At 40.0% G+C, this 72,089-nt stretch overlaps 1 long non-coding RNA gene across 1 annotated transcript; it reads left to right on the top strand.

The window, feature by feature from the left end:
- The first annotated feature begins 12,096 nt into the window (after positions 1-12,096).
- LOC122792495 lies at positions 12,097-68,141 on the top strand. Its single transcript, XR_006363324.1, has 3 exons — positions 12,097-12,475; positions 14,278-14,381; positions 68,071-68,141. It is a non-coding gene; the product is annotated as an uncharacterized LOC122792495 (long non-coding RNA).
- Positions 68,142-72,089: the final 3,948 nt, after the last annotated feature.

Raw genomic sequence — 72,089 nt, 5'->3', positions numbered from 1 at the left:
CATATATGAAATAATATAATAATTTTTCCTATGCCTGTGTATTTCAACTTTTTTTTCACTCCAAATGCATGTGTACAAACTCTGTACATACAGAAATACATAGTAATCCGCTAGAGGTACAGACTAATCTCTTGAATGAACAGTGATGTGCTACTAGCTGAACAAAACCTTCTGGGGTAAACTCATCATGACGAGCTAACAGTTTCCTAAACATGTCTTCCTTATCAATCAACCTACGTCTCTTTGGGGATGGAGCTGTACAGCACATAAGTCTGTTCCTAACATCCTCGATATGATTTTGTTCCAATATAATTGCATGTGGTACATCTGCAATAAAATGTTTTTTCGCTAGTAAACTATGTAGATGGCGATGCCATCCTTCTACCGCATTCTGTGTACGTGGGTAACCTTTGTCACAAGTGTCCCAATGGTTCCAGAACTTAAAATCAAATAATGGAGATTCTTTCAGACGTACTACCTGTTATGCCATGCCATACCTTTTGGGCTTTCCTAATATATAACTGTTAGAAAAAACTCGCATAACTCCTTACCATTGTCAGGCATAGCGACTTCTATTGTATGAAAGATTGCTATAATATTCTCAGGATTAACGAAGGCTAATGCTGGTATTTGTTTGCAAAGCAAAGAGAACCTAGTGTTATTTCCAAACAAGGAAGATAAACCACAGCGTCGGATCTCCATACGATCTGGCATAGATGGAGCCAGCAGCCTTTTGGTGTACTATCTGGCAAATTTTTTCTAATACTATTTATGGCAGCTTTCTCAACGTCGCTAAGTACAATCTCTGGTTTCAATACCAATTCAAAATGTTTACACATTGGCAACAGTGTTCTCCAAAAATAATCAGAATATTCCTCGGTTTTGGATGGCAAAATGCCATAAACAGCCAGTATAACCTTACTATGATCAGCAACAGTAAAGCAACAATGTACTGTATAAGCTTGTTTGCACATACTAGTGCTAATAGGAAATGTACCATCAACCAAAACAAATTCAGAAGAACACAAAACTGTTAAATTAGTATCCGTAGTCAACAATAATATCTCTAGATTACTGTTATGTATACTACAATGCTCCACTATAAATTTGCCATGCTTCAGTGGTAACATATCAGCAGTTAGATCTTGTAAGCAACCTAGATCCTTAATAGAATTGTCACTACTTTTTCCTCCTTAGACTACGTACGCTTTGTTTTAAGGCCTCTGTATTGGGCATTGTTGTTACAATATCTGTAGATGTGTGTGCAAGTACTTCTGACACAGTTTTGCATGGGTCCTCGAGGGTTTGCTGAGCTCTGTGCTTAATTTTCTCTCTCTTTAAATTGCTCACATTTAATAACATCAGGGGCATTGTGGTGTACTGCTGTTTTTCTTAATATATCTTTATCTCCCTCCACTTCAGTTACACAGCGACCCTTACATTTGCTATTTATCTTAAGTGTATAGCACCAGTACATTTTTTCAGATAGTACTGATAACCATTAATACACATTTTTCTGCCTTTCTGAGACATGACAGTATTGTATTGCAATCCAAAAACACCTAGACCAGGCTCGTTTACGTCCCTACTCATACTGTATTACAACTTTGCGTCCTGCAGGTTTAATTAAGTTTAAATATATAATTATTAACTTCAGAGCACGTAAATATACAATTTTAATTCTGTTTTACTTAAGTAGCAGTGGCAGACAGATACAGGTATTAGTTTAATCATATTTTAATCCTAATAGTTGCACAGATATTACTATTTTATTTCCTGAAATTCCTCCGCCCACTACACGCGTCATGTCACAATATCAACATCATAAGGTCAACATCCGGTTTACCATTTGTTATATTTTTGCATTTAAATGTGTAAATTATACTGCATACTACTCTATATTTTTATTTTATTTTGATAGTGTTGACGTTTTTTTTGACATATACAGTTTCGCATATTGGTATGTCGATTTCATGGAGGTCGCATTTCTGATAGTAAGCAGATTTACATATCTGTCTAGCTAGAAAAACTGATTGCTCCTCCTTGGGATCGGAATTTTGCACTTGAGAAGATAGGATGTATATAGTTCTTCAATTTTTAAGTTTCTATACACTCTTCCCAAACTTGACCCAGCAGCTATAGCTTTAGAGATTGTCTGTTTTCCTCTGATTCAGCCTTTGGGTTAATGGATCTGATCACATCTGACCTTGACACCTTTTAGAAGTTGTGGACCATAGGCCCTGACCCCTCGCCTATCCAGAATTCCCTATGTTCCTCCAAAATGTTGCAGTTCTTGTTTATCTCCTAATAAAGGACATGTTCAATGAAGGCTGTGATCAACTTGTGAGCTAGAGCAACAGCTCAGAGAATACATCCCCTATTTTTAGCTTTGGGGTTTTCTCTCAGTGTTTTCTCTTTTAAATCTCCTTCCCTTAAAAAATCTCAGGAGATTTTCTCCTGTGTTTCTAAGCCCTTCAGAGAGGTTGGTTTATATTTTCTACCAGTTATTATTACCCAGGGATGCTAGAAAATTTGTATTTTTTGTTTATTCTGTGTAGTACTGTTTTAGCTGTGGTTGCTTTTTGTATTTAACTTTTTTGTGAGGTTTTGTAAATTTCATTATGTTGGATAAGGTCACAGGATTCAAGAAGTGTTCAGCCTGTGGGCACAAAATTCACTCGCAGGACCCTCAGTGCTTGTGTGTGTCCTGTCTAGGTGTGGCACACCTGGAGTCTGACTGCAAGACATGCATTTTCTTCAGCAGAAGAGTGTTACAGAGACAAATCAGTCCTTAAGAGCATTCTTACCACCCAAACAGGAACGTCAGGATCCTCTATTTCTTCTGAGACTTCTCTAGCCATGAAAGCTTAATAGTCCAGACCGTCTAATGAAAAAGAGAAGGATAAGCCTAAATAAAAGGCAAATTAATTAGAAATTAGGTCTGGAGAGCACACTCTGGATCCAGTAGAAACTTTTGGTGCAGCTCCAAAGACACCAAAGTGTTCAGATCTGGAAACAATTTGGATCTGTTGGCCGATGCCTCCTCCATACTTATCACTAGAGTCAGTGAGTCCTAGGCTCCATTCCCCCTTCCTTCAGGAGAGGTGTTCTCCCAGTCACCTTTAGTGGCTTCATCTTTAAGGTCCTACTTTTCCCCAAGGAACCTTACCAAAGCAGATGTCGAGGATGATGCAGAGGTTTCTAAGGATGCAGATTCAATTGCAGGGTCCTTCTGGCACCATCTCCTTTGAGCATACCTGTTTTGGCCCAGTCTGCCCCATTGGTGTCTCCAGTTCTGATCTATCCTTCAGATCCAAAGTCCATAAGTCCAAGCCTCCACAGAGCACCTTTGTTAGAGCAAATAGTTCTTTTGACTCTGACAGTATCCCTTACTCGCTCAACACTGATTTTGTTGGATCAGGGCAAGTCTCTGAACTGAAGTCTTGGAGCCTAGGCTCGAGGTCAATTCCAAAGTTGTCTAAGCCTTCTCTCCCTATTGGTGCCTTGGCACTCAAAAGTTGGCTCCATTGTCTGCCTCAGAGTTGGGATGGGTCTGAGTGGAGACTGCTCCTGCCAGCCCTCTTTTGGATTGGAGGAGTGCTTCTTTGGCTCCTATCACATCCCCTGCTTTCCAGGCATTTGAAAGGGTTCTCTCCAGATCAAGAAAAGGTGTCTTCCATGCTCTGCTTCATCAGGACCTTCACTGTATACTGAGTGTGAGCTCCTACATCCTGATTGACCGGGATAGTCAGACTTTTTAACCTTGAAAGTACTTACCACTTGAGTCCCTAGACTGATTCTGACTCTTCCCCAGAAGTCCAAGCATGGCAGGGTACTGGGAAACAGATGTGTAAAAGAAGACATTTGGATTCCTCCCTGGAGTCATCCATGGAAGACACAGACTTGGATGACTGTGAAGGGTCCCCATGGACCTATCTTGAAGGCATCACATTTGGTGGTATTCGGGAAACAGAGGGGGTTGTTCCACTAATGTGCCCTCTTCTGAGTCTGCACTTCTCTAGTTTTTGGGGCTGGCTCTTCTACCTCATGGGTGGTATTACCTGCTGATGACCTCATAGGTCTGGTTGTGCAGCAGGCATGGAAGGATACTGATTTGGTAGAGCTGATTCCAAAAAAACTAGCCAACATCTTGGTAATGCCAAAGAACAAAGCACACTGGAGGAAGGGTCTCTGGTAAATGCCATGGTTGTGGTGGCAGTCACAAAGAAAGAACTCATCCATTTGTTAATATCCCTTACAATGAGTTGCAGGCATTGGACAGGTTTGAGAAATAGATGTACACATCAGTGACTTTTGCACTTAAAGCACTGAATTACTTTACCCATATAACACATTTTCAGAGGGACCTGACCAGGGAGCTCGCCACATCCTTTCTGGGTAACTTACTGGCGGACAACCAAAAATCAGAGTAGCCCCAGTTGTCTAGCTTACAATTTGTCTAATGTATCCATATTTCTGCTTCATAGTGCAGCTGATCTTATGGCTTAGAGCAACAGGCACCTGCATAGCCATCCGCCAGCCCACCCGGATGTGATTGTGACTTTACGGATGGCTGTAAGACATTCATTAGTGCCCCTTCTGATGATTCAGCACTCTCTGGATCAAACAGTGAGTGTCTCACCGGGAGCAAGCAAGACAGTAAGCCCCTGTCTGCTGTTGGGAGCCACTTCTCCACCCATCAAAGGACCTCTAGGAGCCAGAAAGAAGGGAAGAAAATGTTCAGAAAATCTCAGGGGCAGACCCTCCTAAGGTGGGGGGAGAGGGCAATTTCAATGGACATCTCTCCAGAGGCAGAGATAGAATGCAGAATCATGGTCCTTTCACTGAGAAATCCTTTCGGTGTTCCTGAAACGTTGCCCAACTGCTGCACTCAGGAGGAAGTAGGGGGGTACTAATCCCTACACCCTCAAGTCTGCCACCACACAGGATACATGGATGCTGAGGGTAATCACCAGAGGATGTACCTGGTACCACCCGATCAGATGAAATCGACAGCAGCAACAGTAAAAAAGCTGCTAGAAAAGAGGGTCATCCAGCAGATCCCCCAGACCAGTTAGGATCCAGAGTCTATTCCAGGTGTTTTTTAGTTCTGAAAAGGCAGTCAACCTCAGGCCAGTTTTACAACTGAAGCACCTAAATATGTTTGTAAAACAAAGTTTTGGTTGGTCATGGTTCAGTCCATTCTACCTCTCTTGAGAAAGATGACTGGATGTGTTCCATAGATCTCCAAGATGCCAACTTATCACATCAAGATAGCTAAGCAGTCCAGGAGATTTCTCCATTTCTGTCTGGGAGCCAATTACTTTCCATTCAGTGCTCTAACATTTGGACTCAGCACAGTCCCTGGTTGTTCATAAAATGCATTGTAGTTGTATCAACACATCACAGACTGCTAGAATTCCACGTGTTCCCATATTTAGATGCCTCCTCACCAGTCTAGCCAAGGATCTTCTGGTCCTACAAAAGGGACTTCTTATTCCAGCTTGCCTAGCAGTCAAGAACTGCAGTCAACCAAACAAAGAGGCACTTTACACACACACAGCAGAGAGAGCTCATTGGATACCACCTGAATATGATCAGTGAAATAGCCAAACTCCCAGAGTCCAGGATATCATCCCTACAGCGAATAAAATTTCAAGTTCTGAACCTCTCGTCTGCTCCCGCAAGACTCATTCTCTGGCTGCTAGGGTTGATGGCCTTTATGATCATGCTAGTTCCCCTAGCAAGATATTACTTGAGAGCTCTTGAGTGGACCCCATTTGTTCAGTGGTCCCTAATATTGCACTCTCTACATCCTCGTATTTGTTTAACAACAATCTGTAGGATGCATACCATTTGGTGGTTAACCTTTCCAGTGATTTTGGATGATTTATCATTCTCCCCATCACCTCCAGTGGCTACAGTAACCATGGATGTTTCCCTGCTGTGGTGGGGAGGGGGTATTTTAATGTAAAGAAACTCCAAGGTTCATGATCACACATGGATGACCATCTTCACATCAGTATGTGGAGATGAGGATAGTCCTTGCATTGCAGTCTTATCAGGATTTCCTTCCTGAGGTTGTGATTTCTATGCAGACAAGTTAACATGATGGTTGTTACTCATCTTATCTCAATGTAATTGACAAGTCTTCATGGGTTTTGTTCAAGCAGCTTTGTTATGCAAATTGTGTATCATTCTTTGTAATCTTGCTGGAGCGGAATGCATAGGCTTCTTTAAAATAGTAACTAGAGGTTGGTTATCATTTCTAATTTGCATAGCTTGACCATAGATATAATCATTAAAATCTGAACATGCAAATGCTATCACCAAAAGTTTTTTCTCAATATGAGCATACTGCATCTCAGTTTGGGTAAGTGTTCTAGATGCATAGGCTACTGTCCGCCTTCTTGAAGAACAACTGCTCCAAGACCAAATTTTGAAGCATTACAGGAAAGAGTGGTTTATTGACATCATAGTATCTTAATGTAGGTGGAGTGGCCATTTACTGCTTAAGGTCTTCTGGTGCTGTTCCAACCAAGACCATGTACCATTTTTTCCTGCTTACTCTCTTAAAGGTGCTGTCAACTCGCTGAAGGCTGGTTTAAACTTGCCTAGATAGTTGACCATGCCAAGAAAATGTTGCAGAGCTTGAATATTATCTGGTGCTGACATCTTAAGAATAGCTGCTTGCTTATACAGGTCTGATCTTAAGCCAGTGCTGGTAAATAAATGACCTACTGTACATAAATAACTTCTGGTAGTCTGAATTTGCACTTTAGAGGATTGAGCTTTAAGTTCGGTTCACGTGCTCTTTCTAGAACCCTCTTAAGGTTTCTGTCATGCTCTGCTTCACCATTGCCTCCAACCAATAAATCAACTGCTATTATGACACAAGGATAACTGAAAAAATTTGCTCCATTTGGAAGCAGAAAGACTTCACTTGCAAATTTATTCCAAATGGCATCCTCAGGATTCTCTATCTGCCAAACGGGGTACCAAAAGTGGTCAGTAATGAGCATCAAGAATCACTTGCCAAAATGAACTTTTCACATCTAAGACAGAAAAAACAGTGGCATTCAGTATTAGGGCTGCGACATCTTCAACTGTTCGCATTGGATGATGTAGTCTCTTTAATGCTTTATTCAAATCTCTTGGATCAATACATATTCTGATTTAGTCTGAGCCTTTCTTGTGGGCTGCTACCATGGACAACACCCATTCAACTGGTTCTGTAACTGGACAAATTACATCTTGCTGCAGCATTTTATACAAATGAGCTGTGACTTTATACTGCATAGCTACTGGAACTTTTCTTGCTGGTCTGACCTCTGGGTCTAACTTCATAGAATACACAACTGGAAGTTTGCCAACTTGTCATCAAAAACATTAGCATATTCTGAGAAAATGGCTTCAGAAAAATCGGAACTAGGATATGCACTTGTAGGATGAACTTCTTTGGTAAAAGAAAGCAGATTCATTCTTAAACTCTCTGTGAAACCCAATAGTGACTGCATAGGTATTTGAACTACATAAGATAAGCTGTAACAGTTCTTAGCCAAATAACATGAAAGTACAACTGAGCCTTTGATTTGAATTTCTTCACCTCCACAGGAAACAAGTTTTGCAGTACTAGCCCATTCATTCTTACCTTAGCAAATGTGTCTGCTGACATAACATTACACTTTGAACCAGTGTCTACTTTGAGCTCAGTGGATTTACCATTGATCTGGAGAGTACAAAACAGTTTATTCTTTGTCAATAAATTCACTGTGTCAACCCTTTTACCAATTACTGATACACCATCTACATACAAAGTAGACTGCTGCAGTTCCACTTGATCAGTTTGCTTTTTTGAGTGACCTCTCTTTGTAACTGTGTGAGGTTTACTTGATTTGCAAAACTTTTGAAAATGGTTCCATTTTTTGCACTTGTGGCATTGCTGACCAAATGCTAAGCATTTTTCTCTTTTAGACTCATGATTTTCACCACAGTTGCGACAGTTAACAGTAAAGCTAGATTTGGGCTTTACTGACACGCTTGTACTGCAGTGAGCATGCTCCTTTCATAGAACTTCTTGGAAAACTATGTGGTTTCCTTGTTGAACCAGCAGGGGCTGTGGCTGCCATGTGCTTAGGCCTGCTTCTGTTTGCCATTTGTTGCATGCTATCTGTATTTGCTCTGCAGCCTGCTGAAATCATACTCTTGTCGCTTGCAAGCATACTAGTGTGCCTTTCTGTAACTTCATGGATTTGATAAATCTCAATGGCTGTATCCAATGTTAAATCACTGTCATGAAGCAAAATCTTTCTCACAGCAGTACTATTAGTACCACACACAAGCCTGTCTTTATCAACTCATCTTTTAAGTCACCCAACCAACACATTTTAGCTTTGTTACGCAGGTCTGTTATATAAGCTACAAAAGTTTCCCCTGGTTTCTTATCTCTTGTGTAAAACCAATGCCTCTTTAATGTGAATATTGTCTGGGGGTTGCATGTTTCCCAGAATTTGTGTTTCAGACACTTGGGGTCTTCCATTGATTCAGCTTGTACAACAATATGATGATTTTCACCATCTGCCATATTAACATATACCAGTGAAGGATTTTTTTTACAAATATGCACAAATACACACTAGAAATGTATGCCAATACTTGTTTTGCCCAATGGCACAACAAGCCACTGAATGATTGAATTTTGCGTAATAAGTCTCTTGGGCACTTTAGCACTCTCAATTGTTATACAGCAAAAGTCATCTGTCATCATTTTAAGAAACATCTCAAATAACTGAACTGTGTGAATGGACTGGGCAGAAGAAGCTCGGAGTAAGAAACATTTCAAATTAACTGCACTTTGCAAATTGTACACAGCACACTGAAACTTCCCCCAAATGGCGGTACTTTACTAAATAACTCTTTACAGTGCAAGAAACACTTTGTAATGGCGGCACTTTGCGAATAGGAGAACCCAGCACAAGAGACTTTCGAAATGGCTGTATTTGACTGCACTTTACGAATAGTTGCACTTTGCACTCAAACTCTTTGGAATAAATGCACAGTAATAAGCACACACTGTAAGCACTTTTACACACTGAGATACTTCTAATAACTAGTTATGTCCTTGATGCAATACAAAGTTGTAGTTATGCAAAAACACAGCACTTTACCAAAAAACATGCAGTCTCCTTGCTTTATTTATGCTTAAAGTGCCCCTTTTTACCCTTATTATATTCATTTTGCTCAGTTAATCTCTTTTCATGCATATTGTACTTTTCTTGTGCTCATTTTACTCCAAACATGCCCTTCTTGCTTTAAATACATTTGTTTCGCTTTACACATATTCATTTTGGTTTAAACATATTTGTTTTGCTTTAAACATACTCATTCTGCTTTAATATCTTAATCTTAAATATTTCACTTAATTAATAAACCTTTTGTGCCTATTGCTTGTTTAATATTGCAGTTTGTGCCCTTGTAATTGCTCTGCTTTATCTTTTTTTATAAACTAAACTGTTCATGCAAGTTTTCATTACCTTTGGTTCTTTTCTGGCTCTTTTTTATACTTATTTTCGTACACATTTGTCTTAGTTTACCTTCACTGATATCTCTACACCTCATGGCTCCAAATATCAATCTCAGGAATCCTGGTTCTGACACCATGTTGCTCGTCTTGTCTTGATATAATAGACAAGTCTTCATGGATTCTATGCAATCAGCTTTGTTATGTACAAACACATTACGATTATAGCTATTAACTTTAACTTGGGTAACTTATATACAAGCTAACTACATTCATTCTCACATTCTTACACTCTGGCTGCACTTTCAAAATGGCACTAGGTACAACACGTGCCTGTTATTTATACATGCACGTTCATCACTTGCTATGCTTCTGAAAGACACAAACACTGTGCTGTACAATGGCAGTCTAGTATATCAACAAGCAAGGAAGAATCCGCTTGTATCCACTTTGCCATAAAGCCATAATACTGTGCCAATGTCTTCCCATCACTTTCTCATAACAATTCACAACCCAGGGACGTCCACTGTAATGCTGTAATTAAATCAAAAGGTTCTTCAACAAAGTATTAGTTTAAGGGTGTGCACACTTATGCAACCAGCTTATTGTACATTTTTTTCCCCTAAAAGATTTGTTTGTTTTTCAATTTAATTATACAGCTTACAGGTCACATTAAAGGTGGGAAAAGGTTTGAAATGATTTATTGTGGTCTTTTTTATATCACAAAAAAACTGGCATTTTAATAGGGGTATGTACACTTTTTATATCCACTGTACATCCAGCCTGTAGTGAGAGAAATAGTCCAGATCCAGTACATTCTTTAGCTTCACCATTCTCAGGAATATCCTTCCTTGATACCACCTAGGTGTTATTTGGTAGCTTGGGAATCTTTCCCCAACAGTGGAATCAGACAAAAACAGGATATCATCAGATACGAAAATTATGTGCTTACCCTAACTCTAGATCTCTATTGTCTTGTTTTCATCTGGTTTAGCATCCCTCCCAAAATTTGTCACCTAGTATTCCTGGTGAAAGGATGAACCTCATAAGGGACTTTGTCCTTGAATAATGCTTAATTGCTGTTATCCCTTTTTTGGCCACTTATAGCCTAGCCTGGTTAGGTTGATTGATAAATCCTTTTTTCTCATCATCAGGCAAATTCAAGCTAAGTTATTTTGGGGAACATAGGGAATTATGTATAGGGGAGAAGTCAGAGCCCTGGTGCCAAGGTTTGATCTGATAACCCAAAGGTTGAACCACACAAAAACTAGGCAACACTGATCTGGCATTTATACTTACTTACATATGTATAACTATTTCAAGCATAGGCATTAATGCCCTTCTAGATTGCCAATATACCAAAACAGTTGTTCCCATAATAAATGTCCAGGCTGTTCTTAAAAATATCTAAACTAGTGCTTACTTTTTAATGTAATGTGGTAGTCTGTTCCAAGCATCAGCTACTCTGTCAGAGAACCAACTAGTATACTTCTAATGCCTATAAAATCTTCTACATAGGTTGTGTATATATTTATAGTAATGTTTTAATCATTTATTAGTATATTAATGCATATTTATTTATGTTTTTATGCATATTTACATTTACATATATTTAATGTTACACATTTATAAGCATTTGGAACATGTGACTATTGGATTGTCAGCTGACTTTATGTTAAACTACTGTGTCTGATGAAGCAACTAGTGTAGTTGTGAAAGTGCTAACAATTTTTATTTTTTCTATTTTTGGTTTGAATAAACGCATGTTTGTGTGCTAACTTGGTGCATTTTATTTTATTTTACGTATCTGTTTTATGCACCTCGTTTTTACCCCGAGTCGTTCATATTCCTTTTGTTTGGATTCTTCATCTGAGGATGCAGAAATTCTGCCACATGTTCGTTTTTTTTTTTTTTTACAACTTTTGGATGTATCTGTGAATCTTTTATTGAATGCAGATTTAAATAGTGCTGCTAATGAAGAGAATTTTAATAACCAACAAATGCCTGAATTTTACAAGAACTATAGGGAGTTGGAAAATCTGCTATATAAATACAAAAGACTTCAATGGCAGAGCTTACATATTCAAGCATCTTTGCACAATAAAATTATTCCACGTGATTTCAGGATTTTAAATATTCCTACATATGGGGACACATATCCTGAGTTGCTACGCAGCTGGCAAGAGTTAAACTTACAGTTTAGTTCTAGGTACATGGAGCTACTGATACATTTTTTCTTTCCCATTGAAAATGAGCTGAAGAGCCAGATTATTTTGCTAGAAAGAAAGATTTCTGAGAGCCACATGAATGATGTGTTTAATAGAATAGAACAACTTCAAGAAAATATTGTTTCATATGAGAAAATACTTCAAACAGTTAAATTGAATAAATTGAATCGAGATAAACTTGATTTTATGAAAAATCAGGTTTTCTCTTGGCCCAGAGAACACATGAGGGCGTCGCCACAAGAAAATGTTAATTTACAGAGTAATCAGTCTGTTGCTACTTCCGCTCCTCAAGGAAGAAAGTTTATGCTACCTGAAACTGCTATTGAATCAAATGCAGCAAGCTCTCAACATAATCAGCCTGCTGGCAGCCTTTCCATGTCAGTAAGCAGAACAATATCAAATGAAGTTGTTGCAGAGTGTATTAAAACTTCAAACAACAGCGAACAGTAGCGTTATTACTTTATCTGACTGTGAATAGCATAGCTCTGCGAACAACAGAGAAGCTTCACAGTTGCACTGTTTAAGTGAAAATCAGACTGCAGCTATTGTTAGTAACAATATATACACTAAAAGTGCTTCCACGAGTTCTGGAAATGTTAGCAGTCTACAGAATGCTGTTTTACATCGAGAGGAAGTAAATAATATTTTTTTGGACAAGAATACGAAACGGAATTTTTCTTTGAAAAATCCCCTACCTTACAAAATACAGTTGAGGAGTATGTCACAGGTAAGGAATCAACACCAGGAAGAGAACATGCAGTTAATGAAACGGAGAAGAACATGAATACAGGTTTGGTAACAAATATTTTTTCCATTGTTTTAAGTAAAGAACAAATTGCCCTTTTAAATGAGAGATTAACATTTATTCCTGCTAAGAAAGATTCAGCAGAAATGATGAAAGATTTGACTGTTGGGCAGAAGCCTTACTTTAAAAACTATGTTTCCAGTTCAAACTCGTGACATTGTTACCATTTATAAAATACCTAGTACTTTCATTCCTGTGTTCCCACCAGGGATACAAACTTTCATAAATGTTTGTGAGACTGGCTTTAGGGAATTGGAAATGCAGACAACTAAAAACAGGTTTTGCAATTTGTCTAATGATGACTATAGAGCTTTACAGCAACTAAAGAATATGCGTTCTGTAGAGGTTAAACAAGCCGACAAGGGTGGGGGCATTGTATTACTGGACAGAGATCTTTATATTTCTCAGATGAGAAATTTGTTATTGAATACACAAGTTTATCAATGTATTAATAGAACGACGGTCAATGGGATTATAGATAGGGTGTCTTTTAATTTTTGATCTTTTAATTACTAATTTGATTGATGAATCATTATTTAAATATTTTACTACAGAGAACCCTGTTATACCTAAAATACATGGTCTACCGAAAATGCATAAAAATGCTGTTATTCCACCCATGAAACCTGTCGTGTCCGGAACTGGCTGGTGCACTGAGCTATTGTCCATTTTTGTAGAAGGAACTTTACATGTTTTTTTTTAGATGAATGCTACACTATTCTTCGAGATACTAAGATGTTTTTAGAACATCTACATAATAGAATAATGACTCTGGGACAGAGAGATAATTTCATTTTTGTTACCATGGACATAGAATCGTTGTTTACTTGTATACCTAATTTATGGGGAATAGACAAAGTTAGAGAATTTTTAACAATGAATAGATGTGACAATAAGAAAATTCAATTAATATGTAGTCTTTTGGAAATTATTTTAGAAAGCAATGTCTGTGTATTTGAAAATTAATTTTATTTGCAATAAGTTGGTGTAGCTATGGGCACTGCATGTGCAAATAGCTACGCCAACTTGGCATTGGTGTGCTGGGAACAACTTTCATTATTTACTGATAATAACCCCTTTTTTGCACAAGTGTGGTATGTCCGTTTTGTTGTTGATGTTTTTATGTTATGGAACGGAAATGACAATGAACTTAAGAATTTTATAGATTATTTACATAGTACTACTGAGTTTTTTTTAGATTTACTTTTAATAGCTGAGATTTAGAAATTGACTCGCTTGATGTTAAAGTCAGAAAATCTGATTGTAATGAAATTATTAGTAGCATTTACCAAAAACCTACTAGGAAGAATGCATTATTACACAAAACAAGTATGCATCCTAGGCATATTCCTAGAAATACACTGAAAGGACAGGTATTCAGAGTTCTGTGCCTACATAATAAGGACGATGATAGTAAAGCAGCCCTTACAAATTTGAAGTTAGAGGTTTTAGATAGGGCCTATGCAGCAGGAGCGATAGACAAGACTATCACTGAAGCATGGAAGTTAAGAAATAGATGCAGACCTTATTTTACAACTATGACAGATAGAGAAGTTATAAATACTCAATACTCATACTGCAGACACAAATCATTTTCCAGCAGTTTTTCAATATTCTAGCGATGTTAATGAATATAAGAAGATTATAAAGAGAAATTGGCATTTACTTCAACAAGTACCAGAGTTGACTAATATAATCAGTGAAACTCCGTTATTTTCTTTCAGGAATAACAAGTCTTTAAAGCAGCATTTATGTTATAGAACATAGCCTAATAGATCTGATTTTTCTACACGTGTTGGTACTTTTCCAAGAAGACGTTGTACTGCATGTAAGTATATTCATAGCAACAAGACATTTATTCATCCTCTATGTAAATTTACTATAACCAGTTATAGCTATGCTGATTGTAGGACTGCTAATGTTGTGTATTTTTGTTTCTGTCAAAAATGTTTTGCATTTTATGTAGGAAAAACTAATAGGGTCCTGAAAGACAGGATCCTTGAGCATGTTAGAGATATAAATAATTTAAAGATACAAGTGCACTGGCAACTCATGTTAAAAAAAAACTCATACTCTTAAGTTTTTTGTTATTCAACATGTCTTCTCAAGTATACGGGGAGGTGACTTAGAAAATACTACAGAAAGCATAGAACAAAAATGGAGTCTTAAGCTGAATGCTGAGAAATATCCTGGCTTGAATGGAAATAGTTCCTTAAAACCTTTTCTAAAAGCCAGACCACTGAAGCACTAGAATTATTATATTATTATATTTCTTTAAGTATTTTAACTAAGTCTTTTATATATATTTATAGTAATGTTTTAACCATTTATTAGTATATTAATTCATATTTATTTATGTTTTTATGCATATTTACATATATTTAATGTTACACATTTATAAGCATTGGAACATGTGACTATTGGATTGTCAGCTGACTTTATTGCATCTTCTATATAAGCTTTATTATGTTAAACTACTGTGTCTGATGAAGCAACTAGTGTAGCTGTGAAAGAGCTAACCATTTTTATTTTTTCTATTTTTGGTTTGAATAAACGCATGTTTGTGTGCTAACTTGTTGCATTTTATTTTATTTTACGTATCTGTTTTATGCACCTTGTTTTTACCCCAAGTCGTTTGTATTCCTTTTGTTTGGATGTTTCAGATAGTGCTGGAACACCACATTTCAGTTAATGCAAGACTGAGTTTCCTTTTTTCCACCAAACTTGAAAAAGAATCAAGGACAAATCATAAATTAGAAGAACAAAGAAAAGTTTTATACAAAGGAAGATTGTAATGCATCAGACTGAGAAAAAAATATCAGGCTTTTAATATAAATATGAGTGTGTATAAACAACCTTTGGGAATTTGCCATAGAGAGCTGACAGCATCTGTGTTGCATGCTTGTAGATCCGAAAGGAAAATGTAATAGTAAATGTGTATTAACTGAAGCAGTTTGTCTCAATGTATTTATTGTACTTAGTACAATACACTAATAAGACTAGTTGGTCACAATAAATAGTTAAATATACTGTGGTATGCATGCATGTAAATGCAAGTAACAGCAAGAAACCAACAGAAGGCAGTATATAATTCTTCAATGTTACAGGTGGTAATAGATCTATTTTTAACATATGCATGCTGATATATGGTTTCAAGTCCCATCCTATCGAAGTCTGACAATACCTTATCCAGTATTACCCTCTCCATTATTTTTCCGCAACATGAAAGTAGACTTAAGGGTCTGTATGACTCTGGTTTTGTCCTACTCCCCTTACTCTTAAAGACAGATTTAATAAGTGCATGTCTCTCCATTCTTGAGGAATCTCCCCATATTTATATGACCAAGTGAATAATAGATTTAATGGTACCATACGTTCTTGCTGAAGTATTCTCAGGTTATTTGTTACTAATTCTGTCTCCTCCCTGTGCTTTGTCTGAATCCAGTTTAAGCAGATGTTCTTCGTGTTTCACTGTCACTTCTTCAATGACGTCAGGTCATCAAGGGTATAAAACATGCAGCCAATGCCATTACATCTGTCTTTCTTGCCGTGCAGTGCCCAAAGCAGAAGCAGTTTGCAAGTGCCAGTCTGCCAACTACTGAAATTTTCGTTTTCGAGTTTTGGACCTGAAGTCTTCAAAAAGATAAGTATACCCCATTGGGGATCCTTTTTTCTTGCTCTAACCAATGTCAGAAAAAAAAAAAATTGCCTTAGTTGTGGAAAGCAAATACCTCTTAGAGATTTTCTTTCCTTGTCTAAGGGCAGAGTTCCTTTGGTGGGTAGATGCCTGCCACCTCAACAAGGGACTCCCTTTCACTCTACCCCCTGCCTCCCAAACCCTAACAACAGACACATCAGACTATGCATGGGGGGCTCACATGGCAGGGCAGTGCATTCAGGGCAAATGGAACCCAAAGCAGATGCACCTGCATATCAATCAAAAAGAAATGTTAGCTGTACAGAATGCTCTGACAGCCTTCAAAGACCTTATTCTTCCAGGACAACTATTGGTAAAGACAGACTACACCACAGTTATGTGGTACATAAACAAGCAGGGGGGAACCCATTCCTACCCACTCTGCAGACTAGCCATGGCTCTGTGGAACACAGCCTTGAGCAACCAAGTGCTCCTACAAGCTCAATTCCTGCCAGGCAAACTAAATTCACTGGCAGACGACTTGAGCAGAAATCTCATTAACCCACACAAATGGAAACTGGAACCCAAAATATTCAAACTCTTGAACAAATGGGGGACTCCAGAGGTAGACCTGTTGGCCTCCCCTCAGAACTACCAATTGAACAAATACTGCACCAGAACTCCCCACAGTCAAGCTTGGGAAGTGGATGCCCTGTCCTTTACCTGGGAAAGCCTCTCCATCTATACCTTTCCCCCTCTGCCTCTCCTCTCGAAGGTTCTACTAAAGATCAAATAGGACAAGCCAAGGACAATACTGATTGCACCAGACTGGCCATGCCAGCACTGGTACCCTGTTTTGTGCAGTCTGACAGTGTTACAACCATGGCACCTGCCTCAGACCCCTTCCCTACTGTCCCAGCAGGCGGCCAGATTCTGCACCCTCAGCTTCAAACCCTGAACCTTGCAACCTGGATAATTACCTGGAAAAATGCTATTCTACACTATAATCGTATGCATCCAAGACATATTTTCCAAAATATTGTTAGAAATCAGTATACCAGGATCTCTAGAATATGTAGCAATGAATTAGAACGAAATAGACAACTGGTAATTATGAGTGATTTATTCTTAGAAAGAGGTTATCCTCTTAGTTTGATAGAGAATATGAATAAGAAATTTTCTAAAAATGATAGTATAAACGAACATAATTTTGATGAAGAATATATGAATGGACAAATAAATACTAAGACTTCTAGCATAAGGCATAAAATCAATTTTAGAGATACTAGAACTAAGGTTCCATTTACAACCAGATATACCAATGATAATCATAATATTATAGCTATAATAAACAAGAACTGGAATATCTTGACTATAAATCCGGAAATTAAGGCACTGATAGGCAATACTCCTACATTTTGCTATAGAAACAGCAAAAATTTGAAAAGACTTATTTGTAAGGAAAAATCAGCATTTGGTTCCAACAGTTGCAAGAGCTTACAAATAGGGACAAAGCCTTGTAATAAATGTAATATGTGTGTCTATATTACAAAAGATCTAGATTTTGAAGTACCTGAATTGAACTATAGATATCAATTCAAGGCCAATGCTACATGTGATGCCATCAATGTGATTTATTTGGCTACATGTCAAAAATGTGATGCCTATTATGTAGGCTTGACCTCAAGAAGATTAAGAGATCGTGTCTATAATCATGTTTATGAAATAAGAAAACAAATTCAAACTAATGCTTTAGCCAAACACATTTGTCTATATCATGATCATAATTTTAAGTTTCGAGTGATAGAAACAGTTAAACGCAATAAGAAAAGAGGTGACAATATGTTACACCTCGAGAATGTAGAACTACAATGGATTCCAAGATTAAAGGCACACGTAACACCAGGACTTAATAGTGCTGTTAGTATTAAACCTGTCTTAGGTTCATAGGTTCATAGGTTTATACTAGGCTATCTGCCCTAAGGCATTTATAAGCCTAGCCCAAATTATTGTGGCTTACGCCACCCCTTATATGAAAAAATACTGTGCCCATTAGTTTGTTGTGCCTCTGTCCAGCAGTGACCCAGAGATGATTCCCGGGGTAAACCTACGATCTCCCATCCACAGGTCTAGATTTCTCTTGAACAGAGTCAGCGAGGTGCTCTGCCTCACATGGACCGGGATTTTATTCCACAGCATAGGGAGTCTCTGAGTGATAAATCTATCCCTCCAGCACGTCCTATTTATATCCGTGCTAAGGTTTAAGTCGCTTGCTCTAGTGGTTTTGGTGGATTTGGATTTTTGAGGTGGAGCATGTCCATTAATTCCGGGTTGGACATGGCCTTGTATGTCAGGCACATGTCACCTCTGAGCAGACGGTATGCGACTGAATAGAGCTGGAGTTTCTTCAATCTGGCAGCATATGACAGATTTTGGAGTCCCTTTATCCTTTTGGTGAGGAACTTTTGGGGTCTCTCCAATTGCTGCAGATGTCGGGTGAGATACATCCCGAATGGGGCATTGTACTCGATCATTGGTCTGATAAGTGAAGAGTACAGGGGAACAATGACCTCACTAGATCTGGATGTGAATCCCTTCATGATCAGGTGGGCAATGTAGAAGGTCTTTCTAACCACTTTAGCAATGTGAGTGTCAAAAGAAAGGCCACTGTCAACCTGGGTCCCCAGGTCCCTGATAACCTCTTCTGTGCTTAGTGGATTGCCACCTATATGGTAGCTTGGGGTTACCTTGTTTTTCCCGAAGGGTATGACTATACATTTTTGGCGTTTAACTTCAGGCCATGGCTCTGGCACCAGCTATCTGTTTCCGTGAGTCCCTTCTGAAGGATATCCGTGTCCGATGCACTTTCCACTATGGCGCCCAGTTTGCAGTCATCTGCAAACTTTGTCAGCCAAAGTCCTCCCATGTTGGCCTGTACTTCTGAGAAGTAGATGCCAAACAATAGGGGGCCAAGGACCGAGCCCTGTGGGACACCACTTGTGACCGGCTTGGAGTCTGACACAGCGCCAGTAACTCTAACCCTGTGGGTTCTGTCCTTAAGCCAGTTTGCAACCCATCTTGTGACATATGGGTTTACATTTAAGCTGGTAAGTTTTTCTACAATACCCGAGTGGGGTATTGTGTCGAAAGCCTTTGCAAGGTCAAGGTAGGCTGTATGGACTGCCTTTCCTCATCAATGGCCTTGGTGACTATTTCAAGAAGTCGACCAAGTTCAAAAGGCATGATCTTCCCTTGACAAAGCCAAACTGGGTCGGGTCCAATGTCTGCAAGTCCCCTATATCTTTGTTTATGAGCTCCATTATGATCCTCTCCATAGCTTTGCAGACTAGACTTGTTAAGCTTATGGGGCGGTAATTACCAGGGTCCGTGAGGCGCCACCTTTGTGGAGTGGGACCACAGTTGCCGTCGCCACTCCTTGGGCACGTATCCTGTGGTAAGGCTGAGATTAAACAGCTGCCTTATGTGCGGGTTTAATTCCTCATTTAGCTCGTGTAGCACACAGCCGGGGACACCATCCGGTCCCATTGATGCTGTGTTTTTAGCTTTAGAGAGAGCAGCTTTCACCTGCGCATTTGAGATGTCCGGGAGGCTACACTCGGCTGGGATAGTTATCTCTCCTTTAGGGGAGAGGGGTGAAGTTTGCACTGAACCTGTCTGCCAGTATGTTGGCAATGTCTGTGGGTTCAGTGATTTTTGTATCATTTTGGACTAATTCTGAGCATATCTGTGAGTTTCCACCCAGGTTCCTAACATAGCTGAAAAAGGCCTTATGATTGTCCTTTGAATCCATGGCAATTTTTCTCTCAAAATTGGCCTTAGTTGATTTTATGAGTGCTCGTATTTTTTACTAATAATGATCAGGGTGACTTCCCTTTTATGGATTTTGTTCTATCATGTAATAGCTTTCTCCTCTTATTGTAAAGTTTGTTAATGGCTGGGGTCCACCAGACTGGACGTTTGCCCTTTGTGGAAAGAGTCTTGGTTTTATTTGGGATTGCCTGATCCATGCAGTCCTGGAGGTGTTCATAGAAGGCATTTGTAAGGGCTTCCGCAGCTTGGGTTGTGGTTTCCTCTGACTCAGGGGCCTTGAAGGATACCACACCAGTCTTGAGTAGTGTGAAGTTTGCTTTAGAGAAGTTCTTCACTATGGTCTTTTTTGTTTGGGGTGGGGGCGGGATGTGGATTTCCAGTGAGATTTGTTTATGATCAGATCTCACCAATGAGGGATATACTTCCGGTGTGGAGCATTTTGTCCCCATGTTTGTGACAATGAGATCTAGTATATTTTCACCTCTCGTGGGAACAGTAACTAGCTGTTCCATGGCATTTGAATTTATGAACTCCAGGAACCGTTGGGCTAGAAAGTTAGGGCTTGAGTAATGTTCCCAGTCTATATTCGGGTAGTTGAAGTCACCCAATATGATGGTGTTTGGAGATACATTTATACCCTCCAGTGTCTTCAGGAAGGCTGTGTGGGGTTCCTGAGTTTGAGAGGGTGGCCTGTAGCATGCTACAATTTGTAGAGCAGTTTTGCCTATGGTTAGTTGCACCTGGATGGTTTCCGAAGCTTCATGCGTTAGCTTCACGTTAGTAATTTCAAGATTAATTGTTTATTTTATAAAAACAGTAGATGTTGGTTTTTTGAAGAATATATATCTATTGAATATTTAATGACAAATTCTGCATGACAAGGTTTGTTTGTTTGTCTTAACATAGATATACACACATATTATGTTTAGATGATTGTTTATATACTATAAAAGTCTTTTGACAGTCATACATATGCATGTATTCAAAGTGACAACATAAATTCAAGCAGTATTTAGTCATTAGAGAAGATAGGTTTGTAACTAAGGATATATTTGTATGCATTTATGTTTCACATTTATATTTGCATTTATCTACATATAAACATATATTTTTTAAACAATAGTAGTATTTAGTGAGGAAATATTGACACATATATATACATCTATTTATACATGGACATATTTCTTATAGTTAATCAGATTTTCATATAAGTTAATTGTTAAGAGTTGATAAGTAAACAGAAGTGACAATTCATACATTAGTTAATGCATTTTATATTCATATTTGCGTAACTCTACTTGATCTGTTTTAGTAAGAAGCTCATGCTTATACAATGGATTTAATACAGTCACATTGTTTTATTATTAACTGAATATATTTTTAAAAGAGTGGCTATGTTTTTAAGGAAACAACCATTATATACATACATTAATTGTTTAATTATTCTAGAAAGAGCGGGAAGTTAAGCTCTCTTAATGATTTGATTATGAAATTGGTACTGCTATAAGAATGCTTGAATTTTTCATTCAAATTGTAACCAGAAGAAGCATACTTGTGTGTATGCGAAAGCGCTCGTTTTTCTGGAATAAACTGTACGTTTTATTACATCGTGGTGATACTTGCTTGGTGTTCCTGAGAACCTGGATAATCCCCTGAGCTCACCTCTAGCAACCCTCAGTAAGCAGGTGCTAGATGTCATTCTTGAGGCAAGAAGGCCTAGTACTAGAAAATCCTATTCAGAAAAGTGGAAAAGATACTGTTCCTGGAGCCAGGATCAGGGGATGGGCACAACGGTGCCCAGCTTACCTCATATACTAGATTACTTAACAGAAATACTCCACAAGGGCTTATCCTACTCTTCAATTAAGATTAATGCCTCAGCCATATCAGTTCATTACAATACTGAGCCACCCTTCTTCTCTCATCCCCTGGTAAAACAATTCCTTAGAGGGGCCAAAAATTTAAGACCCCCCCAGGAGAGTTCCCACTCCAACCTGGGACCTTAACTTTCTATTGGAAAAAACTTACTCTTCCCCCTTTGAACCAGCTGCTACAGCAGAGTAGACATTCTTCTCTTGGAAAACAGCTTTATGTTTAGCCATCACTTCAGCAAGAAGAGTGTCTGAACTGCAGGCCCTTATGGCAGTGAAAACCCTTCATTATCTTCCATGCAGACAGGGTTTCCCTCAGGACTAATCCATCTTTTATGCCGAAGGTGGTGTCTGGTGTGGCCTTAAACCAGTCCATTCATTTGCCTACTTTTTTCCCTAATCCTCAGAATAAAGGGGAAAGGATACTGCATTCTCTGGACGTGCACAGACAGCTTAGATTCTATTTGGACAGGACTAAGCCTCTCAGAAAATCTGACCAGCTGCTAGTCAGCTTTGCTGCAGGGGCAGAGGGGAAGGCTATTTCAAAGCAAACCATTTCCAAATGGATAGCACACTGCATCCATTTCTGCTACAAGCACCATGGCAAACCTACCCCACAGGGGATAAGAACACATTCAACTAGGGCTGCATCTACCTCTACTGCATTTCTCAGAGGAGTCCCTACCAGGGACATCCTGGAAGCTGCAACCTGGAGCTCTTTACATACTTTCACCAAGCACTACCACTTGCCTATCTTTTCTAAATCCAGAGCTGGATTTGCCACAGCAGTCTTACAGGGCCTGATTGCTAGCCCTAATGCTTCTTAATCTACCTCCTCTCTTCTTAGCTTTGGGAATCAACCCAAACTTGATGACTGCAGCAGTGAAACACAAAGAACATAGTACAGTTGTGTACACTTACCATAAATGTAGATGTTCGAGTGTATTCACTGTTGCAGTTCTGGTTACCCTCCCTCCAGCCCCAGTTGTCTTTGTTTTCACCTATCCTTTTGGTTTGGCATATCTTATACTATGTGTATTTGCTTTTTGCTGGGGGTGTTCTCCACACCATATAATTGCTTCCTATTGTGGGGGCACCTGACATCTGGGGCAAGAAAAACTAATGTAATGGCATTGGCTGCATGTTTTATACCCCTGATGACCTGACGTCATGGAAGAAGTGACTGCATCCGACGCAGAAATCCCAAGACTCTGATATTCAGGCCAGCTGAGGGCTACCTGTAGGCAGATAACCCAAATGTGATGACTGCAACAGTGAATACACTTGAACACCTACATTTATGGTAAGTGTACACAACTGTACTTTCTTTCTCAATAAAATCTGATTTGATTCCAGTATCTGCAGTTACCTGGATATCACTAGGACAACTTATCACCCCTTTTGTGGAGCCAAACTGTTTTGCATAAGATTTTGTAACTATATCTATAATATCTAGTATCTGCTTGGGACAACATGATTGACAGACCTCAATGCTTTCCCAGAGATGGCCTGCATCTGTCACCTCTGAGTTTCCGGCTACTGGCTAAGGCTCTTGCCACCCCTATAGTGCCTTTTTTAGGCGATGTTCCAAAGACCAAATTACTACTGTAACAGCTATAAATAAATGTAATCTGAGGGTCATGGTGCTCAACACTAGAAGTCTAAATCTCAAGATGCACTTGCTCGAAGCACTCCTCAAAATGGAGAACATCGACATTTGTGCTGTAATGGAGACCTGGTTTAAAGCAGCAGAAAACACCACTGCGCTACCAGGCTATAACTCATTCCACACCTTTCGGCCCCAGAACATGGACTAAAGTTCCAAAGGCGGTGGTGTCTCCATATTCATAAAGGATATGCACTCCTCCGGACTAGTAGCCCAGCATAATGCATCTGGGATACTTCAGGTACAACAAACATTTAGTAAGATGGCAATTCAGGATGTAGCCTGCTATAGGTCCCCAACCATGTCCCAAGACATTCCTAAGCACCCTGGAAACTATTAGGGTCTAACCCAACACTCTCATACTAGGTGACTTCAGCTACCCCTCTATCAACTGGGAAAACTACTCATGCATCAATACACTGGCCCAACACTTCCTGCAATTCAATTCCAATGCCCTGGACCAGCTCATTCTTACCCTCACTAGAGGAAGCAACATCCTTAACTTGGTTATTGCTAACATGGGCAACCGTTGCTCTACACCAATAGTCAATTCCTCCCTGGTTAGATCTGACTGCAAACTAATCACCCTGGAAATCCACATCTCACCCCGCAAAGGTAACCACCATGAAAAACTTATCCAAAGCTGACTTTGGACTCCTAAAAACAGAGGTGGCTAACTTCACGGCACCCATGTCAATGGAAAATAGATGCATAACTGCTGAATCATACACCAGTGCACTGTACGAACATGTACATAAGTGCATGAAACTAGCCATACCCAACAGAACCAAGACACTCTCCTCCAAAAAAAAAGAAGCCAATCTGGTGGTTCCCTGCCATTAATAAAGTTTGCAACAAAAGTAAAAAACTGTTGCAGAAAAAGGTGAAGTCCCAAGACTGGAAAACCTCCCTTATTAGCCTCAACAAAAAGTTGAGATCCCTCATCAAAACCTCTAAAGCCAGCTATGAAGGCAGACACTAAAAACAACCACAAAGACTTCTATAGTTATATCAAAAATCTCCACGGCAATACCCAGGTTTGCTCTGAGTTATTGCACAATGGCACTTCCTATATTGACCCAACAGATATTGCCAGCAACCAATCACAATACCGGAATGCCAGGCACCCAGCATTACTGCAGCACAGGTTAAAGCTGCATTGTTCAAGGCCAAGAATACAGCTTCCTTTAGACCCGACAATATCCCTGGATGTTGTTAAATAATAGCCTCACCTCAGGCCTTGTCCCTACTGAATGGCGCACTGCTACAGTCATCCCTCACCATAAAATGGGAGCAACTACAGACCCTGGGAATTATCGCCCCATTAGCCTGACGAGTCTGATATGTAAGGCTATGGAGCGCATCATCATGGACTTGATTAACAAGGATATAGGGAAGCTCTGAACTCTAGATCCCATTCAATTTGGTTTTATGAAAGGTAGATCATGCCTGCTCAACCTGGTTGACTTCTTTGAGTCAGTCACCAGAGCTGTGGATGACAGCAAGGCAGTTCATACAGCCTACCTCGATCTGGCCAAGGCCTTTGATACTATTTCCCACTCAGGAATTATTGATAAACTCACCAAACTAGGCATCAACCCTATATCACTAGGTGGGTTGAAAATTGGTTCACAGATAAAACCCAGATAGATAGAAGCCTCTAAATATTTTGGTTTTCAGTTAAATTATCCAGAAATGTCATCGGTTAGCCATCCGACTACCGGTATTCCGAAAAAATGCAAAGATAAAGGCAAAGACAGGCCGCTTAGGTCCAAAGCTGGTGACGACACTTCTCCTAAGCCAGTCACCAGTTTGCCGGTACTCAGTAAGGCCGTTTCGCAGCCCCTGATACCTGCTACTTCTGATTTGCAGACCTCTACTGAGACCCATTCGGAGTCCCGTATGCCGGGAGATGCTTCAACTGTGGAACCTGCAGATGTCTCTACCTTGGATGGGTCCAGAGCCGCTGTGCAGGCACCGGCTTCTGAGGGTGTATTCAGGCCTAAGGACTTGCATATTAAACTGATGCCTCCTTCTTCATTTAGGCCTAAACCTCGAACCATGCCTAAGAAACCAACGCCCAGGCCTCTGCCTAAAAAACAAATGATAAGAATGGCTGATGATCTTATAACTCTAATCAGGGGAAGCAACAACCCCCTTCTAAGAGACCTAGGACTGAAGTTGTTTGTGAATCATCTGACCAGGTTTCTGATTTTTCTGATTCTTTTGATGATCTGGATTTGCCCTTATCTACCTATGAGGATTCTGATGCAGAGGACTCTATTCCCTCTGCTTCCTCTCCAGAGGATTTTTCTTTTGGTGAGAAACATACTCTAAGGGAGCATTTCTACTGGGAAAGCCAGGATTTTTCTGATTCAAAAAAGAGGGTTAGGGATTTCTTACTCCTGCCTTAGCATAGGCCTTTAGCTATACCTCCTGTACTAGACATTGTTGATGCCTTTTTGGAATTTAGTTTGGCCCCTCATTCTTTGCCTCCTCCCAGAAAACCTGACAGATATTACAGGGTTCCTGATTCACACAAGTTCCTTTTTAAAAATCCTATTGTGGATCCAGAAACTATTTCACAGGGACCCAAGGGCATTAAGGCTTCTACTGCTAAAAAATCCTACCCCTTCTGATACAGACTCCAGGGTGCTGGATAGATAGGGTAAGAAGGTTTACACTTCTGCAACCTTGGCCATTAGGGCTTTAAACTACCAGTTTCATCAACATGTTATTGGATTGCTTAAACAGAAACTTATGTTGATTCCTGACTGTGCTGAAAATAAAGAACTACAGGATTTAATGCATTCTGCTGAACAGGCTGGAAAACATACTTTGCAATGTGGATTTGATTCATTAGAGGCCTCTTGCAGGGCTGCTGTTACTGGGTCTGTGCTCAGAAGGCATAGGTTCATAGGTTTATAGGTTTATACCAGGCTATCTGCCCTAGGGCATTTATAAGCCTAGCCAGAGTGTGTTTGGCTTTCGCCACCCCTTGGAATGAGTATACTGTGCCCATTTTAAGGTTTAGTTTACTGTACCTCTGTCTAGCAGTGACACAGAAGTGACCCCCAGGGTAAACCTACGATCTCCCATCCACTCGTCAAGATTTCTCTTGAAGAGAGTCAGTGAGGGGCTCTGCCTAACATGGACTGGGATTTTATTCCAGAGTGAAGGGAGCCTCTGGGTTATGAATCTGTCCCTCCAGCATGTCCTATTTATTTCTGTGCTGAGGTTCAAATCTCTCACTCACGTAGCTCTGGTGGATTTGGATTTTCTGAGGTGGAGCATGTCCATTAATTCTGGGTTGGCATGGCCTTTTACGTCAGGCATAGATCGCCTCTGAGTAGGCGGTATGCTACTGAGTAGAGCTGGAGTTTCTTTAGCCGGGCAGCATATGGCATATGTTTGAGTCCCTTGATCCTCTTGGTGAGGTACTTTTGGGGTCTTTCCAATTGCTGCAGGTGTTGGGTAAGGTACATCCCAAATGGGGCTTTGTACTCAATTATGGGCCTGATGAGGGAAGAGTAAAGGGGCAGAATGACCTCTCACGATCTAGGTGTGAATCCCTTCATGATAAGGTGGGCAATATAGAAGGTCTTTTTAACCACTTTGGCAATGTGAGTGTCAAACAAGAGGTTACTGTAAACTTGGGTCCCTAGGTCCCTAATTACTTCTTCTGTACTTAATGGATTACCTCCTATGTGGTAATTTGTGGGCACTTTGTTTTTCCCAAAGGGGGGTATGACTATACACTTTTTGGCGTTTAGTTTAAGGCCATGGCTCTGGCACCAGTTTTCCATTTCTATGAAACCCTTTTGAAGGATGCTTGTGTCCGCTGGAGAATCAATTATGGTGCCCAGTTTGCAGTCATCTGCGAACTTGGTCAGCTACAATCCTCCCATGTTAGCCTGTACCTCAGAAAAATAAATACTGAACAAGAGAGGTCCTAGGACCGAGCCCTGTGGGACGCCAGCTGTGACTGGTTTAGAGTCTGACATGGCTCCAGCAGTTCTGACTTTGTGCGTTCTGTCCTTGAGCCAGTTTGCAACCCATCTTATGACATAGGGGTTTATATTTAAGCTGGAGAGCTTGTCTATGATGCCCGAGTGGGGTATTGTGTCGAAGGCTTTTGCAAGGTCAAGGTAGGCTGTGTGAACTACCTTACCCTCGTCAATGACCTTGGTGACTGTTTCAAAGAAGTCGACCAGGTTCAAGAGGCAGGATCTGCCCTTAACAAAGCCAAATTGGGTAGGATCCAGTGTCTGTAGGTCCCCAATGTCTTTGTTTATGAGTTCCATAATGATCCTCTCCATAGCTTTGCAGACCAGGCTCATCAAGCTTATGGCGTGGTAGTTTCACACCTCCTTTGTGGAGTGGGACCACTGTTGCTGTACGCCATTCTTTGGGTACATATCCTGTAGTAAGGCTGAGATTAAACAGCTGCCTTATGTGTGGGTTTAACTCTTCTTGGAGTTCATGTAGCATGCAACCCGGGACACCGTCTGGTCCCATTGATGCTGTGTTTTTAGCTTTGGAGAGGGTGGCTCTCACCTGGGCATCTCAGATGTCAAGTGAGGCAACACTCTGCTGGGATAGATATTTGTCCCTTTGGGGGGGAGGGGGGAGAAAAATTTGCACTGAACCTGTCTGCTAGTATGTTGGCAATGTCTGTGGGTTCAGTGTATTTTTTTGTCATTTTGGACTAACTCTGAGCATATCTGGGAGTTTCCACACAGGTTTCTAACATAACTAAAGAAAGCCTTGTGATTATCTTTAGTGTCTTATGCAATTTTTCTCTCAAAGTTGGCCTTGGATGATTTTATGAGTGATCGTAGTTTTTTGCTAGTACTGATCAGAGATGCCTTCCCTTTTAGGAATTTTGCTCTATCATGTAGTAGCTTCCTCCTTCTGTTGTATAGCTTATTAATGGCTGGGGTCCACCAGACAGGACGCCTGCCTTTGGGGGAATGGGTCTTGGTTTTATTAGGGATTGCATGTTCCATGCATTCCTGTAGGTGTCCATAGAATGCGTTTATAAAGGATCAATGGAAAGTCACTCTTCCACTCACTGCTGCTTGTAGAACTCTGCAGGATACCACGAGGAGCTGTGCTGAGTCAAATACAAGCGCAAAAGTGGGCTTTATAGCAGGGGGTTAGAAACAGCTAGGAAATGGCCCCAAACGACCAATAAGCTGCAAGTTACTGGGCTGGAACCATTCCTTTAAGGACAGATAGGTTGCTCAGAGCTCCCCACTCCCACTGGTGAACAAAGAAGCTTCCTCCTATCCAAACAAGGATATGGGCAACACAGGAACTATGACACAGCCCAGAGATCAGCAATACCTGAAGACTGGACTATTCTAGTTCAGTAAAGGTGGGAAACAATGATTTTTTTTTTGTTTTTTTTTGGTTTTATTACAAAGTAGCAGAAAATAGATACAGTAACAACAGTAAATGCTTTAAATCGGCTAGCGCACTTGAGTGTGTAGCCTACCAGTTAAATTAAGCAAAAACAAACTTTAAAGTGCAAAAAAGTTCAGGAAAGCAAACAATAATGCAGTAAATCAACTTTGCAGAGCTTATTTAGTTATAGAAACTCACTTTTCGGTGAGAAAAAGCAGTCGGAAATAAGTAGCCAAAAAAATACTTATAAGTCAATGGAAAGTCACTTTTCCACTCACTGCTGCTTGTAGAACTCTGCAGGACACCACGAGGAGCTGTGCTGAGTCAAATACAAGTGCAAAAGCACGCTAAAGCGGGATTTATAGTAGGGGGTTAGAAAGAGCTAGGAAATGGCCCAAAACGGCCAATAAGCTACAAGTTACTGGGCTGGAACCATTCTTTTAAGGACAGATAGGCTGCTTAGAGCTCCCCACTCCCACTGGTGAACAAAGAAGCTTCCTCTTATCCAAACAAGGATATGGGCAATGCAGGAACTATGACACAGCCCAGAGATCAGCAATACCTGAAGACTGGACTATTCTAGTTCAGTAAAGGCAGGAAACAAGGATATATATATTTTTTTTGTTTTTATTACAAAGTAGCAGAAAATAGATACAGTAACAACAGTAAATGCTTTAAATCGGCTAGCGCACTTGAGTGTGTAGCCTACCAGTTAAATTAAGCAAAAACAAACTTTAAAGTGCAAAAAAGTTCAGGAAAACAAACAATAATGCAGTAAATCAACTTTGCAGTGCTTATTTAGTTATAGAAACTCGCTTTTCGGTGAGAAAAAGCAGTCGGAAATAAGTAGCCAAAATCACTCTTCCACTCAATGCTGCTTGTAGAACTCTGCAGGACACCACGAGGAGCTGTGCTGAGTCAAATACAAGCGCAAAAGCGCGATAAAGCGGGCTTTATAGCAGGGGGTTAGAAAGAGCTAGGAAATGGCCCAAAATGACCAATAAGCTACAAGTTACTGGGCTGGAACCATTCCTTTAAGGACAGATAGGCTGCTCAGAGCTCCCCACTCCCACTGGTGAACAAAGAAGCTTCCTGTTATCCAAACAAGGATATGGGCAACACAGGAACTATGACACAGCCCAGAGATCAGCAATACCTGAAGACTGGACTATTCTAGTTCAGTAAAGGCAGGAAACAAGGATATATTTTTTTTTTTGTTTTTATTACAAAGTAGCAGAAAATAGATACAGTAACAACAGTAAATGCTTTAAATCGGCTAGCGCACTTGAGTGTGTAGCCTACCAGTTAAATTAAGCAAAAACAAACTGTAAAGTGCAAAAAAGTTCAGGAAAACAAACAATAATGTAGTAAATCAACTTTGCAGAGCTTATTTAGTTATAGAAACTCGCTTTTCGGCGAGAAAAAGCAGTCGGAAATAAGTAGCCAAAAATACTTATAAATCAATGGAAAGTCACTCTTCCACTCGCTGCTGCTTGTAGAACTCTGCAGGACACCACGAGGAGCTGTGCTGAGTCAAATACAAGTGCAAAAGCATGCTAAAGCGGGCTTTATAGCAGGGGGTTAGAAAGAGCTAGGAAATGGCCCAAAACGGCCAATAAGCTACAAGTTACTGGGCTGGAACCACTCCTTTAAGGACAGATAGGCTGCTCAGAGCTCCCCACTCCCACTGGTGAACAAAGAAGCTTCCTCCTATCCAAACAAGGATATGGGCAACACAGGAACTATGACACAGCCCAGAGATCAGCAATACCTGAAAATTGGACTATTCTAGTTCAGTAAAGGCGGGAAACAAGGATTTTTTTTGTTTTTTTTTTACAAAGTAGCAGAAAATAGATACAGTAATAACAGTAAATGCTTTAAATCGGCTAGCGCACTTGAATGTGTAGCCTAACAGTTAAATTAAGCAAAAACAAACTTTAAAGTGCTTGGCTTAAGCAGCAATCTTTGCCTGATCATGTTATAGCTAAACTGTTGGATGCTCCCTTAAATCAGGACCGACTGTTTGGCAACAAAGCTGAGGAAGTTCTTAAAAAGATGGAAGATAAAGCTAAATCTATGCAAACTGTTAAAGATTTCTTATAAGTTCAGCCTCCAAGATTTAGTAGGCATTGGCCCTTTAAGAATTGGTCCTTCCCAGCCCCTTCCAGGTCTTCTAAATCCAAACCCAGACACAGCAGAAACCTCAGGTTTCAGTCCCAGGGGACACACAAGACTAAGCAGTGGGGTGTTTCCACATCCAAATCTGGGAGCAGTAAAACTCCCCCCTATGGAAAACTGTCTCAATGACTTGCTTTTAAAACTTCCAAGCACTTCCCAACTGAATGCTCCTTTAGGCGGAAAGATTGGTCTGCAGGCCAAAAACTGGGAACTCATTACCCAGGACAAATGGGTTTTAAATAGTGTCCCAAGGATACAAATTTCACTTCCACACATTACCAACACCAAGCAGGTGGCCAGATATACCCCCAAATCAGTGGGCAGAGGCCCAAAATCAAATACTCTCCCTCTTAAGCATGGGGGCTATTTAGTTGGTACCAGAAGAGGAAAAGAGACAATGTTTCTATTTGAGACTTTTCCTGCTACCCAGAAAAGACAATTCATGGCGTCCTATCCTGGACCTCTCTACTCTAAACACATTTCTGGTGATTCCAAAGTTCAGGATGCTGACTCTTCACCATCTGCTTCCTATGCTAGGCAAAGATGCCTGGTTGGCAACACTAGACTTAAAAGAAGCATACTTGCACATCCCTATCAGGGAGTCTTGCAAAAGGTACCTATGCTTCAGAGCAGGCTTCATGCACTATCAGTTCTCTGCACTACTCTTTGGCTTATCTACTGTACCCAGGGTATTCACAAAGTGCCTAGCTCCAGTCATTGCATTTTGCAGGCAAAGAAATATTCAAATATACCCATGCCTGGACAATTGTCTAATTCAGGCAGAAAGCCAGGACATACTTTTGAATCATCTGGCCTTTGTTCAAAGGGTGCTGACTTGTCTGGGGTACACCATAAACAAAAAGAAATCACACCTGGTACTCTGTCAACAAATTATATTCCTGGGAGCAAGCTTGAATACAACTTCCCAGATGGCTTTCCTCACGCCAGAGAAATGGATTCATTTGACAACCTACTTCAAACAAGTGGCCACAAAAACCCAGCTATCTGCAAGGCAAATACTGCAAGCCTTGGGGTTTGTGGCCTCCTGCATTCTTCTAATTCCATATGCAAGGCTGCATATGAGGAAACTACAATGGTATCTCAAAAGCCTATGGTGTCAACATTCTCAGGATCTATAAGCAATGATTCCTATCATACCTTGCCTATGCCTAGAGTTCCTTTGGTGGGCAGAGGCCTGCCACCAAAATAAGGGACTACCATTCACACTACCCCCTGCCACCCAAACGTTAACAACAGATGCATCAGACTATGCATGGGGGCTCACCTGGCAGGGAGCCTGGCAGCCATCAGGCATTTCAGTAAGAGAGAATTGTTTGAGGTCATTGGCTGACTGAGGTCTCCTGGACTACAGCTTAGACTAAGCACCTCATTGGTTCTTTTGAGATTTCTTTCTTAAAAGCTGTCTCAGGTTTCAACCTTCTGTTACCTAAGAAGCTCAGTTGTGAGTGTTCTGCTATTTTACACCAAGCTAATCGAAGGAAGGACACTCAGCAAACTCGGAGCTATAATATATAACATTAAGTATCCTGTTTTTTGTTTATTTTGTTCTTTATTTCTTTGTTATTTATAGCACACCGAGCTAATCGAAGGAAGGACACTCAGCAAACTCGGAGCTATAATATATAACATTAAGTATCCTGTTTTTTGTTTATTTTGTTCTTTATTCCTTTGTTATTTATAGCACTTTGTGTACTGTGTATTTTTTTCTAGCTAGTTTCACTGTGTGTGAGGTATTAACTGGAAATTGTCCACTCTTAAGCATCTGTTGGGTTGTTTGTTTATGATAACTTGTTGCAGTTAAACTCTTTTTTTCTAGTGGCTCCTTTAGCTGTTTAAAACTTTCATTTAAAGGCTCACTGCTGCTTTTCAGCTATGAGTAACATTTCTGCAGTTTGTTTCCCACCCTCCCTGCCTGTTGGCATAGTGTTTTTATAGTTGGTGGATTTGCAGTTGCCCCCCCCTAGTGTAAATTTGATCTGGGACCCTCCTCCCAATCTAGTGTCATTACCTCATTCTACCCAGTACAGGGAGAGCATTTAAGGCTACTCAGTTTAGTTTCTGCTACTCCTTTCTCTCTTTCCACAAAAAAAAAAAAATAAAATAATTATCTGCTTTTACTGTATTTGTGTTTTTTCTTACTTTATTTTGCTTTTGATCATCTTAAAAGTACTCAATTGTATTTATTACTGCTTGGTGTAACTCATTCTAAGCCTTTTAGTTTAAGCACCTGGGCTTCAGACCAGTTTTACATTAAGAAGGTTTGTGATCTGCACTGTAGTGGCAGAACAGGTAGCTTACATCCTTCTAAGTTGGGAACTGCTGATTGAGGGCTCAGTGTCTGTTATTCTAAAAGTGTATTAATTCTGGTTTAAGCCCTTGGGTTTGAGGCCAGTTATTTTACATTAAGAGGGTTCGTGTTCTGCACTCTTGTGGGAGGAGAGGCTGGACTCTGTCCTTCTGAGCTGGGAATTTCTGGTTAAAGGCTTATAGTGCCTGCATATTTGAACTGCTTCTTACTGAAATTGGTACACCTTGTTTGCTGTAGCATAGACTAGATCCAGGCCTGCTGAATCTAGCTTTGTTTGTATAACTTGAGCACTAATCCAGGCATTCTTTAAAGTATTCAGTTGTATTTATTACTGCTTGGTAGTAACTTGATTAAAGTGTAGCTATCATTTCTAAGTCTTTTGGATTAAGCACTTGGGCTTCAGACCAGTTGTTTTACATTAGGAAGGTTTGTGGCCTGCACTGTGGTGGCAGGACAGGTAGCTTACATCCTTCTAAGTTGGGAACTGCTGATTGAGGGCTACCCCAAAACAAAACACGTGCAACACATAGCTCACAAAGCCAGTGTGCTGAACAGTCACAGCCCTTAAGGCTAAACAACACACCTGATATACTTGTAATAGATGACTCTATCATCAGGCACACTGACGTCCCACTCACCAGCCTGAACAAGGAGAAGGTCAAATAAAAGTGTATTAGTTCTGGTTTAAGCACTTAGGCTTCAGGCCAGTTATTTTACATTAAGAAGGATCACGGTCTGCACTCTTGTGGGAGGAGAGGCTGGACTCTGCCCTTCTGAGCTGGGAATTTCTGGTTAAAGGCTTATAGTGCCTGCATATTCTAACTGTTTCTTACTGAAATTGGTACACCTTGTTTGCTGTAGCATAGACTAGATCCAGGCCTGCTGAATTTAGCTTTGTTTGTATGCTTGTTGTTTGTTTATTTCCCTGAAATGCTAATTCCACCTAAAACGCAGCCTTTTAGCACTTCTGTGGATCCCTAGTGATATCTGCATTGCTTACTGTACTTATTTCCTTGTTTCACTTGAAAGAAAGTTACTGTTTGTCATTTTGCATTTAAGTTACCTGTAACACATTGCATTTAAGTTACCTGGCACTTGCTCACTAAAACAATTATATAAGTCAGCTCTAAAAAATTAAAAGCACTACACCCTCACAAACTCCCCTTGAGTACCTTGTTCCCCATTGGCCTTTTTTTCAATTATAAAGGAATTCCCAGTACTATTCTAGCATGTCCAAAGGTCAGTTGTCAATCTCCTCTCCAGTCCAGCTGGTGAATCTGGGAATCTTGAGGCAATGTTACAACTGCCTCATGTACACAGACAACCCTCTCCTCCTCCCAACAAATTCCAACACATGTGAGAGATGCAACCATATAGCCAAACTGGAGGCTAAGCTCTCTCAACTCAGTACTGGTGTAACCAGTCAGGAGGAGAAGGAAACCACACTCACTACAATTCCAGTCTCACATAGACCTACCATGACAACAAACCAAACACATAAACACACAAAAACATACTCGGAGGCTCTAAATAAAAATCTGCCTAAGCAGCAGGGACCTCCAAAGCAGACACCCAAGCAACCGCTACCCCAAAACAAAACACGTGCAACACATAGCTCACAAAGCCAGTGTGCTGAACAGTCACAGCCCTTAAGGCTAAACAACACACCTGATACACTTGTAATAGATGACTCTATCATCAGGCACACTGACGTCCCACTCACCAGGCTGAACAAGGAGAAGGTCACGGTGAGCTCCCTGTCGGGCGCTAGGATCCACCACATAACACAAGCACTGAGGTCACTCCAAGGCAAGTACAAATATGACTCAGTCATTGTCCATGCTGGTGTGAATGACCTGAGACGTACCTCCCTGGACTACATGAAAAGAGACATAGAGGAGCTCTCTGAGCATATAGCCCAGGCCGGTATGACCCTGACCTTGAGTAGCATCTTACCCTCACCAAGAATGATGCCACAATATGAAGACAAGATGATCAATTTCAACAATTGGCTTAAGTATTGGTGTCATTCAAAGGGGATCCAATGCCTGTCAGCCTGGGATGACATGCTCGACAAGCCACGATGCTTCGCTAGGGACGGCTTGCACCTGTCACCCCTGGGCTTTCGGATATTGGCAAAGGCTCTTGCTACCCCCATAGTGCCTTTTTTAGGCAAGGCTCAAAAGACAAACCCACCTCCATAGGTATCACAAGGGATAAGAAACTAAGAGTAATGCTACTCAATGCCAGAAGTCTAAACCTCAAGATGCACGCACTCGAAACTCTCCTTAGCATGGAAAACATCGATATCTGTGCAGTAACAGAAATCTGGTTCAAGGCTCCCGGGAGCACCCCAGCACTACCAGGTTATACCTCATACCATGCTTTTCGGCCCCAAAACTTGGACCGAACCACAAAAGGAGGGGGAGTATCAATATTCATCAAAGATACCCACACCTCCAGGATGGTGGCACAGCACGAAGCATCAGAGACTATCCATGTGCAACTAACAGTGGGTAAAACTGCCTTTCAGTTTATAGCCTGCTACAGACCACCCTCCCAAACACAGAAACCCCACTCGGCCTTCCTGAGAATACTGGAAAATATGAAGGTCTCTCCAAACACCATTATATTGGGCGACTTCAACTACCCAAACATAGACTGGGAGCATTACTCTAGCTCCAACACCCTAGCCCAAAGGTTCCTAGAATTTATAAACTCAAATGCTATGGAACAACTTGTTACCACTCCCACAAGAGGGGAAAACATACTGGACCTGATCATCACCAACATGGGGACACTATGCTCCAGACCAGAAGTGTATCCCTCACTGGTAAGATCAGACCATAAACTAATCTCACTGGATATTCACATCCCGACCCCACCCCCTGCCCAGAAAACCACAGTGAAAAACTTCTCTAAAGCAAATTTCACATCACACGCCTCAAAACTGAGGCGGAATCCTTCAAAGCCCCCGGGCCTGTGGAAAATATGGCCCAGACTGCAGAATCCTTTATAAACGCATTCTATGAACACCTTCAGGAATGCATGGATCATGCAATCCCAAACAAAACCAAGACCCAATCCTCCAAAGGCAGGCGTCCTGTCTGGTGGACCCCAGCCATAAACAAACTATACAATAGAAGAAGGAAGCTACTACATGATAGAGCAAAATCCCAAAAAGAGAAGGCATCTCTGATCAGTATTAGCAAAAAACTACGGGCACTCATAAAATCGTCTAAGGCCAGCTTCGAGAGAAAAATTGCACAGGATACTAAGGATAATCACAAGGCTTTCTTTAGTTATGTTAGGAACCTGGGTGGGAATTCCCAGATATGCTCAGAATTAGTCCAAAATGACAAAAAATACACAGAGCCCACAGACATTGCCAACATCCTAGCTGACAGGTTCAGTGCAAACTTCTCCCCCCCCTCCCCACCAAAAGGGCAAATATCTGTCCCAACAGAGTGCTGCCCCCCCTGACATCTCAGATGCTCAGGTAAGAGCCGCCCTCTCCAAAGCAAAAAACACAGCATCAATGGGACCAGATGGTGTCCCAGGCTGCGTCCTACATGAACTCCAAGAAGAGCTAAACCCAAACATAAAACTACTGTTCAATCTTAGACTTACTACAGGATATGTACCCAAAGAGTGGTGTACAGCAACAGTGGTCCCTCTCCACAAAGGTGGTGCCTCAACGGATCCTGGAAACTATCGCTCCATAAGCTTGACTAGCTTGGTCTGCAAAGCTATGGAAAGGATCATCATGGACCTCATAAATAAAGATATTGGGGACCTACAGACACTGGATCCTACCCAGTTCGGCTTTGTTAAGGGCAGATCCTGCCTCTTAAACCTGGTCGATTTCTTTGAAACAGTCACCAAGGCCATTGACGAGGGGAAGGTGGTCCACACAGCCTACCTGGACCTCGCAAAAGCCTTTGATACAATACCCCACTCGGGCATTATAGATAAGCTCACCAGCTTAAATATAAACCCCTATGTCACTAGATGGGTTGCAAACTGGCTCAAGGACAGAACCCACATGGTTAGAATTGCTGGAGCCATGTCAGACTCCAAACCAGTTACAAGTGGCATCCGGCAAGGCTCAGTCCTGGGACCTCTCTTGTTCGGTATATATTTCTCGGCGGTACAGGCCAACACGGAAGGACTGTGGCTGACCAAGTTTGCAGATGACTGCAAACTGGGCGCCATAATCAACTCTCCAGCTGACACAAGCATCCTCCAAAAGGGCCTCATAGAAACAGACAACTGGTGCCAGAGCCATGGCCTCAAGCTAAACGCCAAAAAGTATATAGTCATCCCCTTTGGCAAAAACAAAGTGCCCACAAATTACCACATAGGTGGTAATCCATTAAGTACAGAAGAAGTCATTAGAGACCTGGGGACCCAAGTTGATAGCAATCTCTCATTTGACAACCACGTGGCCAAAGTGGTTAGAAAAACATTTTATATAGCCCACCTAATCATGAAGGGATTCACATATAGATCAGGGGAGGTCATCGTGCCTCTTTACTCATCCCTCATCAGGCCCATAATTGAGTACAATGCCCCTTTTTGGATGTACCTTACCAGACACCTGTAGCAACTGGAAAGACCCCAAAAGTACCTCACCAAGAGGATCAAAGGGCTCAAACAGATGCCGTATGCTGCCCGGTTAAAGAAACTCCAGCTCTACTCAGTGGCATACCGCCTGCTCAGAGGCGATCCGTGCCTGACGTATAAAGCCATGTCCAACCCGGAATTAATGGACATGCTGCACCTCAGAAAATCCAAATCCCATTGAGCTACACGCTCGAGAGACTTGAACCTCAGCACTGAAATAAATAGGACGTGCTGGAGGGACAGATTCATAACCCAGAGGCTCCCTTCACTCTGGAATAAAATCCCAGTCCAGGTTAGGCAGAGTCCCACATTGACTCTCTTCAAGAGGAATCTTGATGAGTGGATGGGAGATCATAGGTTTACCCCGGCTATCACTTCTGTGTCACTGTTAGACAGAGGCACAGTATACTAACCTCAAAAAAAGGCATTGCAAAATTAATTTAAAATGGGTGGCGAAAGCCAAACACACTCTGGCTAGGCTTATAAATGCCCTAGGGCAGATAGCCTAGTATGAACCTATGAACCTATGTGCATTCAGGGCAAATGGAACCCAAGTCAAATGCACATGCACATAAATCAAAAAGAAATGTTAGCTGTACAGAATGCTCTGTCAGCCTTCAAGGACCACATTCTTCCAGGACAACTAATGGTAAAGACAGACAACACCACTGTCATGTGGTACATAAACAAGCAGGAGGGTACACATTCTTACCCCCTCTGCAGACTAGCCATAGCATTGTGGAACACAGTCTTGTGCTACCAAGTGAACCTACAAGCTCAATTCCTGCCAGGAAAACGAAATACACTGGCAGACGGACTAAGCAGAAACCTCATGGACCTAAACGAGTGGAAACTGGAACCAAGGATTTTCGACATGTTGACAAGCAAATGGGGGAGCCCAGATATAGACCTGTTTGCCTCCCCCCAGAACCATCAATTGGACAAATTTTGCACAAGGATTCCCCACAAGCTAGCTTGGAAAGTGAATGCTCTGTCCTTCAGCTAAAAAAAATCAGTGTATGCCTTTCCTCCTCTGCCTCTGCTCTCCAAAGTACTACTAAAGATCAAACAGGACAAGCCAAGGACACTTTTAATTGCACCAGACTGGCCACGCCAGGACTGGAACCCCCTCTTGTGCAGTGTGTCACACTTGGCCCCATGGCACCTGTCTCAGACTCCTTCCCTGTTGTCTCAGCAGGAGAACCAGATTCTGCACCCTCAGCTGCAAACCCTGAACCTAGCAGCCTGGCTAATTACCTAATCTTTCCTTTACCATCCCTCAGTAAATCAGTGATGGATATCATTTTAGAGGCAAAGGAGGCCTAGTACTAGAAAATCTTATGCTGCAAAATGGAAAGGATTCTGTGCCTGGAACCAATCTCAAGGGATGAGCTCAGCAGTGCCCAATTTACCACAGATTTTACAATATTTGACTGAGATGCTTCATAACGGCTTGTCCTTTTCCTCCATCAAAATTCATGCCATTTCAGCTCATTATAGCACAGAGCCTCCCCTCTTCTCTCACCCACTACTCAAGCAGTTCCTCAGAGGGGCCAAAAATTTAAGGCCACCCAGGAGAACTCCAACTCCAGCCTGGGACCTTAACTTTGTCTTGGAGAAACTCACTCTTCCTCCTTTCGAGCCAGCTGCTACTGCAAATTTAAAATTCCTTTCTTGGAAAACAGCTTTCCTTTTAGCAATCACTTCTGCAAGAAGGGTATCTGAATTACAGGCCCTTATGGCAGTGGAGCCTTTCATCATCTTTCATGTGGACAGGGTGTCCCTCAGAACCAATCCCTCCTTCATGCCCAAGGTGGTATCCAGTGTGGCTCTTAATCAGTCCATTCATTTGCCTACCTTCTTTCCTAACCCACAGAACAAAAGGGAACAGATACTGCACTCCTTAGATGTGCACAGACAACTTAGATTTTACTTGGACAGGACTAAACCTCAAAGGAAATCTGAACAACTGCTGATGGCATTTGCTACAGGGACAGAAGGGAAAGCTATTTCAAAGCAAACCATTTCAAAATGGATAAGCCACTGCATTCATTTCTGCTATAAGCACCATGGAAAACCTATCCCACAGGGCATCAGACCCCATTCAACAAGGGCTGCATCTACCTCTACAGCCTTTCTCTGAGGTGTCCCTACCAGGGACATCCTAGAAGCTGATACCTGGAGTTCTGTCCATACTTTCACCAAGCATTATCATTTGCCAATTTTTTCTAAATCCAGAGCTGGCTTTGCCACTACAGTCTTGCAGGGCTTTATAGCTGGTCCTAATTCTATTTAAATTCCTCCTCCCTACCTTAGCTTTGGGAATCTACCCAAATGTAATGACTGCAACACTGAAACACGAAGAACATAGTACAGTTGTGTACACTTACCATAAATGTAGATGTTAGAGTGCATTCACTGTTGCAGTCCTGGTTGCCCTCCCTCCAGCCCCCTTTCTTCATTTGGCTATACGTCTACTCTCACTTACTATGCTCAAAAGCCTTTTGGTGCATTTGCTTTTTTGTTGGCGGTATATCCTTGTATTTATAGATTTAATTGCTTCCCATTAGGGGGGGCGCCTGACATCTGGGGCAAGAAAAACTGATGTAATGGCTTCGGCTGCATGTTTTATACCCCTGACATCATGGAAGAAGGGACAGCAACCGACGCAGGACCCAAGACTTTGTTAATCAGGCCGACTGAGGGCTACTGCAAGCAGATAACACAAATGTAATGACTGCAACAGTGAATACACTCGAACATCTACATTTATGGTAAGTGTACACAATTGTACTTTTTTGTGACAATATGTCTAAAGAATGAAAAGATCATAAACCTTCGGGTTTTAAAAAGTGTCTTAAATGTTCTCAAAAAATGTCCCTGACTGACGGACATAGTATTTGTGTTTACTGCCTGGGAGCCATACATCTTCAGGAGACATGTACCTTTTGCCACTCTTTAGTTCTCAGGTTCTCCAGGAAAGGAAGAACAAATTGATCCTGAAAGGTCTCCTTAAACCTTCCTTTAAGGAGGATTTAGCCAACTCTTCATCTCATTCCAGGTCTCCCTCTTCTAAAAAAGAGAGAGTCAAGTCAGTCAAAAGACTCCCACACTGACTGTTTTATCTGGACCTCCACAAAAAATTACTAAACTGGACAAACCTTCTACCTCTTCGGCTCCGGTCAAGGTTATTGACACTGACACTCCAGTCTCGGCCCCAGGTTTTTTTGGAGCCGACTACTGAACTCTTGCCTCGGAACCAGTCTAGAGATTTATTACTGGTGTCCCCTACACTCAGATCTCTGATTTTACAGAGATCTCGATCACCTACCTTGTCTTCCAGATCCTCCAAGAGTCTTTCTGAAGAAGATGTAGAGCGAATAGTGCTTAGACTTTTGAAGTCATTGGTGCTAGCAAATTTGTTGCCGGCTCCGACCCATTCAGTTCCAGAGCCATCTAAGGCCATATTATCTGCTTCTGTTCCTCCTCCAGGTCATGTCAGTCTTTTGCAGCCAGAGCTATTTGTGCTGCTTGTTGTGGAACTGTCAGTTCCAGCACCCCTACTGTCTGTCTCTGAGCTGAGTTCTGCTCTGACACCTTCGGTGCCATCCTTGGTGTCTAGCAGCTGAAGCTCACCAGTCGGCCCCGATGGGGACGCTCGGACCCGAACTTCTTCAGTTCCAAGCCTACCTCTCAGTTCGTCGGCTTGGCTGAGCTGGGATCCTACATCTATCTTGGAGCTGATTGCTCTGGAGCTGAGGGCTACTTCTGCTTCCTTGGAACTGTGGGTGTCCTTGGAGCTGGAGAGATCTGTCTTTGAGAGGATGAGCATGCTGTCTAGGTCTTCAGCTCCACACAAGGGTACCGATGCTCTTTCCCCTCAGGCTCCGACCTCTGTCTCAGCACCATCACTCTCTCTCAATAGCAGAGACCTGCAGCCTCAGGAGCCCCCATTGAGTGGCCCCCAGTCTTCTGAGATGTCCCCAGAATACCCTTCTGAGGAGCCTTCTTAGAAGAGAACTTGCAAGAGGAAGCATGTAGACTCTCTTGATGAGTCCATCACCTCTGACACTGACCTCGAGGAGTCAGAAGGGTCCCCTAAGTCATTTTCTGATATCTCCATCGTAGATATCCTAGAAATCCTGAAACAGAGAGGTGGCTGGCCCACTGTCACCCCTTCTGATGAGGAGTCAGTGTACCTGAAGGCTTTCAGGTCTCAACCTTCAGCCTCTTGGGTGTCTCCACCTTTCGATGAGCTGTTAGATTTAGCCAGTCAAAAGGTGTGGGAAACTCCTGATGCCATGGAACCAGTCCCCAGAAGGCCCAACAAATTTCTTTCATCCCCCAAAGAGAAAGGGTTTTTGACTAAAGGTGTGCCTGTAGATGCCATGGTGGTGGCAGCAGCCACAAAGAAGGAACTAGCGGAAACTTCCTCATCTGTCCACCCACCGAAAAAGGAGTCTCGAACGATGGACAGATATGGGAAGAGTATCTTCTCTTCAGCGGCTTTTACACTCAGATCACTGAATTACCTCACCCATTTCACTAGGCTTCAAAGAGATCTCCTAAAGGAGTTAGGAGATACTCTCCAAGGTACTTTAACTGAAGGAGTCCCTGAGAGGTTTATTGCTCAGTTGTCTACCTTAAACTCCATTGTTAACTCCTCCATGAGGCTGATATCTTATGCAGCAGGTGGAGAGAGCAGGGCAGCGGGTTCAGGAGTTTCCCTTAGGAGACACTCCTGGATACGCTTATGTAATTTTGTGAGGCCCTTCACATCTACATTTACCAATGCCCCCTTTGACAGTTCCTCTCTGTTTGGACCAAAGGTAAAAGACACACTTACCAGATGTGAGCAGGAAGGGAAAACACTCCCTGCCATGGGAGTACATTTTTCTGTCCCTTCTAGACCATACCCTAAGGGTCAGAAAGGCGGGAAAATGTGGTTCAAGAAATCTCAGAGATTTTTCCCAGATATACAAGGTGATTCCTTCTCCAGAGGCAGAGGAGGAGGAAGTAATGGTAGACATCGGCCTAGAGGCAGGAGGGTGTCCACAAAACCAGGGTGGCTGCGATTCCTTTCGTCAGCGCTCCTGAAGTGGGGCCTGACTGGGCTTCTCTGGAGCCAGTTGGGGTCACTTATCTTTGTTCCAGAGGATACTCCATACCATTCTCTTCTCCACCTCATCCCACCAAGAAAATCCCAGATGTTCCACCCAATCACAGTGATCAAGCAACTATAGAAGTTCAAATGTTTCAAAAGAGAGTAATCCAAACCGTCCCTACAGACCAGATAGGATTCGGAACTTACTCCTGATTCTTTTTAGTGCCAAAACAAACAGGGGACTGGAGGCCCATTTTGGATCTCGGCAAGTTAAATGAATCAGTAAAGAACTCCAATTTTTATATGGTAACACTGCAGTCTATACTCCCTCTATTAGGGAAAGACAATTGGATGTGCTCCATAGACCTCCAAGATGCGTACTACCACATAAAAATGGACAGAGCATCAAGGAGTCATTTACTCTTCTAGCTGTCAGCCAGTAATTACTAATTTCATACTCTGCCCTTTGGTCTCACCACAGCTGTTCACCAAATGCATGGCGATAGTAACGGCTCACTTGAGACGTCTTGGATTCCAAGTGTTTCTGTACCTGGATGACTGGTTCCTGACTGCCACCACCAGGCACCTACTTCTACAAGCCAGGGATTCAACCATCCAAGTCTGCACTCAGCTAGGGATTACTATAAATTGGGAAAAGTCTGCCTTGTCAACCTCTCAGTATGTGACTTTTATAGGTGCAGAAATATACACAGTCGCAATGATAGCTCACCTTTCTTCAGACAGAATACAAAGTCTAAGACAACAAATATACAGCCTGCTTCCCCAACACAAAGTCAAAGCAAAGACAGTGCACAAACTTCTAGGAACCATGGCCTCTACTATAACTCTAGTTCCACTAGCCAGACTACATATGTGAATTCTACAATGGCTACTCTTTTCCCAGTGGTCTCTTCAACAACTGCCTCTGTCTCATCCCATTTTAATAACAGAATCTTGCAAAGAGGACCTTCGTTAGTAGATCCAGTCCAATCAACTAACGATAGGGACACCATTCATTCCTCGCCAACCTGTTGCTACTGTGACCTCAGATGCCTCCCAGATGGGGGGCATTATCTAGGAAGGACAGTCCAAGGAACATGCCAAGAATATGAGGCTCACTTGCATATCAATGTCCTAGAGATGAGAGCAGTGCTAGTAGCGTTGCAAGCACTTCACGACTTTCTTCCTCTAGGGACAATAGCAATCCAATCAGACAATATGTCAGTAGTATGGTATATAAACAAACAAAGGGGAACCAGATCCTACCCCCTATGTTGAGAGGCTCTTTGTGTTTGGCAGTGTGCAATATCTTCCCAATGCTTTCTAGTTGCAACGCATATCCTGGACATAACCAGTGTGATAGCCGACAAGCTCAGCAGGGCAATCTTGATGCCTCACAAGTGGTCTTTGAATCTGAAAGTCACGGAACAGATTTTCTGCAAATGGGGACAGCCTTACTATGATCTGTTTGCCAGCCCAGTGAATGCCAAATGCAGCAGCTACTTCTCCCTTATCCCCCCCTCCCGGGAGAGACACCGAGAGACGCACTTGTCCACAATTGGCCCTTGGGACTTCTTTATGTCTTTCCTCTCTTTCTGCTAATATCGAAAGTGATCTAGAAAGCAAAGACCTTGGGAAGCAGAATGATTCTCATCACTCCTTACTGGCCTCGTCAGATTTGGTTCCCCTTTCTTGGGCCTCACCTTTTGGATGATCCATGGACTTTGGTCCCAGTACCAGACCTTCTGACACACATCAGGCACGTTCCATCCCTGTCTCCACACAGCATGGCTGCTCCACTTGCATCCCTAGTCAGGCTTCATGATTTCTCCCCTGCAGCTAACTCATATCCTGACATCTTTTCACAAGCCTTCTACAAGAAAATTTTATGCTAGCAAATGGAAAACATTTTCTCTCTGGGCACAAGCTAAAAACATAAATCCATACACAGCCTCCATTCCCTCAGTGTTAGAATTCCTAACCAAACTCTTTCATCAGGGATCAGCTGCTGCTACAATCAAAGTTCAATTAGCAGCTGTCTCCAATTTTCATTTGGGATGTCATGAGCCTAATCTTATGGCTCATAGTTTGTATAGATCATTTTTGAAAGGCAGTACCCTACTAAGACCTCCTTTTCAAGAACCTCTGCCTCCTTGGGATCTAAATTTTGTTCTTTCAAAATTTACTTCACCGCCTTTTGATCCTTCACATACTTGTGATTTAAAGTTCCTTTCATGGAAGACCATTTTTCTGGTAGCCACTACATCCACCAGAAGAGTGTCAGAGCTGCAAGCACTTTCAGTCAAACCTCCTTTCTTGATTTTTCATAGAGACAAAGTTTCCTTTCATACAAATCCATCCTTCGATTGTTCTCAACTAATGTGAATCAAACTATTGAACTGCCAGTCTTTTTTTCCTAATCATTCAAACAAAGTGGAATATAAGTTCCATCAACTTGATATACACAGACAGTTAAGGTTCTATCTACATGGAACCAAAGAGTTTTGGAGATCAGACCAATTGTTTGTATCTTTTCGGAGATGAGAAAAGGTATGCCAGTCTCCAAGATAACATTATCAAACTGGATTTCAAATTGTATATCTTTTATGTACTTCTCTAATGGCAAAGCACTCCCATTTAAAATTAAAGATTCTATCAGATCTATATCCACATCTGCTGCTTTTCAAGCCAGAATTCCAGTGGACAGTATATGTGCAGCAGCAACTTGGGCTACCCCTCATACTTTCATTACTCATTACAAATTGGATTTTGCCCCCAGGGGCAGAGCCTCCTTTGGTTCCACAATTCTTAGGAGTATATTCCCATGAGTCACCTGAGCAAAAGGTGCTAGGGACTCTGTCCTATATGTAAGAATGAGGGCAAGATAGGACTACAGAACATAAAGAAGTTATGTACTCACCATAACATTCCATGTTTGTAGTCCATCTTGCCCTTCATTCTTACAACCCCACCCACCAACCCCTGTCCATGTATTCTTGGAGGATCTGGAGACAAGATAGTGTCTATCTTCCCTAGGGTTGGAGACCTTTCATCTTTGTTTTCCTTGTGGAAATACCTTCTATCACTTTATAGACAGCAGCAAACAAGATCTGGGGATTCTTACTAATGCACTACAGGATACCTACCTTGCCACAAGTCAATGAGTGACTTCAAGCTTTGTAATCGGCTGAGTCGGAGCCGAGGATCGGCTCCAAACTCATATGTAAGAATGAAGGGTGAGATGGACTACAAACATGGAACGTTATGGTGAGTACATAACCTCTTTTTTATTTCATGATGGTTTGGAGTTTCCTACATTTTAATACCACTCTGGGACTATTTACAGGTTTTTAAATATTTTTATACATAATATCTGAGTGTAACCACATGGACGCTGGCATCTTGAAGTAATTCTGATTGTTTAGTCTGCCCTCTAGGTATCCCAAAATGCAATGCTCGTCTGTAAAAAGTTACACTGTGCAGGCCTCTTTCTTCCTAAAGCTCCTGTCACTGCATTGATTTTACATGTATACACTGCTGTCTTTAAGCTGGTTAGTTTTAAGTAACATTTCATGACATTCAGTGACTACTTAAAACACAAACTGCAAAAACCACAGCACAGACTTTCAAATTGCTTTTTACTGCTGCTGCTTTTTAGAATGGCTAAACTGCATTTTTTTGTGAAGCCTGAATTGTACTACTTTGACTCATCTCCCATCCTCCTTCACACCTACCTTCCCTAGCTGTCAAAGTGCTGAGGGTAATTTGAGCTGATTGACAGCTCACAGCAGGAGACTTGGCTCATGTACTGTTTCCTTGTTCTAGCCTTTACTTTCTGTATGGGTAGGGAAAGGACCAGGGAACTGTGACATCACAGCATAGGTGAGTTTTTAGGATAGTCATGGAGATGTCAGTTTGGTAGGCAACTGGCCAGAAAACTACCTGTATTCTTTGGCCTTGATGACATCAATGAATTGGAGACTGCAGCAAGGGTGGGATAAAAGCTTTTTGAAAGTGAAACCACCACAGCACAGTAAGGTACTGGTCTAATGGAGAGAAACAGGCAATTTAAAATATTTTAAATGCTGTGTTGTTGTTTAGTCATAGCAGGGACAATAAATAGGGAGAATAAGGACAGAGAAGTTGAGCATTTAATAATAGAATCCTGTTGTCCTTTAAAGATAAAACAACAAAATATGAATTATAGTAAATCTTGTTAAGCTATCCATTCCTACCTACAAACAGTGAAAAACAGTGATAAATAAAATATAAATTCAAATAAAACTTCTCTTATCAGTCAACTCCACAGTAAATCACAAACCAATGTAGAATTGTTTAGATATGCTTTATGGTAAGTACATACATTTATTTTAATCCTACTGGTGCTAAACAATTAGTTCCAATCCTACTCTTTCTGATGAGAATGGAAAAAATATTGATAAGTATGGGAAAAACTGTGTGCTTCTGCAACTTTGATTTTCAGAATTTTGAATCGTCAGGTTCATATGTTTGTTTTGATTAACTGAGAAAGTATGAGGGATGTTTTGTCTGCATTTCTTTTTGTGAGGAAAAATCTGCTTTAAATAATTTAGTTTATTCTTTTGTACAAGTCACTACTATTTATTTACAGTGTGTTTATGACTCAGTTAATACTTCTTCCAGGGCTATGGCCACTTGTGCTGTTTTGAGGAGGTTTAACTGGCTCTATTCTCAGAAACTCACAGGTGATGTTAAAAATGAGATTTTAAAATGTTCCTTTCCAAATTTTCTAAGGTATTCTCTAACCTCTCATCCAGTTTTGTCAAAAAAATAGTCTCAAAATGTTGGTAAACAGATAATCTGATGTCTATTCCTAATCTTCCTTAACAGAAGGGTTTTTGACTTTGGGTACAAAGCGCAGGTTCCTCCCCTTATCCATAATTCCCTCTTGCCCTAGACATTACCTCATATCTCGTTTGCTGCTCGTTTGTTTAGGATGCAAATCTCTATTGCGCTTGCTGGGTATTGTCATTAGGTGATTTCAATGCATTTTGTCTCCCCTTTGGCATTCTTTTTCTTAGTTTTCTATAACTTTATTTCCTTCTATTATCAAAACAAGAAAAAATAATATACTTATCTTGTTTTGCATTTTTTGCATTCTTCTTGCTTCATGCCTTTGGCTGTGTTGGTGTGTGCTTATTTAGCTTAGATTTTTAGTGTGATAGTTTTTTATTTATTAATTTGTTTATTAAGATAGTGTAAATTGTTTGTGGTTGTGCCATTTTGAGTAATCTTCATAGTGTGGCTTTCTTAATTTGTCTTTCAGGATGTCCAACAAATCATCAGGATTCAAAAAAATATGTGGCCTGTGGCCCCAAGATCCCTTACTTGGATGCACACTCAAAAGTGCATATACTGTCTTGGTGCTACAAATATAGACGAGTACTGTACCATCTGCATTGCTTTTGGTCTCAGGGCTATCAATGAATGCAGAATCAAACTAACTTTGACAGGACTTCTGCTGGCTCCTATGGAAGATTCATCCCAGCCACAGGCCTCTGTTTCTGGAGCAAACCCTGCTGTCAAAAAGCATTCCAACAGAACTTAGGGGGGACAAAAATACATATAGATCTAAGGAGAAAATCAAGGAAGTACTCCCCAGCCTGCTCATCATCTTCTGCTCTGAAATTTCCTAAATCTTCAGATGCGACCCCAGTCTCAGAGCTGATACTTGTTGAATCCTATACTCCATCACTACTGGAGCCTAGGTTCTCCCTGGAGCTTATTTCTCCTCTGCTCTCCTCTTCTTTTTTGCAAGAAAGATCTTTTCACAGATCTTCCAGATCACCATCTACAACCTCTTTGTTACAGTCAGTATGGTCTACTAGAAGCCTCTGAAGTAAAATGGATTGGATAATGAAGTTTCTCAGGACCCAAATTCAGTTGGGTTTCCCCTCAGCTCTGGCACCTGCCAGACCAGTGAGCTTAGGTCCTTCCCTCAGTCCGTTGTTGCACCTACTGCTTTTCAGGTTCAGGGGCTGTGGATCCAAGCACTAGCCAGGGATTGTCCATGTAAGATTCGAAGATATAGTTGTCTTCTAATCTGACACCTTCTCTGAGACAACCAGTTCTGAGTAGTTCGGATCTGGAAGGTTCTCTGGTCTGAAGCCTCAGCCCTGGATCCAGGGGATGAGTTTGACTTCAAAGTTTTCAGAGCAGTCCCTTTCTCTTATCTCCAGCATCAGCCTTTGCTCTGCCAGGCTGGTTTGGGGTTCCCCTTCGAACTCAGCATTCAAGGTTATTGAGAGAAAACTCTTCCTGTCAGATGAGAGGACTTCTTTTCTCACTCGGCTGTGCTCATCCCACACAGAATACCCTTGGGACCTAATCCTTCTCATCCTCTTCCAACAGGACATTTGGGCTCTTTGAGCCTCAAGATAGTATACATATTCAGGACTCCTACTCTTCTGACTTCTTGCCAGAACATCCCATCACAGAGGCTCCTTGGAAGCATCCATGTAAGAGGAGGCAAATTGACCCCCCCAGGAGTCATTAACAGAAAACACTGACTTTGAAGGGTAGGGGTTCCCGAGATCCCCCATGAAAACATCTTGTTTGGTGAGATCCTCAAATTTTCAGACAGAAAGGTCAGTGGTATTCCAAAGCCCCCATCAAGGGGAATCAGTTTTTCTTGAGGATTTCGGGTCCAATCTGGCTACTTCTTTGGTGGTCCCTCCTGCAAATGAGATGATTGACCTTATCTCAAAGCAAACATTGAAAAAGCTGGACATGTCTGAACTCATTCCTCACAAACTGTATAAGTACCTAATATCACCCAAACACTATCTACATTGGAGCAAGGGTCCTGCTGTCAATACCATGGTAGTGGTGACCACCATTAAGAAGGAGGCTGCTGAGCAAAGCTCTTTGTCCAGTCCCTTAACCAAGAGTCTAGGGCATTGGGCAGATTTTGGAAGTAGGTGTACGCTTCAGCTACCCTTGTTTTGAGGATGCTGAACTACCTGGTACAAGTGACAAGATTCCAGAGGGACTTGACAAAGATAATTTCCAAATTCCTCTCTGGGTCCATCTCTGCAGAGGACAAGAAGACCTTCTACTCACAGCTGACCACCCTCCAGTCCTTTTCCAATGTGTTGATGCACCTCATCTGTAATGTGACAGAAGGCAGTTTGAGAACTGCAGGCACTGACATAACTGTAAGGAGATATACCTGAATGCACTTGTGAAGTGCTTTGTCAGAGCCCCTTTTGATGGATCCTTACCTTTTGGGCCTAAAGTTAAGTACTTACACTCCAAAAGTGAGCAACATGGGAGATCCTTTCTGCTGTAGGAATATGATTCTGTACCCCCACAGAGGTCCTTTTCTGTTTCTCAGAACCAAAATGGAAGGAAGAAGCTCTGGCTCAAGAAGGCTTGGTGGGTTGGTGGGAAATCTCTCAGAACAAGAAAAGGAGAAACTGCAGAATGCTCAACAGAAAATGAGGTTATTTTCTGTTGAGCATGCTGCAGTTGCTCCTTTTCTTGTTTGAGAGATTTCCCCTATTTTGCAGTACTTTAACATTTGTCAATCCCTCTAAATAATTTTTCTTACTGTTTAGCTATATCTCTCTTTCTTTTATTTCCAACATAGTTTTAAATTCCACTTTAATTTTATCCCACTCCTTAGCTATGTTTTCAGAAGACAAATTTTGTCTTCTCTAGTAGCTCCTAAAATAAGTCCACAACCCATTCCTTAAATTTCTCTTTTCATTATAGGTGGGGAAGCGCCAGTGTCTCATTTTCATTTTAGTTATTATTGGTATTATTGGTGCATAATCTGAAATAATTATAGGGTGCGTTTCAAGACTTTCAATTAAATGTACATGTTCCTGTGAGATATAAAATATATCTAGCCTAGCTCAATTTTTGTATCTCAGTGAGTAATATGTAAATTCGCTCCATACTCCTAGTACCAAATTCACATCTTCCATGCCAAACAGTTTCATAAATTTCTTCAAAATCTACCCTGCCTTGTTACATTATCCTTTCTAGGCCCCCCAGACACATTCCATCTCCACCTATAAGTAATATTCCTTGCTGAAAGCTGATTATTTCTCCCAAAAATTTCTTAAGCTCCATTATAGCAGTTTTAGGGGGGATGTAGATGCATGCCAGTGTAATCCTCCTCCCTAGCCAGTAGCCCCTTAGTACTATGTATCGTCCATTATTATCTTTTTTTTTTCCATTTTATCACTATTGGATCTCCTCTTGCGATTAAAATAAGTACTCCTCATTTCCTTTGCCCCAAATATTCCACTGAATAACCATTCTGAAAATCTTTCTTTATCAAATTCACATTCATTTCTTTCCAGGTGTGTCTCCTGTAGCATACCTATTTGCACTCTTCATTTTTTAATATAGTTCACTACTCTTTCTTTTTTATTTTTAACTGTAAGCCCATTTAGATTGAAAGACATTATAGAAAGCATCATTTTCTTATATAGTTAGCATTACTACTTTAACAATTAGCTGTTTTCTGTCCCTACAAAGGATCTTCGTAGCCATGCCCGAGAATACTTGCTCTACCTTTGCTCTGAACTGGGTGTCCCGATGAACTCAGACAAGTGCAAGTTTCTCCCTGTTTAGACAGTAGAATTTGTAGGTGCTGATAGGATACAAGATGACAAATTGCAAGACTTCCAGAGAGCATGTTGACCATCCTCCACAATCAGGCATTAGAGGTCCTTTCCTGCCAGAAGCCACCAGTGAGAGACTGATCCTTCAACTTCTAGGATCAGTGGCTGTTTCCATCACCCTGTTCCTGTTAGACATCACATGAGAGTTTGACAGTGTTCAAATGGATAATTGCAGTACAATGGTCCATCAGACATCAACCCATGACTTTCCAAGTACCTGTTACAAGGATTTGCAAATCAATCATACAGTGGTGGCTCAAGTCTGCAAAGGCCTCCCAGGGTTGAACATGCGTCTTCCCTCCTCCTAAGGCATCTGTAACCACAGACAGCTCTCACATGGGGTGATGGCCCAACATTGGAAAAGCTGTCCAAGGCACATGGTCCTTCTCCAAGACCAGCCTTGACATCAATATTCTGGAGATGTGGGCAGTCTTCCTAGCATTGCAGACTTTCCAGGATGCCTTGCCTTTAAGAGTGCTATCCATCCCAGATACACAACAAGTTGGTAGTCTGGTACATCAACAAATCAGGGGAACATGATCCTACCCAGTATGTTGAGCGGCAATGAGACTTTGGCAATGGGAGAGAGATATATTCTGAAAACTTTCTGATAGCCACACATCCTGGGGAAATCCAGTGCTCTGACACACAGGCTGAGCAGGTCCACCCACCTTACCTACCTCATGAGTGGTTCCTCAGTCTGACAGTGGCAGAGCACATTTTCTGTCAGTGGGAATGACTGTGCTGTGGTCTCTTTGCCTCCTCTCACAACACTAAGTACAGAAGGTACTTTTTCCTAATCTTCCAGTAGGGGAATCATTGAGGGATGGTCTGACCCACATTTGCCCCCCTGGGTTTCTACATGCTTTTCCTCCTACTGCTGTTATTCCAAAATATTTGCAGAAAGCATCAGAGTGAAAGATCACAGTCATCCTCATTGCCACTATCTGGCCTCAACAGGTGTGGTTTCCCTTCCTCTGGCCTCATTTGATACACCTTCCTTTGGTGCTGGAACCCAATTCAGATATTCTTTCTCAAACTGTCCGCAATGCCTCACTAGGACATTCAAGCCCTCAAGTTAACTGCTTGGTTTCTGCACTTCTAATTATTGTTAGTCAGTCCAGGCTTTTGTCCACAGTAAGTCACATTCTTACATTACCTCTAAGACCATCTATCAGGAAGATTTACAAAAGCAACTGGAAAAGGTTTTCTGTCTGGGTTTCTTGCTGGAACCTGGATCCTTTTTCAGCTCCATTTCCAGTTGTATTAGACTTTTTTGCTTCCCTTTTTCACAACAGGAACAGTTGCTCTACTGTAAAAGGCCAGGTAGCCACCTTTTCAGACTTTTATATTGGAGAAAATCAATCATCCAGCACTTCTGTTTGATTATACAAGGTCTTCTTAAGGGGCACTTTCTTTCTTAGACCTCTCTTGAGAGATTCCACTGCTCATTGAGACATTATTATGCTATAAGCTCTAACTAGGCATCCCTTTGAACTGGCAGCGAAGGTCAACATCACATTTCTGGGTTGGAAAATTTTATTTTTGATGTTAATCACTTTAGCTTGGAGAGTATCAGGACTACAGGCCCTGTGTTGCAAACTGTTCTTACCTTATTTTTCATAAGAATTAGGGTATCTTTGCTAAGAAATCTATCTTTATTTCCTAAGATCACTACTCAGACTTATCTAAATCAGTCTATCAACTTTTTCTCCCTGAATGTTACCAGCAAATGAGGGTACATGCTGCACTTACTAGACATGTGTCGTTCAGCTCCATTTCTGTCTTCACCATACAAGGAATATTATAAAGCCTGATAAAGTGTTTCTGTCTTTCTCTAAAGACAACCTAAAGTGGCTTTATCTAGATGGTTATCAGACTGCATCTCTTATGCATACAGACAGAAAGACCTGACTTTACCCATCAAGACTCATCTGAGTAGATCTGTGTTTGTGTACCTCTTCATTCTCTAGGGCATCCATTGATGATATTTTTGTCTCAGCCACTTCATCCACTCTTTATACCTTAATTTCTCATTATACAGTAAACTCTTGGTTAACTGGCACCCATGGGGATTAGTAGATGCCGAATAACTGTAGTTTCTGGTTACTTGAGAGTTACTATTAAAAATAGACCTGACTAATACTGTACCTTATACTATTTGTTTGGTTTGACTTGTTCTTAGGTTGGGGAGAGAGGGAATTTATTCCTATATTCCTTTTTAAAACTCAAACTCTAAAACATAAGATGTGTGTGTGTGTGTGTGTGTGTGTGTGTGTGTGTGTGTGTGTGTGTGTGTGTGTGTGTGTGTGTGTGTGTGTGTGTGTGTGTGGGACAGAAAGTGCAACACATGAAAATTGTACTGTATTTTTTCGATTTTGTTTTTCTGGTTGCTTGAGAGTTCTGGTTTGCTTGAGTTCCAGTTAGCGGAGAGTTTACTGTAAATTGAATTTGCTGTTCAGAGATGAGGCTGCTTTTGGGTCAGTCCTCCTTCAGAATATCCTTCCATAATACCCCCATAGAGTTTCATTAGCTGTGGACTGTGTACCATCCACTGAGGAATGGATGGAAGAGACAACATGAGATACGAAAGTTATGTACAAAGTTATGTACTTAACATAATGATAGAACCAGGTTGTCTGCTACCATCCTTCCTCAACTTCTTGCCCTCCTTTCCCTTTCCATTATTTTTGGAATTATCTTTTGGTTTCTAGTATGACTGTACTGTCTGTCTACTGGGTCTATACTCAGATGCTCTTTAAACTCCAGAGCAGAATATGAGTCAAGTATTGAGTTAAGGAGATTTGCGTATAGTTCCCTTTGTCCACTATGGGTTCTTGTGCAAACTTGATCTCAGATAATGTCAGGCAAAATGGGATTATAAGTAAGGGGATGAACCAGTAAGTACATAACTTGTTTTAAGAAGCCAAGGAGTTTAAAAAAAAATTCTGGGACCCCCCCCCCCCAAAACCAAGGACAGTTCAACAAGTCAGAATGACTATTTAAGGGACCTTGTTCCCCCTACCCCCATTCTGGCAGCCCATTTCCCTTCCAGAAAGTCTGAATCTCTCCTTTTCTTTTGGCAACATATAGTTTCAGACAAATGGGTTCTGAAGATCATTCATCAAGGTTACAGATAGCAATGGGAAGAAATTCCTCCTTTCCAGGGTGTAATCCCTCTTCTACCAGACCAGACTCCTTTATTTACACCTGCCTTTCATCACATGTTGTTCCAGGGGGTGATGGAACTAGTTTCCTTCTTCCCAGGCAGCGGAATGTTTTTATTCAAAGATGTCTGTAGTGCCAAAGAAAGAAAATGCTTGGAGACCAGTTCTGGATTTTTGCTAAACCTGTTTGCAATAGTGCCTAAATTCAAAATGATGTCACTTCACAACCTGTCACCTCTATCCCTTATTCAAGTTTTCTAGTGACACTAGATTTAAATATACTTGTCACATCTCTATTCATCCACACTTCAGACATATCTTAAGGTTTTTGTATGTCTGGATCACATTATCAGTTTTCTGCCTTACCCTTTAGACTATCTACTCCACCAAGAGTGCTCACAAAATGTATAGCTCCAGTTATAGCTCCATTGCAGGGTATCCACATTTTCCCACATTTTGACAACTTGCTTATCTTTGCAGGGTCTTTTTCAAAGTGTCAGGTATCTCTCATTTGGGTGAGAGAGCTCTTACACAAACAGGGATTTCAAGAGAACATTAAAAAAAATATTTTTTGACTCCTCACACAGGATTGTGTTCCTGTGATGTCAGCTAGTTCAAAGAGATTTTCTTCCACAGGAAAAAATAGATCTTTATCTAGATCTGTATTTAAAGTTTCCCACTCAGACTTCAGTCATTGAAGGAAATACCTCAGGATTTTGGGTCTCATGGCATCTATGATGTTCATGATAACCCTGGCAAAACTCCATATGGGAAAGATACAATGGTATATGAAGTCTCTTTTATCCCAACACAATCATCCTTTTCCTTTTCAAATGTCAGTGCTGGGGTTTGTCAGAAGAGAAATCACTTAGTGGACATTAAATATCTTTAATTCCAGGTCACCCTTCTCCCTTCCTGTTTCAAAGCCATCAGTCACCACAGACACATTGGACTTTGCATGGGGAGCAGTTCCAGGAGAAATAAAAGTGTAAGGTGGTGAAGGATGTTAAGGAAAGGCAGAAGCACACAAATACAATAAAACAGATGCTTGCCCTGATGAAGATGCTCAGTTCTCTGAATCATCTTTGGTCTCTGGGACCTCTTCAAGTTGTTACAGACAATATCAGATGTGACACTACCAGCCCAGCTCTCTGGAATTTTGTAATTAATCATATGTCATTTGTGAATAATAATATGATTCATATGCTTGTCTTACAAATGTAAGATAACTATATGTTATGTGTATATTAAACACTGGTGCAGAAGTGTATGTTGAACTGTATGTTATGTACTGACCTTCAAGAATGTAACCACTATGTACCCTACTGGAAAAGAACAGAAATGTATATAAACTATATACCTGTGCAAATGTATGTTTTAATAGTAGAAGTTGGAGCATAGAGAGTTAACTTGCAAACCCTCAAGAAAATAAGTTGAAATTGTTTTACAGTTGTGTTAGCTCTCAGTTTCAGCAAGAAGACAGGATGTCTAGAGCTAGAAGTTTTTCCATTGTATTGAAACAGAAATAATTACTATGTTTACAATGTAAAAGTCATTAATTGCTTTATGACTTCCAGTTCTGAGCAAACATCTGAAAGATATGTACTTCTCACACAGAGATACTAAAATTTTGTTAAGTTTCTGTTAGCTTGGGAACTGAAGGCAGGTGACAGAGTGATGTCATCTGAGCTGACCCAGCAGTACACTTTGATAGTAATTTAAGAACTCTCTCAGAGACAGACTTTGCATTTTGTTTTTGACCTGGAAACATCCATCTTCAGTACTTCTGCCTTCTCTGTAAGTAAGTCTAGGGTACAGTAATTTCTTTTAGAGATAGAAATATAGTAAAGACAGTTTAGATGTTTTCTGTATTTATTTGAGACTGTTCTGCAGTGTTGTTTTAAAATATTTCCTGTGATTCTGAACTCTGTAGTCACTGTGCTGAGTTATTGAGTATTGTCTTGTTTTTTTTTTTTATTATTTATTATTAAATATATGTAAACCTATCTTTGTGGCCAATATTTGTGAGATATATTTAAGCTCTTAAAGTACTTGCATATGTATTTGGTGACACTGTACAGGCCACTCCTGAATAGCCTTGTTCTTGGTTACACTTACTATTTGGATAATAGTAACATTATGCAGTAAGATTGGCCACCCTTTGTAAGGGCTTTATAGTAGCTGATGAAGGGAGGTTGGTGGCAGTGGTAACTACCTTATAGTCTGGGCAGAAGGGAGTGTAGCTAGTAAACGTATGCCAGCATTCCCCAGGAGTGTCTTGTGTGTTTGTATATAAATCAAATCTCAAAGTGTGTGTGGGTCAGCTACTTGGGCAGGGACATGAAGCACTGGTGGGACAGAGAGGTTGCTGGAGGTTTTGGCTTGACCCATCAGCTGAGATCTTAACCCTATAGCTCTGCTAGTGAGGAGTCTTATTGGGAATCTGGAGAAAGAGGGAGAAACCAGCCCCCAGACTGACTGTGATCTCAGTGTGCTCTGAAAAGAATATGTACTTCACTGTGTGTGTCCTTGTCATGCTCTCAATGTGTACATCCCTCATTGGTGGTAGTGGTGAAGATTGAGGCTCCTTGATTACTGGGCCAGTGCAGGGGCATCACACCACAGTCTAGTGGTACATCAGCAAGTAAGGGGGAACCAAGTCATATCCCCTTTGCAGAATATCCATGTTAGCTCTGGATATAGCTTCACAATACAGTCTCACTCTAGAGGCTTCCTGTATTGCCCAAAAGCAAAATTGTGTGGCAGACAAGCTGTGTAGGACAATAGCAGACAATCACAAATGAAAATTAGAGATAGGCATCTTCCAAGATTTATTTAACACCTTTATTGAATTATCATTTATTACATAGGCAAACATACATTTATATAAAAGAAAACAAACTACATTAATATGTTCACAGTTATAAACATTATACATCACATATATTGTTCTGTACAATTGCATCAATCCAACATTGCTTAAATTGCTCAATTCCTGCCTTCCCTTAAACCTCACTGCTCCTCCAAAACATTATTCTAAATGCATTGTCCTCACAATTTTCTTTTTTTCTATGTACTTTGCTGTTACCTTTTTTCAAAATATCCCACTTCCAGTTCTTTTATCTTTGTTGCTATATTCCTACTTCAAATATGATTAGTTTAGATGTTGATTTCCATTTTCAAGTAATTGCTTTTTTGACAGGCACTAGAATTAAAATTAACAGGGCCTACCTGTATCCTAGTTAAAAAAAATAATTTCCTTAGTTACTCTCATTTGCTCACCCAATATGTCTAATGAAGTACTCTGCAGGGAAGTTTTAAATTCTGCCAACTCGTTACACTCCCCAAATATATGTCCCCAGTTATTTCTTTCTCCCCCATCATACCTCCAACATTTGCCATCTACCTGGGGAAAAAATTTTGGGAGTCTGCTTGGGGTATAAAAATTCCTATGCAAACACTTCCAACCAAAACTCTTCAATTAATTAGACTTTGTTGCATATTTGGGAGCCATACATTTGTCCTCTCATTGTTTCCTTGTGAATTTCTTACCAAATCTCCTCCTAATCTTTTCTAAATTCCTCTGATTGATTCCTATAGTTATAGTGCAATATTGTATATGTCTAACTAATTATCCCTTTTTAATGGCAGCTTCTATTCTGGATTCATCTAAAAAAACTCTACAAGCATGATTCTTTCACTTAGGATTCACCTATCCCTTTCTTTGTGAATATACTCTATCAATCCCTGATAAGAATGGCAGTCTCTAGCCTGCAGTCCAAATGTATTCTTGGCGTCTTCCCATTTTTACCTTATTCCCCTGTATTTATTTGCTGCTAAAACCATGGTTTCTTTGCTATTTTTCTCCAGTAAATTTCAGCCCTCTCTTGCCTATTCTCTGTACCCCTAATTGCAGTCATCCCTACTGGCAGAATCTCCTTTCTCCATTCTCATATTGGCTTAGTTCTTAGAATACTTTCTATGGCTTTAAGAATGTAATATTATGTATGGCTGCTTCATCATCATCCCTTTCCAGTCTGAGTTATAGCTTTCTGCATGTGTTATGTATAAGAGCCTTAAACTATTCCTTCTAATCAAGTAATCATAAACCACCTTGTTCTATTGGAAGGATCAGCTTATCCCACTTGACCCCTGCCCTCTTTCCATCCTAGATAAAAGCCTTCAACTCTTTATTAATTACTATCCTCAGCATCTCTTCTGTTTGATAAAGGATGCCTGACCTGTGTATAAAAATAAAGGTGCTAAAAATATTATCACTCCTGTAGCTTCTTATCCATAAAGAAGAGCTTCTAGTTTATCAGTTTTACTATTATCTTTTGTTTAGTCTCTTTCCACATATTCTTAGCTGCCATAACATAATCCTTTTAAACCCATACTCCTAAATACTTCATTTTATCGTGTCCCCATAAATATGGGTATTACTGAACCAATTCATGTGTAGGTACATAGTTTACACCTATAGGCTTTGTTTTTTCTTCATTAATTGTACATCCCAAAAGAGTAGAAACTGTCTTAGAATGTTCCACAACACTGACGCGTCAATTTCTGTTTTTACCAGGTACAAAATATCTGTAAATAAAGCCAACTTTTCTTGATTACTGTACCATTATATCCTTGAATTTCTAAGTCACATATTTTATTTGCCAATGGTTCTAAATATAATGCAAATAACAAAGGAGGAGAGAGGACAATCCTGCTTGGCTCCTCTAGAGGTTCAGACACAGCTTGTCAGAGGGGAACCCTCCCACTAATCTTTTTGCCCCTGATCCCTCATATAGCATCCTAATTAACCTTATTATTGTATCACGGAATGCAAACTATTTCATTGCTCTACTCATAAAATTCCAGCATACTCTATCAAATGCTTTTTCTTCATCAAGATCCACTAATAACAGTGGTATTTTCTTATATTCTGCTTCCCTCTGGATCATCATTGTTCTATTAATGTTGTCAAATGTTTGCCACTCCTCCAGAAAACCACATTGATCCATATCTATTGAGCTTGACAACACCTTCCAATTCTTTTAGCTATTATGGAAAGAAACAGTTTATAGTCATGGTTTAAAACTGAAATAAGCCTGTATGAAGCTGGGTTTGATGGGTCTTTATCCTCTTTAGGTATTGCAGCCACCACAGCATTCTTCCAGGATGTTGGTGCTGTCCATCCTTTTAAAATACTGTTAAACAATACCTTCCAGATCTTTATCACTATTTCCTGTATTCCTGGAGGCTTTCCTACAGATTGATTATACATCAGTTTTTTTATCTTATCTCCTCCCATCTTAACTGTTATTTTTTTACCCTCATATACCTCTAACCTTAGCATACCTAAATCTTCCAAAAATATTTCCATTTGTGCTTTTTCTTGATTTCCACATTTCTCTGCCTTTTTTTTACATTTCTCCACTTTATACACATTTTATAAAGCCTCCAAAAGTATCTATAAAACCTCTACAGAATCTCTCATATTTTTTCTTGTTTTTGGCTCCTTAAGTTTGGCAACAGCCCATTCAACCTTCTGTTGCCTAAGTTGATCTAAACTCGTGCATTAACCATATACTCCTGTATTTGCTCTTTAGCACTCTGCTGTTGCACCTCTTTGTTCTGTGCGATTCCCCCTATTCTGCAATACTTTAACCTCTGTCAGCCCCTCTAAATAATTATTGTTACTTCTTAACCATATCTCTTTTTCTTCTATTTCTACCCTATTTTTAAACTCCACTTTCATTTTATCTCATTCACTGGCTATACCTTCTGAAGAAATTTCTATATTTCATAATAGCTCTCAAATAATTTATATTACCCATTCCTTAAATTCCTCTCTTATTAACAGGTAGGAGGGGAACTGCCAGTGTCTCATTTTTACTTCATTGCATTTTTATCTTTGTTGTTATTGGTGCATGATCTGAAATAGTTATTGTATGTGCCAAAGCTCTCAATTAAATGTACATGATCCTGTGAATCATAGTTTCAGTCTAGTCTAGTCCAGTTATTGTACCTTAGTGAATAATATGTAAAGTTTATCAGAGTTCCTGCTACTGAATTTACATATTCTATACTAAATATTTTCATGAATTTATTTAGAAATCTATCCTCTTTTGTTATATTTTCCCATATAGGTCCCCAGATGCATTCTTACTGTTCCAAATCAAATTCCAGTTTTCACCTATAAGTAATACTCTCTGTTGAAAGCTGATTATTTCTTCCAAAATTTTCTTAAGCTCCAGAATAGCAGTTTTAGGTGGAATATAAATATATGTCAGTGTAATCCTCCTCCTTTACCAGCAGCCCCTTACTACCCCAAATCTACCATTATTATCTATTATTCCCTCTTCTATCATTATTGGAGCTCCTGTAGCAATTAATGTAAGTACTCCCATTTTCCTTTGTCCCTGATATTCTGCTGAATATACATCCTAATATATTTTCTTTATTACATTCACAGGGTCACTTCTTTCCAAATATGTCTCCTGTGACATTTCCATTTACAGTCTGCATTTCTTAATGTAATTCACTACTCTTGCCGTTTTTTCTGCACATGTGAGGCCATTCTCATTCCAAAACAATTATTATTCTAATCTATTATATATGGCAGCATGTTTAAATATCTATTTCTAGCTTTTGTGTTAAATGCAGGTTGATCCTTTATACAGTTTCTTGTCATCTCCATTTCAACCTATGTCACATTTTACACAACTTTTTGTTTTAATGAAAAACCTCAAACAAACACTCCCAGAACATCCTTATAGCCTATTAACTTTAAACACACAGGACTACAGACATCTTCAAATATTGAAATTTAATCATTGTGATAGGAACATTTGTCCCAAATTGACAGCTGCACCCACAGGCATTAACCAACTTAAAATTAAGATTATTCATGTTAAGGCACATGTTACAGCCTGTGCTTCTATTGCACTAATTGTAGTCTGTTCTTGTCTTACTTTATTCCCCTCCAAGATGTGATAAACAGCTAATATGTTTTCAGAAGGCATTACCTTTTAGCCTTAAGAGAAACAAGTGCACTGGCTATGTTTAAATAAAACTAAATTATACACTGTTTAAACGCATTGAAGAATTTACAGATCAGAAAAGCTGTTATCTCTTATTCATTTACGGTAATTTCAAAGTTTATTTTTTAATAAACTGCTTGCCCTTATACCTTTTAATATTATGCTTTTGTCAGCAATGTCCAGATGTCAAGATTTATTGCCTTCACCTGTAGTCAGCCTGTTTCCATGGAAACATAAGAACAAAATGTACAGGAGCCCCCATCTGCAGACAACAACTCTGAGATCACACTACAGTGGAGAAAAGGGTAATTTCCCAAGCCCCACTGTACTGCAATCTACACAGAACTGCTTCAAAGGAGAATGTACCCTTTTCACCACTGTAGTGTGTTCAGAGTTGGTATATATAATTTGCAGAGGGTGTGAGGGTACAGGGGGGCTTGCCACTCTGCAAAGATGTAGATTTTTTTTTTTCTTTTACTTAGAGTTTTCAGAAAGTCAATGATGTGGTCTTGACCGTATGAATTTTGAGTTTCTGAAAACTCAGTCATATAAACCCAAATATATGTTTGTGTGTGTGTATATATATATATATATATATATATATATATATATATATATATATATATATATATATATATATATATAATATATATATATATATATATGTGTGTGTGTGTGTGTGTAGTGGCCTTGTAGATAATCATTGCTACAAATCCAAAACTGATACTCTAACCTTGTGTGTGTACATACTTACATGTGCATTATGCGTACAAAAAACAAACAATATGCATTTTATTTTATTAAATAATCTGTAAGGACACTTGTTTCATAAGTAGCATTTCAGACAGTGACAAGACGTAAATCAAATTTGTTTCTTGTGAGTAAGAACTGGTATAGATACTGTAACTAGCTAATCACACAGCTAGAAGCAAAGAACCATACTCTGTGTACTGCATGTTTATCTTTGATACTAGGCAGAATAAATTTCTTGCAAAATCAAAAGTCATACCATCATTAAGTTCAGTTAACATGATACTATATTTTGTTTTGCCATCAGTTTTCTTTCTTTGTTTCTCTGTGTTGCCCTTCCCATGATGAGCCATGAAGCACAGCTATACCGCCAGTATCACCACTATAGTAAGAGATGGAGTCAAGGGAGTCAAGGAAATATTTATTCATGGTGTGGTTTGAAACTTTTTAGTTGGCATTGTTGCTTTGTATTGCCTTAATGTATTGGCCCTGTATCCACAGTTAAGATTTTATTTAAGATTCACACATGCAGTGAAAAAATTAAAGCAGTCAGGCTTCACACCAAAAGAAGAGCATTTTAATGCTTCCAACAATAGCAGTTCAGGTTCATAAGTGGGGACCAGTGGTTAATGGCACAACAGTTTATACATGTCAAACTGCACACTTTCTGTAAAGAAACAGGTAGTCTGTCTACTTACATTTGCTACTGAACCCTAGTGGCACTTGCAGGTGGTCAGACCGAGAACCAGCACTGAGGCCATGTTAAAAGTAATGGTAGATTTATGATGAGGCCATGTTAACAGTAACAGTAGATTTATGAATATCAGAGGTGTAAAGTCACCTGCGCAGGAGGCTATGAATGGAAGAGGGGTGTACTCAGAAACCAAATATAGAAAAATGATCCTAATTAATAAGCAGCATATGTACAGACATCCTTGGTGGAATCTATAGACAAGTATGAGAAACAGCTCCTACATTTTACTTTACAGACAACAGTAGGACATTTGGCATACATTAAAACAATTAACGTGAGTATGGGAACAAATACATCACTTTGCTTTATTTCTCTAATGAAAAGTAGCACAACATTTAATAGTAACACATACTCTAAACAGCATTTGACAACAACAACAAAAACACATATTTTGTGTCCAAGACTGAATGTAGGGGAATGATACAAGCAGCAGCAGAGACAATGGGAAGACAAGAAAGAAAAGGGTTCCTATCAGTTCGTCGAAACTTCAGCAGTTCGAACACCATATGCTCAAACTGTAAAGTTCGAAGACTGATTATTGTGAAGCCACAGAACACCGAATTCTTTCCCAGGAAAAGAATTCGGTGGGCCGTTTCTGTGGCTTTGCTATATTCAGCACTGTGGTGGAAAGTTATGGGTTGGGTTCAGGTAAGTGTACGATTGTGCAGACGATAGGGTTAGGGTGTGGGTTAGGTGAGTTAAGGTAAGAGCGTGGGTGAAGTGGGTGTGCGATAGTGACAGACTTTAGGGTTAGGGTTTGGGTTAAGATAAGTGGATAGATAGTAGTGTATGTACAGTTTAGTGTAGGGTAAGATGTAGGTTTTAAGTGTATGTATGTGGATTGCTGTTTTTCTGGTGTGCTTGTGTTGTGTGTGTTTCTTGGAACAGAGATTTTTTTCTCTGGGAAAAAAATCGCTGTTCTAAGCCTTCGATGTTTTTGCACTTCGAGGTTAGAAGTTCGAACATATGGTGTTTGAACTTCAGCTGCTTCGTCGAAGTAATATAGACCTGAAAGAAAACACCTGCTCCTTGTAACTCAGCATTAATATGTTGTTATATCATGCAGAACATTTAAAGTTTGACAGAAACTTTAGAATTTCAGTGACTTGCTACTGGACCTGACAGTCTTCCTCTAAAAAATGATTGCTTTTCTTAGGGATTCTGCACATTTTTCAAAATGTTTGCACTGAAGCAATAAGCAGGACTTTTCTCCCTTTGTTTTAGCTTAGATTAGTTAGTACAATTCACTTAATATTTCTGTAAGCATGTATTTTGTAATCATTTTTTAGTTACAATTTTAACAGAAACAGCTACAATACTGTATAAACACAGTTTTGTCATGCCTTTACTTAATTTTAAGAAACAAGGCCGGTGTTATACGTTATTTTGTCTTGTCTTCCATCTGCATCCATTCTGGGTCTCATATTTTAGACAAGCTGCATTTCCCAACCAGATTTCAGAAGCAGTAGTTTAGCAGTGTTATTTAATTAGCTGGAACTAATTTTGTGTAATAATGTGCTAGTGGGAAAAATGCACATTAAGGTCCTCATTCCAAAAAATTGCTTTTAGTGTAAGTGACTTACATAAGAATAAGTCTTTTAAAAATGGGCCCTAAAATGATTACAAAACAGGCTTCTCTAAGTTAGCTGTATAGTGTTTCTAGCACTACCATTCTTTTCATTGTTGTGCTATCATTATTATTTTAATATAGCCATCTCTGTATTATCTTTTCCAGTTCAGATATATGTCATTATTACTAACATACACCTTCCCAATTTCCCTTCTTTTACCACAAAGTAAGTCAGATTTCGTACTTTATTGCTGCACTGTATGGTAACGGAGCAGAAAATCACAGAAACTAATGGAAGACAAATGATTATTAGCCCTGTTTAGTCTCAGCATTTTCCTGGCTACAGCACAAACCAGTAATCTTAGCACACCCCCATGTTTTCAACATCTTGTGTTATTATAGGGTTTGTTTAGTCTTACCCAGTACATTTCATTTCTTATTGATTGTATTTGCATCTATGTCATCCACCTTAAGGCTTTTCATACTCCTGCACCCTTGCTGGATAAATATACATTGTGTTCATATTCACTCCCTCACAGTGTAGAAGCATTCCTATTTGCTCATCAATCCCTTTTCCAAGACAGCTGCTCTGTTGCACTTTGCTATTGAAAATATCCATTTTTTCAGTTACCTGTGTTCTGTCCTTCTCTTATTTTTACCACATTTCTCTCTCTCTCTCTCTCTTGTGAGTTTTTACCCCATAGGACAGTATTAAAGCCATCGGAAATCGGCTAATAGAAACATACCAACATATTTGTCCCTCAAGTGAAGAAAAAAAATGATTTACATAGAAGAAGGTGCAGAAAATTCTAAGATATTTCTGGGTTGTAATTTAATCAGTCAGGTGGCCCTAAATTTGAGGTATACCTTTATTCTTTTTTCAGTACAATTTGGTAATCTAGTAATACAGCTGTCAACACTTTAAGTAAAAAAGATGTCAGATATTAGTGTTACATATTTGTTCTTCAGGGATTACATTAAGTCCTAGTTTGCTAACTTTTCTGACATTTTGTTTTTTCTATATACAGTGATATTTATTTAATGCAGCCACAGTTTTAGAATTTTGACATGATTCTAGTAATTTACCACGTGGAAGAAACACCACTAGGCATTCACAGAAACTACCCATTTATAATCTGTAAACACTTGCAGTTCAGTCATTTTTGTTGGTTGTGCACATCTGTGTGGTTAGAATGGATGAATAAAATCGTTTATATATGCACATACGTATATAATATGCTTATGCTTAAAAAATAAAGTTGAGGCATTTATTGCCTATTACTCCTGCATCATAATTAAGAATCTAAAGCTTGTATAAGCTTTGACATGCTTTTCTTTTCATTTTAAGTGTTAGATAAAATGGTTTTAGTCTTTACAAAGGAAGTAAAGTTTAGACTTATTCCTACTATTTTACATACTTAAGCCTTTACCGTAATTGTGCTGGAATGTTACATCAGAATAAAGTTGAACTTCTTCTCTTGGAAACATTATTATCATCTGAAGAACATTGTCATTATTCTTTTAAAACTGTAGGAAATTATTTTGATACTTAGTTATATGAGAAGAAGAGGATTTAAGTTTTACAAGAAATATCCCTCAAGCTTATATAAAGCAAAACTAAATAGCATAGGATAGGCACTAAAATTAACAAGAAAAGAACAAAATATGAGAAATGTTGGCAGTGGATACCGAGAACAAAAAGATTTATTATGTGTCCTCCCCGCGGTCGAGTGGCCTCTGAAAGACATGCGTAAATGGGCATGCCTTCACTGAAGGTTGGGCGTCGGGCTGACAACTCAGCACCATAAACAAATCTACTGCCAATCATTAGTGGACCGGAGTTCCACTGTGGCGACTCCTAACTGGGAAAAGCCGAAAAGACCAACAACAACATAAAAATTAATTTAGAATGGTCAAAAGTGTAATTATATCTTTAGAATTTATTGGAAATAATATACAAGATTTATGGGTGATTACAGATGTATTTAATAAGCATTTTGAAACAGAATATAATGGTAACATGTATATGGCTGATTATGTATGTTTATTGGATGCATTTGAAAATGCATGCCCAATAGTTTTTATGGATTTTGTAGTTAAAGCTTTCAGGAAAATGTTTAAAAAATGTTCTTCGGTGGGGCCAGATAATATTCTACATTTAATGGTTAAAACTTATAGCAAGAATTAATTCTAATATTATCTGACATGTTTAAGTTTATTGCTCCTGAGTCATAGAAGAGGTCTAATAGTACCCCAATATATAAAATCAAGAATCATAGGGATATAAATAATTATAGACCAGTTAGTCTAACATCTGTCATTGGCAAGTATTATGAAAGGTGCCTTTTAAAACTCATGGAATTAGAGAAAAGATTAATTGTGTTGACATTTACCAACATGGATTTACTAAGGGTAAATAAACTCAGACTAATCATATTGAATTCTATGATTTTGATGTCTTATGTAACAGACATGGGTTAGGTTATATTTTTGGATTAAATTAATGTTTTTGACATATTACCATATTCTAGAATATATGTCAATTTACTTAAGGATAATTATAATCCTTATTTAATAAACTAGATTACAAAGTGGTTAGTAGGAAGATCACAGTCAGTAATGGTTGATGCTCAGATTCACTTCTAGTGCTTAAAGGAGTTCCACAGGATTCTGTGCTGGGACCAGTGTTGCTTAATATTCTATTGTCTGCATTTCCAAAAAATATAAGTTGGTATAATAAATATACAGATGATTGCAAGTTGGGTATGTTAAGTATGAGAACAAGTAATATCATATACTTTGGAAACCATATACCCAGAGAATTATTACTACAGGCTATGAAATTAACAGAAGTTGAAAAATATAATGACCTGGGTATACTGATTACTTGAACTTTTTCCTTTTTAAAACATGTAGATTCAGTCGTTTTGAAAGTTATGAAGCAATTAGGCATATTGCTGAGAAATATCACATTAAGAGAAGGTGAGTATTTAACTCATTTATACTAAACTTTTATCAGACCTAGTTTGAAATATAACAATGTATTTGTTACTTATAGAATAATTAAATAGGTTGGAATCAGTACAGAGACATTTTACAAAAAGTATTTCATCATTATGAAATATGAGTTATTTTGATATCGACTGTACTTCCTCCTGTTTTTTTTTTTTTCTTTTTTGCTCGGATTAAAACCAAAACATTTGCAATAAAATTCTTCCTGAAGAAACATATTATTACAATTAGTACACAGTTGATTTTGTGAATCTAAAAGTGAAGTCTGCACATAGATATTTATCATTGTTAATTGTATAATGTGGACAGCACAGTGGTGTAGCAGTTAGCGCTATCACCTCACAGAAAGAGGTTCTCCGGTTCGATTATCTTCTGGGTTGCCTTCTGTGTGGAGTCTGCATGTCTTCCCTGCATTCATGTGGGTTTCCTCTAGGTACTCCGGTTTCCTCCTGCATTGGATTGGACACACTTAATTGCTCCTAGGTGTGAGAGTGTGTGTGTGTGTATGTGTGGTGCAGCCTCTGAGGAGGGTTGAACATCAGGCTAGCAACCCGACCCCATAAAACCCATACCTGCTATGAAACAATGAGTGCTGAAGGGCACTTGTTGCCCAATGTACTGAATGCATGGGAGCAAATTGAGGATCCAGGAATTGTATAATGTAATGAGAATGCAACTGTTGTATATTGCACTCTGTATTGTATTTAAATCTTGGTTATATTGTACTTCTTTTGTGAATCTAAAAGTGAAGTTTTCACACAGATACCCATCACTGCCAATGATATAAAGTATTGAGAATAAAACTCGGTGTGCTGTATATTGCACTGTGAATTCCATCCTGTACATTCTATATAAATATTGATTATACTGTACTGCCTTTGTCTTAACAAAGATGTTTGTGATCTCTGTGTACTGTATGTTTCTTATGTCTGTGATTCTATTATTTTATGTCAGATGGAGCTTTTTTCCCCATGTCTGTGCTGAAGTGTTTTTTATTGTCCAGTCAGACTTTCAAGGTAATCAAACCTATGAAACCCGTGAAATAAAGTACATCTTTCCACTCAGTGATGCATGCATTGAAAGTGGCTCACTGGGGATGTGCATTGATTGCTGTAAATGACCCTACAGGGAATCAGTGGACATGGTTGCAATGAAAATTGCTCATCATTCAGTTCTGTTCTCTCTCACCTTGCAGCATCTTTTCTTCTCTCTGCAAACTAACAGCCAAGCTTTGTCTTTTTCCTCTCCATAATGCCAGTGTACTGTTAAAAGTCCTGCATACTAAATAAACAGTTGCAACAAAAAATGCTCATTATTCAGTTCTGTTCTCTCTCACTTTGCAGCATCTTTTTTTCTCTCTGCAAACTATGTTGGCTTAGTTTTTTTAAGTTTTAAAATATACTTATTTAAGGCATTATCTACTTTATAGCAAGTTGGTACACTGTGAATCAGCTTGGAAGCAGGGAGCCTCCCCCCATTCTTAAAAGAATCTGTTGGTTTCCAACATATTTATGTCTATTAAATGCTGGACTAATCAGCCTGCTTTAAGACATTTTTTTACCTGATAGTACTACATAATAAAACCTCTTTTTTTCTTACTATTAACAGTACATGGCCTTTTTCTGTTAGACTTTTTACTGATTGTTTCTGGACTGTGCTTGCCTCTGGGCTTGGCTCAACCTGCTTTGTTTGGGCTCACTCTGCTCCCCTACCCTACTCCCTTTCCCACCCACCCCACTTTCCTTACACTTATTAACCTAAAACACAGTTTTCTAACTCATTATCCTATAACATGCAGCTACCTCATTCCAACATACCCACAATCAATTATTTTTTTCACTTTCACTGAAAGAAATCTGGATAGGAAGGAGGGTTGGGGGTTTGGACATATGAATAGTGGAAGAGCAATATGTTAGAGTTAGTGTAGAGGTTAGAACAGATGTGAAAATAGATTTTTGGTTTTGTATGGTATGTAATAACCACTAACCATTATTTCATCCCTCATATAACATTGTCTCCCCTACTGTCTCATAACACTGTATCAGTACATTTCTCTCTCTACTAAACTGCAGACACCAACCCACCCATATTTTTCTCCTATTTCCCTACTATTTCACCATGTCAGTTATCACCACTCTTTTGAGCAACTCGCCTACTCATTACCCTCTACCTAGTCTCCCACTCCACTACCTTCATCACATTAAACATAACACACTATCTCTGTCCTACACTCCCCACTATTACATACCATACAAAACCAAATATCCATTTCCACATCTGTTCTAACCTCTACAATAACTCTAACATATTGCTCTTCCACTATAAATATGTCCAAACTCCAACCCTCCTTCCTATCCAGATTTATTTCATCAACTAATATCCAAGTTCAAACTCTCTCCCCTTCTACATTCACTAATAAAAATCAAATTCCAAGCTGATATACATCCTAACCCAGGACCCACACAGCTACCCCCTCCCCACCCAATAACACCAACCACACCTGCTAATACTACTCTCCAGCTTCTTCCCCTAAAAATCCAAATCAGACTTACTCATAACTAATTTTAAACTCAGAAGTATCACAAATAAACTAGTGAATTTCATGTAGCCCTAACTGCCTATACTCCTGATATATTAATTATTACAGAAACATGGCAGAAACCCCACATTAAAGATGAGGAAATACTCACTAGTGGTTATAATGTTATTAGAGAAGATAGGCTGAACAAGCATGGTGGAGGCATTGCTATCATGTATAAAAAATTCCTCAAAATTGAAATATTAATCTGTACTCCCCTAACTCTATCAGAAGCAGAAATTCTAACTACTCAATTTAAAGTAAATCCACATAAAGTCATCATAATTATTGCCTCCTACCTACCACCAGGAAATAATCTACCTACCTTTGAAAGTCTTCTATCTTGGGCATCCTCTACTTTCAACCAAGAAACTATAGTGCTAGGTGATTTCAACTTAGACTGCCTATCCTGCTCATCTGACAACCCCTCCAATTTTATCAATTGATTCAATTTCACCCAAACTATAAACTTCCCCACTAGAATTGATAAACACACTAAGAAAGAATCTATTCTAGACTGGATACTAACCAATAAGCCCAACTTTGCTCACCACACTGGGTGCCCCTCTGATTCTCTCAGTGATCACTCCCCTATCTTTCTTCTAAGGAAACACATTCACTCCCCCTGTAATGTCATTTTCAAACACATACGCAACAAAATAAATGTTTCTCCTACCATCTTAAATTCCCTACTTCAAAACTGCAACTGGTCACCTTTAAAATCACTCTACCTAGACCAAGCTGTACAATATTGTAATGATGCATTCCTCAACATCCTTAATAACCTTGCTCCAACAAGAAAAAAAATCACTCCAAAGCCAAAAACCTACCTTGGATAACTAAAGACACTAAATCTCTTATTAAAAAAAAGGGATAGAGCCTAAACTGCTTATCAAACCTCCAAAACTCCAGAAAACCTCACCTCGTACAAAGAACTAAGAAACCTCACTAAGAAGCAAATATTATCTGACAAAAAAAATTTATTTTCTAGCTTGTCAGCAAAAACACATAATCTACAAAAATTTTGGCGAAACCTTAACTACCTCCTCAACCATGGCAAAACCTCTACCCCTGCACCATCTACAACAAATAGCACTGAATGTATAGCATCCCAATTTAACTCTCATTTCATTACAACTATCACCTCACTTTTAAACAACAGCAAATCTAACCAACCCCTTACAGTGCCTACCTTTACTGACTCTAAACCCAACTACTTCTCTTTTAAACCCATAAAAACCTCTTATATCAAAAAACTCGTATCAAAACTAAAACCTACCTGTCTAGCAGCTGACCAACTCCCTAATGACTTCTTAAAAACTGCTGCGAGCTCCATCACCTATCC

Source organism: Protopterus annectens, chromosome 1.part2, assembly GCF_019279795.1.
Source record: "Protopterus annectens isolate FY-2018-M chromosome 1.part2, PAN1.0, whole genome shotgun sequence".
NCBI classification, from domain to species: Eukaryota; Metazoa; Chordata; order Ceratodontiformes; family Protopteridae; genus Protopterus; species Protopterus annectens.
Note: the sequence above shows the minus strand (reverse complement) of the source record. Positions and strands in the feature narration are given on the sequence as shown.